General features: G+C 38.1%; 1 protein-coding gene, 2 long non-coding RNA genes and 1 pseudogene across 5 annotated transcripts; all 4 read left to right on the forward strand.

The window, feature by feature from the left end:
• Positions 1-11,649: 11,649 nt before the first annotated feature.
• On the forward strand, positions 11,650-13,014 carry LOC148936820 (uncharacterized). Its single transcript, XR_016139290.1, has 2 exons — positions 11,650-12,244; positions 12,311-13,014. It is a non-coding gene; the product is annotated as an uncharacterized LOC148936820 (long non-coding RNA).
• A 15,230-nt stretch (positions 13,015-28,244) lies between these two features.
• Positions 28,245-31,093, forward strand: LOC105425885 (uncharacterized). Of its 2 annotated transcripts, none has more exons than XM_089076631.1 (4): positions 28,245-28,477; positions 29,401-29,544; positions 30,242-30,289; positions 30,840-31,093. In XM_089076631.1, the coding sequence occupies exons 1-4, from the start codon at positions 28,255-28,257 to the stop codon at positions 31,091-31,093; spliced, it is 669 nt and encodes a 222-aa protein (XP_088932757.1). In that variant the 5' UTR covers positions 28,245-28,254. The 2 variants fall into 2 exon arrangements, with proteins under 2 accessions (XP_088932757.1, XP_088932758.1); XM_089076632.1 differs by lacking the exon at positions 28,245-28,477 and adding an exon at positions 29,106-29,177.
• A 229-nt stretch (positions 31,094-31,322) lies between these two features.
• On the forward strand, positions 31,323-35,246 carry LOC148936821 (uncharacterized; annotated as a pseudogene). Its single transcript, XR_016139191.1, has 2 exons — positions 31,323-32,636; positions 35,140-35,246. The product of XR_016139191.1 is annotated as an uncharacterized LOC148936821 (transcript).
• Positions 35,247-35,627: 381 nt separating this feature from the next.
• On the forward strand, positions 35,628-43,994 carry LOC148936822 (uncharacterized). Its single transcript, XR_016139141.1, has 3 exons — positions 35,628-36,296; positions 40,739-40,826; positions 43,227-43,994. It is a non-coding gene; the product is annotated as an uncharacterized LOC148936822 (long non-coding RNA).
• Positions 43,995-72,089: the final 28,095 nt, after the last annotated feature.

The raw sequence follows: 72,089 nt of genomic DNA on the forward strand, positions 1-72,089 counted from the left end.
GCTTTAGATTGTAACGGATCGTCCCTGCGCGCTCGGATTTTTTCTGTTGAAACGCAGTACAAATTTTTATCGCTAAGCACGGACGCGGGGACGTGCGCTCGGATTTTCGCTCGTCGGATGCCGGGTTCGTATCGGTATGCGCGTTGCCAGGCAACCGGGCCCGTGCGTGTACGTTGCTAGGCAACCGCTGACGCTCGCCGTGACACGTGGGGCGGACGTCGCGGGAAAGTCCGAGAACGCTCCGACTTTCGATATTTGATGGAGTGACAATACTGAGAACTCTCGATATTGTCGGGAGGAGGAAAATCTGAGAACACTCTGATTTCCTCAGACGGGAGATGCAAGAATATCGAGAACGCTCGGTATTCGTTGTGAGAACGAGAAAGCTGAGAACACTCCGAATTCTCGAGAAAGGATAGAACAGGAATACGGAGAACGCTCGGTATTCGCTGAGAGAATTTTCTCTCGCTGTTCTGGTCGGAATGATGGTCGGTGTTGGACAGGTCGGAGGAGCGGATGGGACTGGTGTCTTGTCTAAAAATTCGTTCGGGTATTTATACCCCTATCCGCGCCACGTGTCACCGTTTAATTTGTTAATATAACAATAGCTGTCACGTTGTCGCTACGTGACAGCTCGTCGGCGCGCGTGTGTCGGTCGGTCGCGGTCGGAAGTGCTCGGGCGGCCTCGGATGGCGCGGGCCGCATTAGCGCGCGCTAGTAACAGAGCATCCGCAAGATGCTTTGTTACATCTCCCCCCTTCGTTAACTTAAGTGCTCTCATTTCGGGCATCACACCTCTCGCTTGTAATGGCACTCACCCTGCCTGTTGAAACGCAATATAAATTTACGTGCTCCTACGCGTGCCTTGTACAAGCGTGAGATGTGAGCCGCGAAATAGGGCACTCTTACATGGATCCCGTCGGCTACAATCACTTCGATGGGCGGCGGTCCTGCGGGTCCGAACGAGGGCATCGTCGGTCAGTCGGTGTGCGGTGATGCTGCCTCGGCCGGGACGGGAGGAACGCCGCCGCTCTCGGTGGCCGCGGATGTGGATCTCGGTTGTTCGTCTTCGGTCGAGCCGGCTGGTTTGACGCGGTGGTCCTGCGCTGCGACCATGAGGGTGGAGACGGTTGGCTTCTCGCAGGTGCTGGCATGATGGTCCCGCGCTGCGACCGTGGCGGTGGATACGGTCGGATTTTGGGAACGATGGTCCCGCGCTGTGACCGTGGCGGTGGATACGGTCGGATTTTTGGAACGATGGTCCCGCGCTGCGACCGTGGCGGTGGATACGGTCGGATTTTTGTTTGTGGTGGTTTTGACAAAGAGTCGTGCTGCCGTAAATCCCCCTTCGTCATCGGACAGGTCTGATAGACCGCCGAAAAGTTCGGCTAATTTTGCCGCGCACCGGCTGGCCGGAGAGATGGTATATTTCTTACCTCCTCTGGGCGGTGGTGGTGGCGGCGTCTGGAGCAGACCTTGGAGCTTCCGTTCATTGCTCGCGGTGGATCGCTGCACCCTCGTGCCCACAGCCGGAACCACTCGTATCGGATGGCGGACGATGGTGATGCTCCGAACGGTCGGCTTGACGGCGGGTTTGACCGTCGTAGTGGCGGGTCGGTAGTGATGCCCGGATTCCTCGGCGGTGGTTGCGAGACGTTCCCAGAGTATCTCGAACTCTGGATCGTAGCGTATTGAAGTTGCGTGTTGCCGTTGATCTGCCATGCTGATGCGGACTTTCCCTCGGATCGGAAATCCCGCATATTTATACCCCTTTCAGGGTACAAAAAATTTTACCCCGCTCGGGGACGGAGTCGTTCGTGGCTTCGTGTGATTCGTTAGATTTTTCGCGTTTTCTGGTAAACTTGCTTTGTTTAAACGGTCTTAGTTGTTGTCGGTCTCGTCGGTTTCATCGGTTTTGTTTACGTCGTTGTCCGGAGCCGGCTTTAAGTCATGTATGTGTATATGTCGATGCCACTTTCCCCGGTCGTCGCGCAAGTCGAAAATTACCGGCGATATTATTTTGCGTACGGTTAACGGTCCGGTGTCGGCGCTAATTTTGCCGCGACGGCCTCGTTCTTATTCGATAGGATGTGCACGCGTCTCCACACCTTGTCTCCGACGACGGGTTTCCATGCTCGGTGTCGCATGTCATAATATTTCGCCTGCCTCTGAAATGCCTGCGCGAGGTTGGCGCGGACGACCTCATATGCTTCCCGGAGGATGCGGCAATTCGTCTCGGGTGGCGGCACGATGTCGCGTTGATCCGCGGGGAGGGGGCTGTTTATTTCTCGCCCATAATTTAAAAACGCCGGGCTATACCCGGTGGCTTCATGCCACGCCGTGTTATAGGCGAACTGCAATGCCTCAAGGTTTCGGTCCCAACGACGATGATCGCGATTCACATATTGGCGGATCATGGTTTTGACGGTTTTATTGGTTCGTTCCACCGGGTTGCATTGGGGCGTGTACGCGGGGGAGGTGCGGTGCGAAATATTAAATGTTTCTAACGTCTTTCTAAATTGGCCGGAGATAAATTGTCGCCCGTTGTCGGAGACGAAGGTGCGTGGGCATCCGTGTCGGTAAATGATGCGATTTTCGACGGCTTGCGCGACGGCGGCGGCGGTGGCACGGCGGAGTGGTTGTAATTCCACCCATTTTGTAAAACGGTCCTGCATCACTAGCAGCCACGAATGTCCATTTACCCAGTGGGGCAACGGTCCTATTAAATCGATCGTTATTTGTTCCCACGGATAAGACACGGGGGCCGTGTGTAAAAAGCCGGCGGTTCGGTTTTGCGAGGATTTGTGCGCGAGGCAATTTTTGCAATTTCGAACGTACCGGGCGGTGTCAGAAAACATGCCAGGCCAGTAGTATAATCGCGCAGCACGAGCGATCGTTTTGGCGATACCAAGGTGGCCGGCTGTCGGTTCATCATGCAACCGCAGTATTTCGGTACGTTTTTCTCGCGGTATGCATTCCTTCCATTGTTCGTCGGCCGGGACCTCGCGAAAGTCGGTTGAATGTAAGAAATGGCGGTACAGCTTCCCGTTCTCGATCCGGTATTCGGGAAAATCGGCAGGTCTTTCCTTCGCCCGGTGGAATTGTCGCTTATACCAAGGGCATGGGCTTCCTTGGCGCGTGGAATGAACGGGCGTCTGTCGGGAAAGTGCGTCGGCCACGCGGTTCAACTGCCCCTTCCGATACTTGATATCGAAGGTGTATTGCTGGAGCTCGAGCGCCCAGCGGCCTAATCGTCCCGTCGGAGATTCTAGGCGTTGCAGCCATCGGAGGGCCTGGTGATCGGTTATCACCGTAAATTCATAGCCCTCCAGATAGCCGCGCAGATGTCGGATTCCCCACACGACTGCTAAACATTCGAGCTCGGTCGCGCTATAATTTCGCTCGGCCCCGTTGAGCGTTCGGCTAGCGTATGCGACTACGCGTTCGCCCTCCTCCAGGTGTTGTGTTAGGACCGCCCCGAGTCCGTGAGTGCTTGCGTCGGTCTGTAGTGTGAACCGCCGCTTAAAATCCGGGCAGGCGAGGACTGGGGCGGTAGTGAGTGCCTTTTTTAGTTCGCGGAATGATTTCTCTTCCGCTGATCCCCATTGCCATTTGACGCTCTTTTTTGTTAATGTAGTCAGTGGGGCGGCGGTGGTGGAAAAGTTCGGTATAAACCTTCTGTACCACGAGGCTATTCCCACGAATTGTCGAATCTGTTTGACATTGGTCGGTGCGGACCATTGGGCGATGGCTTTTACTTTGTCGGGATCGGTCTGAATGCCGCGGCGGTTAATTACATAACCGAGGTATTTAAGCTCGGTAAGGCAGAAATGGTACTTCTCGGGATTTAACCGGAGGCGGGCGTCGCGCAGTCGACGGAAAACTTCTGCGAGATGTGTCAGATGTGATTCGAAAGACGGGCTGGCAATGACGATGTCGTCTAGATATACGAATACGTTTGGTTCGAGCTCGGGACCGAGTATGCTATCGAGGCGTTGAAATGTGGCCGGTGCAGAATGTAGCCCGAACGGCATGACTTTAAATTGCATCAGCCCTCGTCCGGGCACTCTGAACGCGGTTACCGGTCGGCTTTCGGGGGCGAGGGGTACCTGCCAATATCCTTGTTTGAGATCGAGGGTAGATAAATAGCGCGCGCCGCGAAGTTTGTCTAGTGTAGCGGCGATGTGTGGCAGCGGATACGCGTCTCGCTCGGTCACTTCGTTTACCTTGCGGAAATCGATGCAAAACCGTCGCTTGCCGTCTTTTTTTCAGACAATTACGACGGGGGAACTTCACGCGCTGGAGGAGGGCTCGATGATGCCTTCATCCTCCATCTGTTGTACTTCTTCGTCGATGATCTTTTGCATCGCGGGGTTTCGGGGGCGGTATCGCTGTTTGATCGGTACGGGGGTTTTTACTCGGATGACATGTGTAATGCGGTCGGTGGGCCCTTTCACGCCCTTGAATTTGGCCATTTCGACATTCAGGAAGTCTGTTAATTCGCGTTCTTCTCGGGGCGTGCGGCGTGCCAAATCGGCGGTGACGGCATAGGAGGGGTGATGTTGTCCGGTGGTTGCGGAGGGAGGGAGTAGTGTCAAGCGGAGGCGGGCCCAGGTCGATACCGATCAGGATCGTACTATCTAGAGTCGGCAGGATCTGGAAGGGGTGGCGGATATCTTGATGGTGGGTAGTTAGAGGTAGCGTAATCTTCCCGTTAATATGGGCGAGTTCCCCATCGGCCAAATGGATCTGGCTTTTGGCGGGGGTAACTTTGCAACCGATTTCTTGAGCGTAGCGCGCGGTCTCAGAATTTATCATTGAGATTTCGGACCCGATGTCTATGAGCGCGGAGAAGTTTCGCGTGCTGATTCGGACGCGGATGTGTGGTCGTGGCGTATATTCTACGTCCGCGAGTTTTCCGGCCGGGGTGTGTTGTTGGCGGTCCCGGCCGTCGGGGCGTTTCCCGGACGGGGATGGCATTCTTTCGTCAGTACCCCGTCTTTGCCGTATTGCGAGCAAAATTTCCGGGGAGGTCGTTTGCACGAGAAACGATCGTGACCTCGTTGCTTGCATCTCCAGCAAGTGTTCTGGCGATCGTGGGGGGATTGGTTGCGATGGCGTGGCCGTATTCACGCGTCGACATTCTCGTCCTTCTTTATCCTCTATTACGCGAGCTTTTTGTATCTCTTCGTATTCGGTGGCTTGGTCTGTAAGGTTGTGTAACGTGGTTCTTTCGTTAATGCGGACGAACATTTTATACTCGACCCTCATGTTCTCGTAGAGTCGGTCTATTTTTTCGGGTGTCGAGTGATTTCCCGCGCGGCGCATTAATGTGAGCATATGCGTGACGTACTGCGAGAATGTTTCGTCGGGGCGTTGCCTCCGGTCGCGAATTTCTTGTGCCAATTTTATCTGATAGCGACGCGGTAGGAAGTGACGGCGGAAATCGGTTAAGAAATCTTCCCAGCCTGACCATTCGTTCTCGTTATTGCGATACCAGGACAGTGCATTGCCTTTAAGTAACTCGGGCAGACCTTCTAGCATAGTCTCGTTGGAATATCTATATTGTCTCTGTAATTCGGTAAGTCTTTCCAGAAAGAAGAGAGGATCGCGGCCGTCGAAGTGACACCCCTATTTCCGGATTTGATTCATGGTTTTGGCGTGACTCATTTCTGCCGAGGGTAAGCCGGAAGGCGGTGGGGTGACTGGGGAGGTTTCGGTGGATGTTCCGGCTTTTACGGTAGGCATGATGTGCGGATGAGTGTTCGCGTACGTTCGTAATCGGTGGCGGAGGTCTTCGAGAGTCGCGGTTGTGTCGATACCGAATGACTGTGCTACACGAAGGGCGTCTGGTTTTGAGAGAGTTTGTACCCAGGCTGGCATCGGCTATCCCCTTTTTCTTATTTATTTTTTTTTTTTTACAAACGGTCCCTGTTCGGGCGCCATGTAACGGATCGTCCCTGCGCGCTCGGATTTTTTCTGTTGAAACGCAGTACAAATTTTTATCGCTAGGCACGGACGCGGGGACGTGCGCTCGGATTTTCGCTCGTCGGATGCCGGGTTCGTATCGGTATGCGCGTTGCCAGGCAACCGGGCCCGTGCGTGTACGTTGCTAGGCAACCGCTGACGCTCGCCGTGACACGTGGGGCGGACGTCGCGGGAAAGTCCGAGAACGCTCCGACTTTCGATATTTGATGGAGTGACATTACTGAGAACTCTCGGTATTGTCGGGAGGAGGAAAATCTGAGAACACTCTGATTTCCTCAGACGGGAGATGCAAGAATATCGAGAACGCTCGGTATTCGTTGCGAGAGCGAGAAAGCTGAGAACACTCCGAATTCTCGAGAAAGGATAGAACAGGAATACGGAGAACGCTCGGTATTCGCTGAGAGAATTTTCTCTCGCTGTTCTGGTCGGAATGGTGGTCGGTGTTGGATAGGTCGGAGGAGCGGATGGGACTGGTCTTGTCTAAAAATTCGTCGGGTATTTATACCCCTATCCGCGCCACGTGTCACCGTTTAATTTGTTAATATAACAATAGCTGTCACGTTGTCGCTACGTGACAGCTCGTCGGCGCGCGTGTGTCGGTCGGTCGCGGTCGGGAGTGCTCGGGCGGCCTCGGATGGCGCGGGCCGCATTAGCGCGCGCTAGTAACAGAGCATCCGCAAGATGCTTTGTTACAAGATATTCGGTTAATACATGGTGACTTCGTTCTATCGAATCATTTGATTGCGGATGTACGATATTGTTTAATTTTAAAATATTTTGCAAATTTCTTCATCATAGAACTCGTGAAATTTGATCCTTGATCCGTCAATATTGCTTTGGGGCTACCGAATTGACAGATAAAGCGTCGAGTAAATGCTTTTGCAATTTCCTTTGAATTTGTCTGTACGAGAGGCACGGCAATGGAATATTTTGTTAGCAAATCCTGAATAGTTAAAATATATTCATTGTCATTTTCTGTTACAGGTAGCGGTCCTAGAATATCCATTGAAACTTTGTCGAATGCGTCGACAAGTGTATCGGTTATTATCATTGGCTGTTTTGTTTTTACGCGTACTAATTTTTTCTTTTGACAGCTATTGCAAGCTTGAATATAATTTTCAACTTGTTTCTTCATGTTATGCCAATAATATTTGTGACGTATCCGCGCCACTGTCTTCGCGATTCCCTTGTGTCCTCCGACACTGGATTCATGACATTCATGTATAATATGCAATCTCTCTTCTAGTTTCGGTACATATTTGTCCCTTACATATTGTTATCTGTATATTGGTATTTAGGAATGTTAATCGCATAATGTTGCGTATTCTAAACCATGGCACATTGATATTACTTTTACTCTGCGATATATCTGCGTGTAAAATATTCGATCGTATCATTTCACTTTTTAATTCTTTAAAGGCGTTTACAATATCATTTTCTCTTATTCTATTATTTAATTCTTCTTTAATTATTAATCCGAATATTTTTCTATTGTTCCTGTCCATAGTTAATACATGTCCCATTATTCCTTTAAAATTTGAAGGTCTTTGATATAATTTTCTCTCTATTAATTCCTGACCTATTTCGTCTACCGGTTCTCCTTTTGTGTTTACAAAACATATTATATTATTATTTTTCATCCAAATGTGGTCTCGTGATTCTAAAATATTGATTGGAACTTCAGAGATTTCTTTGATTTTTGGTTTTGGTTTTTCCTTGATTATTTTATTCTTTTTCGCAGACTTTTTATTTATCTTTTTATTAAAAGACATTGGCTTAGATAATTTTTGTATTTCTCTATTTTTATTCTTACTCTTCTCTAATGAGCGTGGTTTAGCTTTACGAGAAGATGGTGAAAATATTTCTTCCAATTCGGTTTTATCGATATTATCGCTTGGCGTTTTTGGATTTCGATAATTCATGGGACTATTCTCAATTTCAAATTCCATTCGTTCGCTACTGGATGAAATTTCCATCGCTTGGATTTCATCTTTATTTAAAGGGATATTTTCCTCTAATATTTGGATAGAATCAGTATTTTTTAATTTTGATTGTGACCTTTTTATTTTTTCGTGTTGCGTTCCTATAGAAATTTTAGGGGGTGAATGGACATCAACTTTCAATTCTATATTTCTTTCAACTTTAAAACTATCGCTTGAATGTGTTGCAATATCCATAGGTCCTTCTTCTAAATATTTATTTTTATGCGTATTTTTATTAGGTTTCTTTTTATATGGATCACCCGTTGTATTGTCTCCGCTCGCGCGCTTGCGCGTTGCTGCAACGGCGCTGTAGTCCATCGGCGTTTCCATTTCCTGACGCTGTCGCGTGGCGGCGTCGTCATCGGTATGACGCTTGACCGTATCACGCCCTTCAGCCGTATTCACAGGCCTCGCCATTTCCTTAATGTTGTCGTGGTGTTTTACTATACTTTCAGAACTCGAAGTTTTAGAACGCTTCCGTTTTTTTCTTCTTCGTTGCAGTTTGTGATGTTCCAGATTCGATGAGCTACTCTCTCGCTTTCTCTTTTCTCCCTTTCTAATAATTCCTGAGCCATCGGTTTCATAATCAGTATCATAATAATATGATGCTGTACTATCACTGTCGCTGCTTTCTAAGTCAGCTATAAATTTACTTCTGGGCGGTTCTTTTAATTCATCATCCGAATCTTCATAAGGGGATAATTCTTCAGGTCTTAATTTTTTGTGTGGTGCGGGGTTTCCAGATCCCTCACTCTCCCACATTCTTTTAAATTTTGGATGTGAAATTTTTTGTTTTTTATAATCGGCTTCCATGGAACCTTCGCTTGAAAATCGTGCACGTTTTGCTTGTAGAGGAAATATATTTTTAATATTTTCCGTAGGGTTTCGTGATAAAGCGTCGGCGTTTTTATTTTTCTTTCCCGGTTTGTATTTTATTTGATAATCATATTCCGCTAATTTAAGCCTCCATCGCATTAATCTCGAGGTAAGATCAGCTATTGAATTTAACCATTCTAGTGGTCCATTACTAATGTGAATTTTCGGCCATAAATATAGGGATGAAAATGTTTTATTGCATAAATCAGTGCTAATAATTCTTTTTCTGTTGCTGAGTATCTCGTTTCTGCGTCGCTTAGAACTCGAGAAGTATATGCTATTGGAAGATCATTTCCTATTTTTCCTTGACTTAATATAGCTCCAATTGCATATCCAGATGCATCTGTTGTTATAATAAACGGTTCATTAAAATTTGGATACTGTAATATCGGTTCTGAACATAAAGCGTTCCGCAACTCATCAAATGCTTCTTGTTGTTTTCGTTGCCAATCAAAAGCAACTGATTGTTTTGTTAAATCAGATAAAGGCTTAGCAATCTTGGAAAAGTTTTCAATAAATCTTCTATAATATCCTGCAAGTCCAAGGAACTGTTTAATATTCTTTCGTGTTTTGGGCCTAGGGAAATTTTTCACAGCGCTTATCTTTCTTGGATCTGGCCGGATGCCATCTTCAGATATTATGTGTCCCAGATATGCTACTTCTTTCTTCAAAAATTCGCATTTATCAGGTTGCAAATATAAATTAGCTTTAGTAAGTCGTTTCATAAGTCTATGAAATTTTGTTTCATTTTCTTGAAGTAAGCGGGCGTAAATTACTATATCATCAAGATATACGAACAACTTTATTCCTTGTAATCCTGTCAAAACTTGATCCATTAGTCTCTGAAATGTAGCAGGAGCATTCTTTAGTCCGAACGGCATACGATTATATTCAAAATGTCCATACGGCGTTGAAAATGCGGTTTTATGTTTATCTGTTTCGTCCATAGGAATTTGATGAAAACCAGATGCTAAATCAAATACAGAAAAGTATTTTGCACTTCCGAGTTGATCTAATATGTCAACGATATTTGGAAGAGGATAAGCGTCTCCGATAGTCTTTTCATTTAAGGGACGGAAATCTATTACTAGACGCCATTTTTTATTGCCTAGGGAATCATCCTTTTTGGGAACAATCCATAATGGAGAATTGTAAGGCGAACTTGATGGTTCTATAACACCTTTATTCAGCATCTCGTCGACCTGTCTTCGTATTTCCTCCTTGTGTATTTGAGGATAACGATATTGCTTGACATTAATCGGACGATCATCGGTGGTAAATATTCGGTGTTTAAAAACATTTGTCGCGCCTAAAGATTCTCCTGGCAAATGAAATCTTTCCGCATGGGATGTCACTAGGCTAGTGGCACTAATGACTTCCTCCTCGTTCAAATGATCGAGACGTAGTAATTGCAATATTTTATTAACACGTTCATCGTCGTTATCTCGTTTATTACTAAAATTTTCCTTAATCTCTTCTCTTATCTCTTCGAATGGATATATCTTTACAATAGGGATCGCTAATTCTATATCCTCATCCGACGAGTTAACAGCATATAAATGTGCTATTCCGTGATGATTTGATACGACGGCGTTACCTAAGTACACCTGCGGTCCTGCGTTTAACTTTGGAATATATCCATTTTTTATTTCTGGATTGGCGATTCGTACAAATATTTGTTTTCGCGTCCTAGCGGGAAGAATAACGGTCTCATCATTATGAAAATAATATGGCTTGTCATTTACGATCAGACTTGCCCTCGGGTAGTCTACGGTTGCTCGTTGGCTCTTAAAGAATTCAGTGCCCAAAATTCCATCCTGTCGAAAAGGGAATTTATCCGTGACTACATGGAATAGTATGTCGACGTCGAAAATGCGTACTTTTGTTATGCCTATCGTACGAGTTCAACCTTTAGTTATTCTTAGTTCAAACATCATTTTGGTATCGATGGGCATGTTTTCATGAAGGCAGGTTTCTTTTATTATATTAATATCAGAACCTGTATCTATCATAAAGTTTGCTTGTTCGTCAATCAAATTTTTGCTTGGTAGTATAACGGAAGGTGGTTTCCCAATTTTATTACATGCGACGTTTATTACACTGGCGTTTCCTCGCGGTTCTCGTTCGGAGTTACCAGGCGCACTCGCGGGCGTTCGTTCAGCGCTGCGCCGACTCGCTATGCCCGCTCTCGGTTTCCCGGAGCTTCTTGCGGTCTGTTACGTTGAGAATTTTCAAGAATTCGATTTTCCAACATTCGGTTTCCGATTCGATTTTCTTGATTTCTCACATTATTGTTGTACTGCCTTTTTCGACATTGTTCCAAGCTATGCCGTGGTATTTTGCAATATCGACAAATTAATCCCATATTTCTTGAAGTAGGGAAATTTTGTCGGTTGTTTTGATTAATATTATAATTTTGATTACGCGGGTTTACATTGATTCCCGGATTTCGTGGGTTTAGAATTCGTGGTTGTAACGTTCTGCATTCAGCTCGCGTATGACCAAGATTTTTACAAAAAGAACAGACCTTAGGCTGCCATTGTACATGCGAAATCTGAGGGGATTAAAAGTACTACACGACTGAGAATTGTGGCCATATCCAAGACAATTATTACACCTTATAGACTGCATTAATCCCTCTGTTATTCTCATACGTTGCATATGCTCGTTATATTCGCTTTCAGCTTTTATGGCAGATTCTATTGCGTTGTTTAATGTTCCCGGTTCTCGTGGGTGGATTCGCGTATATATATCGGTTTTTAATCCAGTTAAGAAATTTCCCACAGCATTGGTTTCTGCCGAATTTACGAATTGGATAGCTTGGTTCGGATTTTCGGTTTGGTAGCAAGATTTTAGTTGTTGTAAAATCACAGATACTCTGCTACCGTAATCTACCACAGTCTCATCCGGATATTGCGTTATCTTAGAAAGCTCTCCGTGCAATTGTGACGTAGAATAAACAGGTGTGAATCGCGTTTTCAAGACAGCCAATAAGGATTCGATGTCGTTATACTCTCCGCTTAAAGCCACTCTCAATGCTGGTCCGACTAATTTATTTTTAATCATTTGAACTAATCCATATTCCGCACTAGGAGAGACCATATTTCGAGCATGCAGACAACTATTAGCGAATTGCGATACAGGCATATTTTTACCATCGAACGGGAGAATTGTCTCGGAAGCATCACGTAAACTGGTATATGGCATATTCGCATTCGTACGACGGTTTGTGTTAACGTCATCGTTAACGTTTATACCGCCTATCTGACGAGTCAAAGAGTCTACCTCACGATCAACCATTTTTATTGTTATGTAATTAAAATTTTATAACGGATTTTTACAAATACCGAACGATTTCGAGTCTTGTTACAATTATAAATGATAATTTTGACTTACATGTGAGTCGCAGTAAAGTAAAGCAAGACAAGCGTACGCAATTCCATAATCGAAGGTTCTTATCGCAGTTCAATCCCCGTTATCACTTGCTTGAAAATCTCCTCTTCAATTCTTCGTGAGATGAGGAATATTCCACAAGATTCGGCTATCCCAGATAGCGAAAGATCTCGCCAAGTTTTGGATATCCCAGCAAATGAGGGATCCCACCGCTGCCACCAAAAAGTACTTTGTCTTCGTGTGACGTCCTGGGAGGTCCTGGTAGATCGGACGGGGCCGAAGTCAACAGATCCTCGACAGCTACACTCACACGTTATTTGTGAGATTCTTTTCCATGCGGTTAAGAGGGTAAAACCTCAGGATTAGATACTGCGAAGGAAGTAGGTAACAGGAATGTCGAAATGACTTTTATTTTCAGGAAAGAGTTTTCGATTTTGGGAATAAGGAATAATACAATATCACACTTGTGGTATTTGAATTGGAATTTATTTACTTTTATAAATGATAGGTATATATATATATATATTTACCGAATGCGAGTGGAAGTACAAGTGCAAAAATGTACGTGCGCGTACAAGTGCGAATGCGAACAAAATGTAAGTGTCCGTGAATGTGAATCGCGAGTGGGTACGAATGAATGAATGCGTGAATGCCTGCGCGAAAAAGAGGTATCGTCGCTTGAGGTTTTTATATGTTGCCAAAACATGGAAGTAGGGGTGACCTAAATTCCAATGTTATGATTCTACAGGTTTGAATAAAGCCTATTGTTAGTCTACTTCCATTATGAGTCAGCTATGATTCACGCATTTAAGACCTTCTAGTTGTTCTTGACATAGTTTTCTATTGGTCGACTTAGCCTACATTTGCTATGAGTCAGCGATGACTCGTGGTACTAAAATATTATGGCGCCCTTGACATTTAACGTTGGCTTATTTTCGCTTACAAACTAATCATGAGTCACACTTGTGACTAAATATTATGGCGGCCTTGACATTTAACGTTGGCCTACTTTTGTTTTCAAAGAGTTATACTTCGTTATAATAATTCCTTTCTTATAATTAACAAACATATAGTTTGCTTGAATTTAAGCTTTTATAATAAATATTAATCATCGCAATATCGTTTTAGATATACTTTACAATTTTTATAATAATAATGATTACATCGTATAATTAGTATATCTAAAATATATCAGTATAACTCTTTTTACATTTTGTAATACATTATTTATTAAATGTTTTCAGATACAAAATGGCTCTGATTGTGATTGGTTGAATCGTTAGGGTAGTTTTCCATGCATATTAATATTCAAGATTTTTGTCATAGCCATAGGATTAGTGTTAATGAAAAAAAGGAAGTAACAATTATAAATATAAGTCTAGGATGAAGGTTCTAAAAGTTGAACTGGTTTATATATGGAGGTTTGCCTGCTGAACTGATTTGAGTTTTTGAGGTAAGTGTATGTAAGCAAGTTTATAATTGTTTAAATATCTTCTAAACGGTGCGAGTTAGGTAGATATGTGTAATGAGGTAAGTTGCAGGATTTCCTGTGTGTTGTCCAAATCTTTCATAATAATTATTCATAATTATTTGTTAATATTGTAACGGAGCGCATCCTTTCGCTCCGTTCCTCCTCCGGATTTCCCCCGACCGACCATCCGTCGGGGACCGCCGAACATCAGGCGGAGTGCGGCAGTGGCCGCAAAGAGGCAGCAATGCCTCCTTTTTTAAAGACTTATACATGCGAACTCCGAAAGCGTCGGAGAATACCGCGAAAACACGTATGTTTTCGTGGTATTTCCCCGCACCGCGCCAAGCGTCGCGTCAACAAGCGCGAACGCCCCCCGCGCCGCGCCACGCACCGTACCACCGAGCGCGAAAGCGTCCCGCACCGCACCGACGCCACGCCACGCAACCGAGCGAGCGTCCCGCACCGCGCCACGACCGCGTCCACAAGCGCGCAACCACCCCGCACCGCGCCACTACCTTCCCTACGAATTCCTTCCCTACCCAAAAAACCAATCATCCCCCCGATCCTTTTTTTCCGCTCCTGGGGAGAGGGATGCTAACCCCGAGATCGACCAATCCGACCGATCCGACCGAAAATACCGAGGTCGATCTCGGATATAAAAAGGCATCGCTCTCCACAGAAAATCACTCACTCACGCTCCGTTTACTCCTGTTCCTAGATCGTCTCCGAGAGCTCGCCTCGAGGAAACGATCTTCCGAAACCGGCAGCAAGCCTGAGATTGTTGGGGCTCTCCCCAACGCGCCAAGTTCGCTTGGCCTGGCCGAAAGCCGTCTCCGTAGCTCGCACGGCAAGCCGAGAGTTGCTGGGGTCTCCCCAGCGCGTCGAGTTCGCTCGACCCGACTCTGCCGTTCCGAGATTTCACCACCGAGTACCGGGGTTCTCCCCGATACTACCTCTCCGAGCACCAGGGTACACCCTGGTCGGCCGAGTACACTCGGCGCCGCCACCTTCTTCTCCGCACACAGCCGGAGCTCTCCCCGGTTGGCCGAGTTCACTCGGTGTTCACTCAAACAGACGAGGGGCACACCCCCCGTCAGCCGAGCACTCTCGGCAGGGAACGGGCACACCCGTTCTCCGATCTCAACGATCCGCCGACCTCGCGAAATATCCACCCTCGCGACAATACCCGCGACACGCGTGCCCGTTTAAATCGCCGATTTAAAGGCCCGCGACTAACACGTGCGACACCGCCGCCGCCGCGCGCGCCCCGCGCCGCCGAACTGCGCACCGCGATCAGTATCGCGCCGACCGCCCGAGCGATCTCTTATTTTGTATTTACGCATTACCCGCACGCCGATCGCCGCCTCGCCCGTCTACGGCCACGAACATTTAACGCGACGATTCGGTGCATTCCATCGCACCACTTTTAGCTAAATAAACATCGTTATTTATTATCAATCTCGCCTCACACTTTAATCTTGCCTTTCTGTCTCCAACGTCCTCGCTTCTCCCCCTGGTAACCGACTGACCGCTCTCCGCGCGGAAAAGCGAGACCGTTATAATATAATAATTTATTTATTTATAAATTTTATTAAACGAAATTTAAATCGTAGAATTTCTTTTCTGAGATAAAATATGTTTCTATCCGGGTTGTTTATATAATTTCATAAAGAAAACTATATCTTATAAGGAAATGAATAATGTACGTATATATGTATACATGAGTGTGTGTGTGTGTTTTCGTATACCCTTAATTTTGTTTATATCTTGAGAATTAAGAATCGTAACCACAAACTATAATTATTTTCGAAAGGATTTTTGATGGAGAATATATTTATACAAGGAAAATATATCCATATAAGGACATCAACAAAATTTATCCTTGAAATAAGGATATGTATCAGGTGAACTGTTGAATAAATGTTTTGTCATGGATTTTGTTATATTGTCATTATGACTTTTATTCCTTACTCATATCCTTTCTATTGTTATTAATTTTGTTATTAACTTTTATATTTATTATTATTAAAATGGAACAAAAGTGAAAGTGTTTGATATACAAGAGTTTCTTAGTTTCTGAAATTATATTTGACGATATAAAGAAATTGGTTGGTATTTTGTTATTTATATAATTATATGATTTTGTTTATTAATTGGTAATAAAGATATTACAATGTACCGATAATTGTGTAATTGTGTAAATGTTTTGTTATAGTTTTCATGCATTACGTGGGCGAGGTTTTATTTCCTACATTTGTTTTTTATTCATTATTTACTATTTGTTGAGATTTTGTTGTTAATGTTGAAATGCTTAGATAAGGATGCGATATTAAGCTCTATTTTCTTGTTATTTTACTGAACAGTCTGGAGAAGTGATTTCAGTATGTTCTGTTTTTTGTTAGTGAGGTTTTAGGGAAAATTTACTAGGAACATTAAGGCTGTAGTAGCGCCATAAGATTGTGGTAAGGAGCGGCCATTTTGTAGAAATCTTTAAATAATTTCAAGCGGTATATTCTTTTATTAAATGTATAGGAAGGGTTTGTTTGTGCTGTCTCCTGATACAGTCAGTCATAAATAATTAAAATTTTTGAAAAATTTACATTAGACATGACCAGAGGTACTCTCGGCGCTGGGACGTGACATCTCCATCCGTGGAGAAGTTCGGTCTCCGAACTTTATAATAACTAATGTTTTATTTATTATATATATTTTTTTTTATGCATATACTTGTGTATATTATTGCTAGTGTTTTCCTCTTTCTCCTTGTATGTGTGTTATATATTTTTTTTTTTCTTCCACCTTTGTTGTTAATATTATTATTGTTAAAATCATTAAAGGTATTTTAGGGAATGGTTATTAAGGGAGAGGTGTAGGTTATTTGCGCAAATTAATTAATGGCTGTATATGTTACGTAAGGAAGATTAATAAGCTTAATATATTTGTTTTTATTAAGTTATATATACTCATTAGATTATATGTTTATTTCAGGCATATCTTGTCATTATTATTTTTGTTATGAGTCTTTAGTCTCTCCATATGCATCAGATATTATAAACATTTTTATTTCTATAATTTTTCTCTCTTTTTTTTTTGTTACTCTTACTTCTATTGTTATGACTTATTGTTAGAGTGAATATGGTAGTTGGATATGATTAAAGGATAATATTCTCTTCCCCTTTTTCTTTTCCATCACCATTTTATTTTATTTGTTAGTAATTGCATTACATACTACATTGGCATGCGTAGTGCATGTGCGCATGCGTGTATATAAAATAATGATAAAATCGCATAATGATAAAAAAAAAAACTTTTCTTGTTATTTTACGTGTATGTATTTTTATTAATAAAGAGAAGCATAAAAATTTTTTTGTTGTGTATGTATATATGTATTATCGCTGGTAGCTGTTATGTAAGAAGATACGATTATATCTCCGCGGCAGAAGCTAAAATAAATCTCGCGGCATAGCTATCTCGCATAACAAAGTATATACTAAGTGGTCGACACGGCCTTCACGGTCTATCACATGTCGCCTGCAATTAAAACAATCTATCGCGCGTCTTGCTCGCAATAACAGCTTGTAACAGCGCCCGCAATGTAGTGTGGTATTCTGCAACGTTTGCGAAATGGCATGCAAATGTCGCCATAGCGCACGCTGGCGGTTTGGCACGCAAAAAGTATGTAGCACAATTCGCACACAATATCACATTGTCGGAAATTTGCACGTACCATGCTGATAAACAATAGAGTTTATATGCGGGCATTGAATTTAAATTTAAATAGTCACGATAATAAGGCAGCACGAGAACACTGTGCGATCGTCCAAGAGGGGGAGAGCTCTGGGGTATTGGTATTCCTCTTTCACTTACGGGATGTTCGTTTCGCTGTGGAGATTCCAGGTCGTCGTAAGTCCTCTCCGATGCCTCTTCAATCTGCGTTGTTACGTCACGCCTCTCAGTTAGCGCATTGACGTAGATTGCTTGCGGTCCCATTTCCATGTACTCGGGCTCGGAGTTGCTTGGGCTTCCGGTTGCTGCGGCTGAGACAGATCTATGCTCATCGGCCTCTGAATTGCTTGTGTGACGTCCTGGGAGGTCCTGGTAGATCGGACGGAGCCGAAATCAACAGATCCTCGACAGCTACACTCACACGTTATTTGTGAGGTTCTTTTCCATGCGGTTAAGAGGGTAAAACCTCAGGATTAGATATTGCGAAGGAAGTAGGTAACAGGAATGTCGAAATGACTTTTATTTTCGGAAAAGAGTTTTCGATTTTGGGAATAAGGAATAATATAATATCACACTTGTGGTATTTGAATTGGAATTTATTCACTGTTATAAATGATAGATATATATATTTAGCGAATGCGAGTAGAAGTACAAGTGCAAAAATGTAAGTGTCCGTGGATGTGAATCGTAAGTGCGAATACAATGCGCAAAGGTATCGTCGTTTGAGGTTTTTATATGTTGCCAAAACATGGAAGTAGGGGTGATCTAACTTCCAACGTTATGATTCTACAGGTCTGAATAAAGCCTATTACCAAACAGCCTTGGCACGGTTTGCCTATCGTTAGTCTACTTTCACTATGAGTCAGCGATGACTCGTGGTATTAAAATATTATGGCGCCCTTGACATTTAACGTTGGCCTACTTTCGCTTATAAACTGACCATGAGTCACACCTGTGACTAAATATTATGGCGGCCTTGACATTTAACGTTGGCTTATTTTTGCTTTCAAACTGATCATGAGTCATACTTATGACTATTCGGTCGACCTATTTTATTTTCAAAGAGTTATACTTCGTTATAATAATTCCTTTCTTATAATTAACAAACATATAGTTTGCTTGAATTTAAGCTTTTATAATAAATATTAATCATCGCGATATCATTTTAGATATACTTTACAATTTTTATAATAATAATGATTACATCATATAATTAGTATATCTAAAATATATCAGTATAACTCTTTTTACATTTGTAATACATTATTTATTAAATGTTTTTAGATACAAAATGGCTCTGATTGTGATTGGTTGAATTGTTAGGGTAGTTTTCCATGCATATTAATATTCAAGATTTTTGTCATAGCCATAGGATTAGTGTTAATGAAAAAAGGGAAGTAACAATTATAAATATAAGTCTAGGATGAAGGTTTCTACAAGTTGAACTGGTTTATATACGAAGATTTGCCTGCTGAACTGATTTGAGTTTTTGAAGTAAGTGTATGTAAGGAAGTTTATAATTGTTTAAATATCTTCTAAACGGTGCGAGTTAGGTAGGTATGTGTAATGAGGTAAGTTGCAGGATTTCCTGTGTGTTGTCCAAATCTTTCATAATAATTATTTGTTAATGTAATAATTTATTTATTTATAAATTTTATTAAACGAAATTTAAATCGTAGAATTTCTTTTCTGAGATAAAATATGTTTCTATCCGGGTTGTTTATATAATTTCATAAAGAAAACTATATCTTATAAGGAAATGTATAATGTATGTATATATGTATACATGTGTGTGTGCTTTCATATACCCTTAATTTTGTTTATATCTTGAGAATTAAGAATCGTAACCACAAACTATAATTATGTTTTCGAAATGATTTTTGATGGAGAATGTATTCATGCAAGGAAAAGATATCCATATAAGGACATCAACAAAATTTATCCTTGAAATAAGGATATGTATCAGGTGAACTGTTGAATAAATGTTTTGTCATGGATTTTGTTATATTGTCATTATGACTTTTATTCCTTACTCATATCCTTTCTATTGTTATTAGTTTTGTTATTAACTTTTATATTTATTATTAAAATGGAACAAAAGTGAAAGTGTTTGATATACAAGAGTTTCTTAATTTCTGAAATTATATTTGACGATATAAAGAAATTGGTTGGTATTTTGTTATTTATATAATTATATGATTTTGTTTATTAATTGGTAATAAAGATATTACAATGTACCGATAATTGTGTAATTGTGTAAATGTTTCGTTATAGTTTTCGTGCATTACGTGGGCGAGGTTTTATTTCCTACATTTGTTTTTATTCATTATTTACTATTTGTTGAGATTTTGTTGTTAATGTTGAAATGCTTAGATAAGGATGCGATATTAAGCTCTATTTTCTTGTTACTTTACTGAACAGTCTGGAGAAGTGATTTCAGTATGTTCTGTTTTTTGTTAGTGAGGTTCTAGGGAAAATTTACTAGGAACATAAGGTTGTGGTAAGGAGCGGCCATTTTGTATAAGCTTTTAAATAACTTTAAGCGGTATATTCTTTTATTATGTGTATATTAAAGGCCTGACGGTGCTGTCTCCTAACACAGTCAGTCATAAATAATTAAAAATTTTGAAAAAATTTACATTAGACATGACCAGCGGTACTCTCGGCGCTGGGACATGACAGAAAGTAGCAAAAACAAAAGGGTCGATCGTAAAACCTTTCCGGTCGAGTGATGCAACTATGCGGCGGTCGCTCGACGCGAACAAAGCGAATGATGTAACCCGAAAGAATCCTGAGCGCGACGAGTATACTTATATTCGTTTACATCTAATTTCCTTATACTCTATATTTCACTGGTGTGTAAACGTATGCCCGGTGGGAAAATGCGAAAGCAACCGGGAATAAAACTCAATGCATGATTCTCACTTATCTTTCGGTGTTTGCTCTGCGCAGATACTCTTCGAGGGAGATACGTGGTCGAAAACTGCTTCCTTGGTAAGCTGCTACGGGCACGGATGGGGCTGGCAAGGCGCTCCAGAGGCGATCATGTACGAGGAGTTCGTACTCGCCGTCGTAAGTCACTCCTTCGCCGATGATTGCATTGTGGTCGTAAATCGCGGCCACGTGGAAATCATATTCGAGTCGCCGAAGTGCGTTGTTACGACCCGCGCGATTTTTCCGTGTCTTAGGCATTCGGCAGAGGCTTTAGGCGTATATTATATTTAATTAAAAGGTTAGGGTTAGGATATTACATTCGGCTGCGAGTCAATTATGCATTGGTTCGGCGTCGCGTTGGAATGCATGGGCTACCGCGTGCTCGAAATCCGATGTTTCCTTTGTGGTGTTACGTCACAGGCGAGACGTGCTACGCGTGGAGCGAGTCTGCTCGCACTGGGCTGCGTGTTGGTTTCTACAGAATGAATTGACTGAACTATTGATACAAATTGCGACTGTATAGACCGTATAAAAAGGTCGATAGCCTCCTAGAGAAAACGATATCATGCAGTCCTATCTCTGCATCTACGTCAATGACGATAGGATTCGGCAGTGCGTAAAAAGAAGTATTTTCTTCGCGTAAATATTCTAAGAATGCCGCAAATGCTTCGGAGCAGGGATCGCAATCGGTTACCTCACGCCAGAGAGCTAATTTAGTACCGCAAAAATTGCAAAGCCTTTCTTCCCGAGTAGTTCCAACATTAATGTAATGCCTTAAGATAGCGGTGAATTGTAGTTGATCACTATTGAGATTATACCGGGATTTACACTCTAGGCATATGAGATTGGTAGAATTTGTATCGGTAGCTATGCCGACAAGACCATACCCGAATTCGACTACACACCGTGAGAGACTTATTTGGTGATTAAAGACGGCGGCTGGATGTGTTCTCTTTTGACGCGAGCTTTCCGATCGTCCTCTGCACATAACGCGATTCACAGAATAGGAAATGGAAATTCACTTACCTTTCGTTGGCCCGGTTCCTGGATTCGGGCTTTTAATTCTCGCTGTCGGCCTGGCGGGTCTCGGGATGCTTACTAGGATGCGGTGTCTGGAGACAACGTTGCTGGATTCGGGGGACTTGGAGCCCACAGGCTATTCTTGAAGTGCGCTTCGTATTCTGGCTGGTAGATTTCTTCACACCCGAGCAATTCGCTCAAATCACCGGTGAGCGCGGATTTAATTTCGTATAAAGTTCGGCGAATCGCACGCTGACGTCCGGCGCGGTTTTTACGTTTATTCGGCATCGAAAGTGACCATGAAGGGAAATGTTGCTTCCCTTACAAGTTACGAATATAAGATTGAACTTTCTATCGCGATGAGAACCTGTAACCCTCTGTGGGGAGTAGTGCGGGTGGACGCACAACTTGCTAGCCAAGAGGCGGGACAGGTTGTCAGATATCTTGTAATTTGACGACTTAAATGCGTGAGAAGCGATACCTCTCTTGGGGAGTAGTGCGGGTGGACGCACAACTTGCTAGCCAAGAGAGCAAGCACGGCTTCCCGGAACGCTTGTTATTTGATTGAATTACGCGTGGTCACTCTACCTCGCGAACTCTGTCGATTGTACGTTTCGCTAGGATGGGTGGAAGGATTTGGGTTTATTAATTGTTTGACACTAATCACTTTTCACTTATATATATATATATATATATATATATATATATATATATATTGTAAGACATTCAAATACAAGATTAATACAAAGATTGATTAGATTTAATAGAGCTTGAATTTAAATTGAATGATGTTAAAAAAATAAAATTGATTTGAAATTATATTCGAGTTATTTCTTAACACTAGAATTGGAATTGAATTCTCTTGACACTAGAACTAGAATTGAATTAGAAGAGGGAGTTCACGGACTGGAGGTCCTCTCCAATCGGATTCGCGGGATGAACTAAACACAGTCGGCCGTGCACTGAAGTGCTTCGATTCGGCGGCTCGAAACTGCGGCGACGCTATGGTAGGGTGCGCGCTCGATGGGAGGCGCTAGTGATGGGAGTGCGGCGCTCGCGTGGGAGGCCAGAGAATTGCCCTGGTGGGGCTCGCGGTAGCCTAGGGACGTATCACGTCTATTCTTTGCTTCATGTTATACAAATTTATCATTATAAAATTGAGAAGAGTAATACCTTTACAATAGGGAATAAAATTATTAATTAATCCATTTATTCTGACGCGATAGACATGACAACCCCCCCCTTATAATAGAAATGGAGGCACTCCGACCGACATTTCTCATCTTAATCCTAAGCACAAAAAGGTATAAAGATATAAATCATAAATGATCAAATATTAGCTAAGATATTACCTAAAGGTTTTAGGAGATACAATTTTTACATTATTTTATGACAACGGCGCATTGTCATGTAACAAAATCACTTTGCCATGTCTTCTGGCCCATTCTGGTCGTCTTTCGATTAATGCGTGGTTTAAATTAATCATTTGTTGGCGATAGCGTTGTGTATTAACGGTTTCGCCGGGCTTCAAGAGTTCATAATACACAATACCGCTCTGGTCCCATCAGACACAGAGCATGGTCTTCTTGCCGAAGCGATTTGGTGTTGGTGTTGATGGACCGGCTTTGCTAGGTGAAAGCCACGATTTTTTCCGCTTCGGGTTTTCAAAATAAATCCATTCTTCGTCACCCGTCACAATTCGATACAAAAATGATTTCCTTGGCGTTGAAGCAGCATTTCACAAGTGACTTTGCGATTTTCCATTTGACGTTCATTCAAATCGTGTGGGACCCATTTACCGAGTTTATTGATCTTTCCCATTGCTCGTAAACGTCTGCTGATTGTTTCTTGTGATATATGTAATGCTTCTGCTAATTTCCGTTGAGTTTGAGTTGGGTCATCATCCAATAACTCCTGCATTGCTCGTCTTCGCATTTTTGTGGTCTACCAGAGTGCTCACTGTCTTTCACATTGAAATCACCACTTTTAAATTGTCGAAACCATGTCTCACATGTTCTAATCGATGGAGCGTGTTCACCATATGTTTCTACCAGCAAACGATGACTTTCAACAGCCTTTTTCTTTTGATTAAATAAAAAAAGCAATGCATGCCGCAAATGTTCTTTTTCAGGCACAAAACTCGACATGATCACTGAACGATAAAACAAAGACGCTAGTTTTTGGCGGACTCAACTTGTGTGTGTTTGTAGTTTTAAATGTCAGACGAACAAAATGATGTATGTGTCAAATTAATACGCTGCGTACTTTTCGCTGGCGACATCTCTTAGTTAAACCGGAAAAAACTTATGCATACACCTGGTATATCTATGTATTGTTTATTCGCATGTCGGCTGAAAAAGACGTTTGACTTATCTGATATTGTGATAAATATTACCATAGCCTCAGTGGTCTAGTGGATAAGATGCCCAGAAAGCAGGCGATCCAGGTTGAGGTGATATTTTTTGTATATATATTTCCAGTGGGGGGGGGGATAATAAGATAAAAAAAGGATTTTAATCGATATCAACAATATTGATCATCGAATTATTATAGAGCCACTACGTTGAAAGTCTGCTAAACCAAAGCGGCACGTAGTTGGTAATATAATTAATTGAATTTATTTCATATTAAAAGACTTTAGCAACCAAGATCCTGCCGAGGAAATGTCATGTTTCGCGTAATGTAATTTGTTAGATAACAAAATCATGTAATTAATAACATAAATAAATTACGTAATGGATTGTTCCAAATTAGTACGTGATTTTTTTTTTGAAAAATCACTTAATTTAAAAAATGATGTACTGTTAGAAAATCATGTAATTTTATAGTCCTCAAATTTTAAAGATCTGAATGATAGAAATAGAAAAAAGAAAAATGTACAGTTTTCAGTTAGATGTTTATTTATTTCACACAATAAATGTAATAATAAAGTTAACTTACATTGAAATTAATTTATATTATGGAAATATAAAAATTATAAAAATTACTTATTGACTAGAGAATCTTAATTTTATAAAAACAATTTTTATAATAAAACATTCTGCATATATGAAAAACATTTAAAAAATCCAAGCTAATGTTTAAGCCAGAATTGCATATATTTTCTATTAAAAACTGTAAGAATTAGACGACCGTAAGCGGTCATGAAAGAGATTCGGAATATAAACAGCTAACAGAGAGGAGCCGTCGTGGTCGTGCAGACTAAGTGTCGGATTGGTAGACGAGGGATCCCGAGTTCAAATCCAGTCGGTCTCCGTTATTTTTTTCCGAATCTAATAGATATCTTTCAATTTCAGAAGTGGGATTCAGCCCATGTTACCTCAGAGAGGATTCAGCCTATGTTACCTCAGAGAAGATTCAGTCTATGTTACCTGACAAATCGATCGTTCAAAAGTGAACGGAAAAAGTCGGCGGTAGTACTCCAATGTCGTGTCGGTCGTTCAAGAGAAATGAACGGAAAAAAAGTCGCGGAGTAGTACTCCAAAGGAATCGTGTCGGTCGTTCAAGAAGTGATCGAGGTTGGGAGCAGAAGCTCCAAGTTTCGGATAAAAAAATCCGATAGAGGAAGACTCGGTACATTCGGGACGAATGTAATACCAGAATGGCCGAACTGTAAGAATTAGACGACCGTAAGCGGTCATGAAAGAGATTCGGAATATAAACAGCTAACAGAGAGGAGCCGTGCAGACTAAGTGTCGGATTGGTAGACGAGGGATCCCGAGTTCAAATCCAGTCGGTCTCCGTTAATTTTTTCCGAATCTAATAGATATCTTTCAATTAATTATAATTTTCGGAGACATTTACTAACACTATTTTTTTAATATACATAAATGCGAAATCGCTTTCTGAAGTATACATAGTATATGACTTTTTCATTTGTATACATTTATATTACATGTATGAGGAATTGTTACCTTCGGGGACTCTGTACATTTGTAGATATATAACATTCATTTTGGGACATTATCAATATGTATTTTTTGAGTTAAATTTAAAGGTTAATACTTGTCTTGAGACATTAATATTATTATCAATAGTATCAAAGTTTAGAAAATATAAAGAAAATATACTAATAAATAAGAAATAAAATGTTTTTTGAGATTGAGAATTTTTGATTAAATTTTTTTTAGATAATTTTCTGGGTAATTTTGTAATCAAAATTACTTACGATTTATTATATATGAATTTTATATTATTTTTCTAGTATATTACTTATTTCTTATAACATGTACTACTGTGATCAAATATAAACGAGATTTTTAAATTTAAACTGCGCGGGTTCATCGATTCTGACAAATATTTTTTTGATTAAGTTGGTAGTACTGTTTTTGACATCTGTGTGAAATTTCATGTCATTCTCTTCATTTGTTTAATAGTGAACGCTCGTTTTTGTGAATATTCAAAAGTATTTTTTTCGATTTTTACGATGTGTGATTCTGTTGGGCAAAAAAATTGTATTTTATTTTGTTTGCGGAATGAAATTTCTGCTACTGAAACATTCAGAATGTTGCAGAAGGCTTTTGGTGACCAAGCTCTATCAAGACCAAGAGTATTTGACTGATATAAAATGTTGAAAGATGGTCGAGAAAGCGTAGAAACCGAACCACATCAAAGACGACCAAAAACATCAACTAATGAACAACACGTGAAGCAAATCAAGGATTTGATGCTCCAAAATCGTCGATTGACAATTAAAGAACTTGCCGATACTATAAACTGTTTCATTTGGATCAGTCCAGACCATTTTGAAAGATCATTTGTGCTTGAGAAGAGTCAAACCTCGTTTGGTTCCGTTTGGAAAACACTCAATTTTTTGGAAAAACAGCGTCGCGTTGAAGTGTGTGAAACAATGATTTCTGACTACTAGGACAAGATGAAACGCATGATAACTGGAGATGAGACTTGGATCTATGCGTACGACCCGGAAACAACCGACAAATCAAGCGAATATCGTGTAAAAGGTGAGGCAAGACCAAAAAGATCGCGCCAAAGTCGCTCAAAAATCAAGGTTTTATTAACAGTTTTCTTCGATTATCGTGGTGTGGTGCATTATGAATTCCTTCCGCCGGGCCAAACTGTCAACAAGGAATATTATTTGAGTGTTATGCGTCGTTTGCGTGAAGTTATTCGCCTCAAGAGGCCAGATTTATGAGCAGACAACTCATGGTTTTTGCACCACGATAATGCGCCATCTCACACTGCACTGGTTTTTCGTGACCATTTCGCCAAAAACTCGACCCATATCATTCCACAACCACTGTATTCGCCTGATTTAGCACCGTGTGACTTCTGGCTATTCAGTAAACTCAAAAGATCGCTCCGGGGATATCGTTTTGAATCGATTGAGGAGATACAAGCTGAAACGAAGAAAGTATTGAAGGCCATTCCGGAAGAAGAGTTTTCAGAGTGTTTCGAGGATCGAGGAAAAAGCTTGGCATAAGTGTATTGCATCGGAAGGGGATTATTTTGAAGGCGATGAATTTGATTTTGAAGAATAAATAAAGATTTTTCACTCTATAACAAAAATCTCGTTTATATTTGATCACAGTAGTATATCAATTAGTCAATCAACTAGTATGACGATAGTTTTTATTATAAATTAGTAATACTTTAACGACTTTTGGCTATTTTGACAATGATCGGCAAATATTTACCGGTCTGTTGTATATTTCAACAATTATTGTCAATGTATACATTAGAAACTTTATTTTCGTTTAATGTCAAAATTACAAAATAAATTTTTTAAATTTTTGAAAGACTTAAAAATCTGTTCAAATCAGATAATGTGTTATCTATTAAATATTATCAATTAAATATAAATATTTGACATGCTTATGGGAGTGTTTATTTTTATAACATTTTTATTTATGTAACATTTAAAGCAACAGGGCTATGATTGCAAATTTAATTTTACCATATTATCAATTATTTCTTTTTATCATGACCTAGAATGTGTCTTAAACGATCCTAGAGAATGCAGAAAACTAATATAAAAGAAAAAACTAATATAAAAGAAAATATAATAAAGCTGTTGATGAACTGTTTATCTCAAACTCTCATTTCTCTTTTTAGGAAAATTTGCAACCATATATATAAAATTGTTTAATGAATTAATTGATTATGCAGTTTTATAAACTAAAGCCATTATCTATGCGCAGTATAATTGAATACTCATTCTTGGATTATGAAGACAATCTTTTATATATTATAATTAAACTTTTTCATCTATTTTTCTCTTCAAGGGAGAGAAAAGAAGGAAAAATGAACTATGCAAGAGATTCAGTAAAAAGAACAGTCTCTGTAATAACAAATGAACTCGCTAAAAAATGTCTTGTTCAACGCTAGACCAAACTCATCAAAAGAATAAACTAAGTAAATATAAATCGCAATGTTTGCTTTAGTAATGCTTTCTGATGACACGTATTATGTGTGTCTATTAAATGATATTTATGCTAGAAAAGATAAAAAGTGCATGTTTTTAAACATTTTAATTATTATTATAAAAAAATCTTGTAAAAATATCATTTTGATTTGTCAATCTATTTTAGGAAAACAGAAAATGAATCCAAAATCGATTTTATTGTCAAAGATCAGTCATATTATTCAATATTTAATTTTCACAAAATAATATTAATTTTATGATTGTTAATATTTATAATTCTTGATTTAGTTTTATAAGAAAAGACAGTTATATCAATTAGAATTATAATTTTAATTCTGCTTTATTTTATAAGTATTTTCATCATGTTAAACATTGTTACATTGAAAAGTGTTACATTCAATATTATATTTTGTAATATGTCTAACACTGTGTGAAGAAAAGAATATAGATATCTGAAATCCTTTTATGTATTTACAGAAAATATGGAACATCTTTCTGAAATACAAAGAAATTTGAATTGGAACATACCTAAAATACAATTACAAGATATAAATCTGTGCTCAAGATATAAAACAGATAATCGGAAACCTCGAATAATTAAATCGGAAATATTAAAATCCATAAAAGTGAAAATAGTCGAAAAAGATTTGCATCAAGAAAAACCAAAAATTTTATTAAACAAGAATGATAAGAATAATAATTCAGGTAAGAGAAACAAGAAACACTTCTTTTCTGGAAAAAAAGGTTAATTTTTATAAAGTTAAAAGTTATTTTTTATATAAAACAGACATATATTTACATAAATTATTTGATTTTTAATAGGAATTTTCTGACAGAAGTATTTTGTGTTGAAATTCTCTTTCAATTGACCCCATTTTATTATTTTAAAATGTTTTATTACTTTTCGACTGTATGCATTAACTTTCCTTATATTTCACAGTATTATAATAAATTTCTTAAGATTAACATTTATTTTGAAATATATTCAGAAATTTTTTAATAACTTTCATTTCATTTTTTATTGATTTTATAATAAATTATCATGTTTGTCCTTATAAAATTTAATGTAATATAAGGGAAATTAAAGAATATATTGTTAAAATTTTTTTAAATATTACATCATGAAAATTTATATATATAGAATAATAGTGAAGGGCCAATTGAAAGAGAATTTCAGCAAAATATTTCTATCAGAGAATTGTTTCCAAATAACATTTTATATATAATATTTCAAGAATATAGATAAAATTTTATCTTTTCATAGATCTTTTCTTAATGAAAATTTAAAAAATATTTTAGAATTTAGAATTAATGCTCTTTACAGGATAACAGGAATTTTTTAATATGCTACTCAATGATATGGAAAATTCAAATGAACTTGAAGACTATCTCAATGTAGATAAAAGTAAATAGATCATAATTATATAATATATATTTATATATATATATATATATATATATATATATATATATATATATATATATATTGAATTGTATTACACAAATAATAATAATTCATTTTGACTTAAAAAAAATATTAGATATGTAAATCATTTGTTTTTTAATAACTGTTTCAAAATAAAATTATATATAATGTTTCAAAAATGTAGATTTATCTCTTTTCACAGATTTTCTTAATAAAGAATTAGAAGATGCCTTATGTTTGAATGTATCTTTTACTGATGAACAAGATGTATGTTTGAATATGTTACTCGATACAAAGAATACAAACTGCAATGAGTACAAATTAGACTGTATTAACACGAATAAAAGTGAGTGCATTCAGTATTTTATGAAACATTTTAACTGATCAAATTAGTCTCTATATTCTTGTAAATACGTATATTGTTTTAAAATTATTGAAGACATGTTTTGCTCCTTGTCGAATAAATAAGAAAATTAATTATTTGACAAGGACCAAAATATGTTTTTAAGATAAATTTAAAAGATAAAAAAGATTAATTATTCAAATAAGAAATATATCTTTTATAATTTTTTCAATAAAGAATCTTTTAAATCTATATTGTTAATTAGAATATTTATGTATTAATCGTTAATTGGCAGATCTATGTCTGACACTGATGAATTAATAATTTTACGTACTTTTATTAATATTAAAAATAAATAATACTTGATAGAAATCTACATCAGTTCCAATATTATTAATATTAATTTCTTTAAGCAAAAATAATAAGTTATCACGACAGTATGAAAAATAAACTCTAAAGGAAAAGTATTATAAAATTAATATCTAATATATAGTGTTAGTCGTCATACATGTCATATGCATTAGCATTTCTATTTTTTTGTATATTTGAATCTCATAGATAATAATTTTTCAAATCGTGCGTCACTATTAACGAATACGACAAATAACATTCAGTCATCTACTAATTTGTATTTTGAGAACATTAAAACAATAATAAAAAAATCAGATACTCAATCGGATATTCAAAAATTATTTTTCAGATATGTCAGATGTGACTAAATCAAGTACCGATGCTGATGAAGATGAACGTGAGTATCTAATGATATTCTTATAGATCTTAGATGATGTATTATTTAATTTCTTTATTATAAATTTCTTTCAAATTTCATTATAGCTCAATTTATTTAGATTATCTTAATGAAATAAACAGTTTATCTTTATTATTTTTAGAACATTTTCTAGAGATATAAGCTACAAAAAAATAATAGCAATTTTATAAAATTTTTATTTTAGAGTTTATTTTTTATGCTGTCTTGACAATTTATTCTTTTACTTAGAGAAATTAATTTTAATAATGTTGGAACTGATGTAATAGTAACTGATGTAGTATAGTTCAATCAAATATTATTTACTTTTAATATGTTATACAATATACTTTTTTATATTAATAAAAACAATGATAAAATATTTACATTCTTTTTTCTTTTTTCTAAACACTACTATTTTGCCTCTATTCAATACATCAGAATTTTGTATTTATATAATGCATTAAAAAATAAAGAATCTAATAAAACATGTTTTGGAGAAAAGATGCATAGACTTCTGAATCTTAATTGTATTATCTTTTTTATATTCTAGCTTCTGAATACGCTCCTTCACGTTCTGCAAGTTCTTTACCAACTTACTCGGATGAAAATAATAATACAAAAAATAATAGAAAAAACGTTTCTATTAATAAATCCAACATGTTTAGTGGCCTAGTCATATCCAATGTTCATTCACTAGGAACGAAAACGTGTGACGACAGCGAAATGTATGTCACAGAATCATCAGGAAAACAAACGTACACAAAAAAAATTGTTTTTATTGCAAAAAACTGCAGAGCAAAATAGCACGGTACTTAGAAACCGCATTCTAATGAAGAGGAAGTTAAAAAATTTACAATATTACCGAAAGGAAATTCCGAGAGAAAAAAAATAATAGAAACGATTCAACGAAATGGCAATTTAACACTAAAAAAGCAATAAATAATAGAGAATTTATCGTTTATAGACGACCAAAAAATTACATAAATCTGCAAGCGATTTCTTACCTTGTGTTAAATGTAATGTGTTAAATGTTATGTTGTGTTTTTCAAAATCGTCTCTTCGTTATCATTTTCGTTATTGCATTGGATGTAATAGCAAACATAGTAAATCAATAATGATATTGGATCATACAATTGTTACAAGAACTCACGAAATAGCTAATAAAATTCTCAAAACAGTTGTCTTCCCTGTATTACGAGATGATGAAATAACGCGTGCAATAAGATATGATCAGTTAATAATTCTATATGGGAATAAGCTTTGCTTAAAGTATAGATTACAGCATCAACATGACATGATTCGGTCTCGTTTACGATTGTTAGGACGTTATCTAGTAACTCTCAGAACAAAAAGTGAAAATATTACTGATTTTGCCTCGTTGTATGAGCCCAAATTTTATGATGTCGCAATTCCTGCTGTCAATTCTGTAGCAGGTTTTGATGAAAATAAAACACCATCTGTAGCATTTAATCTCGGCACGTATATGAAACATATCGGAGAAATTTTTATTACTGAATGTATAAAAAACCACGATCCTATAAAAATGAAAGCAGCTGAAAACTTTTTAAAATTATTAAGACAAGATTATGGAACAAGCGTTAATAGAACAGTGTTAGAAACACAAATGCAACGAAAGCGACAAAGAAAGATTATACTTCATCGGACAGAGGATATTAGGAAATTGAATGATTATTTAATGAACATGCGACAAAAAACTTACAACAATTTGATGAAAGAATATTCATATAGAAATTGGTTAACTTTGCTGGAAACAACACTCATATCTGTGCAATTGTTTAATCGTCGACGAGCTGGGCAGACTGAAAGAATACAAATATCAGAATTTAAAAATTATCATTGTATTGACGAAAAGACGAATAGAGATATTTATAAATCACTGTCAATAAAAGCAAAAAGATTAGCAAAGAAATGTATCCGTTTTGAAATACGTGGTAAACTTGATCGTACCGTTCCTGTCTTACTTCATCCTGAATTACTGAAATGTATCAATGTTATATTAAATTTCAGTTTAGATGCTAAAGTGCATCATGAGAATCCTTATTTTTTTGGAATATCAAATTGTGATAAGAAAAAACATAAATATTTAAGGGCAATTTAATGCGAACATTTTCAGAAGCATATGGAGCAAGTATGTCACACACATTACGTGGAACACAATTAAGAAAGCACATTGCCACTAAATGCATTTCTCTGAATTTATTAGAGCATCAAGTAGATGATTTATCAAATCATTTAGGACATACAGATAAAATCCATAAGCATTATAGATTACCTATTGTTAGTCGAGATATTTTAGAAGTATCAAAACTATTGGAATATGCACAAGGTAAAGAAGAAAATAATAATGAAGATGAAAGCAGTGATGATGGTGCGTGTGCGTGTGCGTGCGTGCGTGCGTGTGCGTGTGCGTGCGTGCGTGCGTGCGCGCGCGTGTGTGTGTGTGTGTATGTGTGTGTATTTTTTTTAATAATATATACAGGATGTCCCAAACTTATCGTGATACGTTAGATCCTGAAATTTATGAGATCAAAACAAAAATCTTAATGTTAATATATTCAGACTACAGTAGTTTTAAAAATGTTTACAGTTGACTAATCGAACTTTCTGAAATTTGTGCGCTCAGGTCTGACATATTACGATAATAAAGATTCTAAACGTCATTTCTATTCTCGGAATTAATTTTTGTCATTTATTTATGGTATTTACACGTGACAGCTATGATAGTTCGATGCATATCGCATTTTAACACATTTTTACTTTACTGTTATTATTTTCATAATTAATTAATTAATTAATAGCTGCATAAGAGAATAAAAGAAGATTTCACCAATAATATATGTAGAATTATTCAGTTTAGAGAATAAAATTGATGTTTAAAAATATCTATTATTGTGCAATGTATTATTCGCATTAGGTATATAAATTTCATACAGTTTGATTAATAAACTTTAAACCTTTCTCATTTGAAAACTATTGACATTTTTAGGATTTTCGTATTTCATAGATATTAAGATTTTTGACTCGAAATGATCTCAGAAATCTATCATTAGTGGAAATAACATGATCTGTCATTTTCAAATTAAATATCAATTAAAAAGAAATTTAAACTTCTTTCATAAATAACAATTTATTAATTTTAATATTTTGCATTATTAAATGTATATCAAATTAATTATATCAATATATTTTTACAATTTATTTAATACTGTGAAATGTGACGAATTTTTTAATTTTAATAATTTTTAAGAATAATAATAAATATTGCAATTTTAAAAATTTATAAAAAATATATATAAAATATAAAATATAAGATATTAAAATATAAAATACTTGACAACATTTACCGCAGCTTAATATGTAAGATTAATAGATTAAGTATGTAAGATTTATAGAATGTTTTATATAATTGACATATAAAAACATTAAGGATTAATTAAATAAGGATTATTTAAATCTTAGAAAGTCTTAGAAATTCTTTATGAAGAGATATAGGGAATAATCATCTATTTTAACTGTTTAAGGCATCAGATTGATTCATTACTTCTCATCTTGAGTTATGACATTAGAAGCGAAAAAACACATAATGAAAATTCTTGCAAAACAAGTGTTTTTTGATTAAATAGAGTATTGTATTCAATAAAACATATTTGTAAAATATACATATCAAAAATTTTTCTTTAACACCAATAATCAATAAATAATCACACATTTAGAAAAAAATATCTGATCAAGAATAGAGCTACCACTTAATTTAAATATATGATATATTATACGGATTGATAAACATGAAAGAAGGGTATTCGGTACATCTTAAATCCGGTACATTTTTAATTCTCTTGAATACAAATGTTATTTTATTGAAAATATTTACATTTTAATTTATTATATTTATATTTTGCATATTTATTATATTTATATATTTATATTTTTATCATGTTTTTTTGTGACATGATTATTCAAACTGGCTGCAGTGAATCAGTAGAAGTTTTAATTTATAACATTAAATATCTTGATAATTAAATATGAAATTAAATTTTATTAAAATCCATTTATATTAAATAAAAAATATAGTTTTGTTACTTATTTGCATACTGAAACATTAATTTGCGAACTCACATTAATTTTTATTTGTTTGTAGAAATTTAAAAATTGTTAATGTCTCTCTTTTATTAAAAACATTCTAGATTTAAATAAAAAATCTAAAATTAATATTTTATACGGTAGTATAAATTAACGAAATATAATTCAATTTCTAGATAATTTATTTTAAAATACATTTCAGTTATCCGCACTATCTCAGTGAGAAATAAATATGTAATCGACATCGATGTAATTAGATTATATCGACGTCGATTTGATTCGTTTCTCACTGCATATACAGAGTTATTAGTACATTGAAAACTGCTATACATTAGATATCCTAAGGAGATTTTAAAAAAGACATCTTTAAAATTTTATCGAATAAATTCTGAAGATGTTCAAGATTTTTTAAAAAAGAAATTAATAATTAATTATTATTTTTTACTTATTGTAACATTCTTTTTCTGAGACATTTTTATAATTCTCCTATAATCCTCTAAATCTTGATTGACATAACTATTTGAATAAAGTTATTAATGCATATTTTTAAACAACACGACAAACTCGTTGTTACTTATTTATATAATTGTTTGACATATTTATATACTTTCACATTTCAATAATTTCATATTTAATAGCATTTAATGTGCCACACAAATGTAGTGCAATAATGTTCAAATTCGTTATTAATATTATTATTTTCCGTCACTTACATATCACAGAATTATGTCCGTTTATATATGTTTTAGATGAATCTAGAGCATTGTTCATTGAAAGTGATTCATATAATAAGACTGTGAGAGATGAATTTTCTTCTGGTAAGCAGAAAAATGAATCAGCATTTAAAAAACAATAAAATTCTATTTATTTGAACTATAATTATGAGAGCGTGTTTGTGCTATTCCTAATGGCAATTTATCTCAGAATTCTTCATATAATTTTTCAAAATTTTTATGTTATTATTATATTTTAGAAAATTTTAAAAATTTTCAGAAGATCGATATAATTTTATAATCTTTTCAAAAATTTTTTAGATTCTTTGTACAAACTGAAACACTTTTCAGAAGTGCCAAGTAAATTTACATCTATTCTAGAATTCTTCATACATGTAAATTCTGAAATATTTATAAGATTTTTCATTTCAATTTTTGATGAAATTTTATAAAATCTGAGAAAGTTTAGGGCTTTTTTTCAAAATAAGAAATCTTAGAAATCTTAAAATATTTCAGAATTTACATATATGAAATATTCTAAGGAACGATGTAGATTTATTTAATATTTTTGAAAAGTATTGTAATTTGTATAAAATTTCTAAGAAAAATTTTCGTCAGAGATGTTATATAGAATGTTAAAATTTTATATTTAAGGTCAATTATCTAAAACTTAATTTCCAAATAACTAAAGAAGAATTTTTTTGTAGAAAGAAGGATTAACATATTTTTTTTATTCTAATCAGCAACTCATTCAAATTATTTGAAAATATTTGAACGAATTAATCCTTTGACATCCAGATAAAAGAATTATGTCAAAACTTTAAATATATATGATGGTTCTTTAAATGAATATAAGTGTATGTACGTGTGTGCGTGCGTGCGCTATATTATTTGAATTATATCATTCGAATTATGTCATTTGAATTATATCTTTTATTACTTTTACAATGTTTAAATATTTTTATAATTTCTTCCCTAGTCAAAAGCAAAAAGCGGAAATTTTTTATTATTAAAAATAATGAAAGAATTTTTCATTTTTTCCCTAGAGAAAAAGTTTCTCTGTAAGGAAAAAGTTACATAATCAGTATCTAGATCTGCTATATTAATACATTGATTTATTTCAAAGGAACATGAATCATCTAAAGATTTAAAGAATTGTATTGTGAGAGATGTGCCAGAAAAAAAATGTTGCGGTAAGTAAAAAAATATTCAAAATTATTAATTTTTTTTCTAAAAAGTTTTGAAAATGTCTAAGATTTTTTTTGGTAAATTTTTAAAAATGTATACTTTAAAATGTTTTTTTAAATATATCCCATATAGCACGTATGTCTAAAAGATGTCTTAAAAGAGATGTCTTTAATTAAGGCTTTACTAAAAGTAATATATATGTTTTTAAGACATTATAAAAAAAAACGTTTTAAAGATGCCCTTTTAAAGACATTTTAAAACTGTATCAAAAAGATATCTTTTGATGTCTTAAATATGTCTTTTCTCTCATCAATACAATCTGTAAAAGTTCTGAATGACAGTTTTGAACATTATTTACATTATCGATTAACTTTAATCAAGAAGTGACTACATATTTATTGATTGAAATAAATGACATGACCAATTTTAATATAACTTATAAAAGTATTGGCAGTCAAGTGAATTTAGTACTCCGATATTGTGTATTATTATAATGTAACAACAATACATTTAAGATGAAGCTATTGAAACGTACTGACAAGAGGAAAAATACGAAACAGAAACTGGAATTATTTGATATATTAATGATTTAATATCTATTCAATTTTTCTAACAACAAAACTTGATCTCTAATTGTAATAAATAGATCAAAATTGTTATCAAAATTGTGTAAGTATATATCAATGTACCAGTTTATTAGATAATTTTCAAATTCTGCCTCGTATTTTTTTTCTTGTCAATGTTTTTCCATATAATTTTTATGTCATTATAAAATGCTTAAAAGATTTTAATAAGATATTTATATAATATCATTTATTGAAAAATGACGTTTATAAGATGTCCCAAAGACATCATAAATCGGATCATAAGATATCTTAAAAATATCTTTTTAATAGTTTAGTGAGACGTCTTACAATATTTTATATTTTTAAGACGTTATAATATTTTCTAATATATTACAATGATAGTAGTTTTAATGTTAACATATTCATTGTAGATGACAGAGAAGGATTAACATTGTTAAATCAATATTCAAAAGATAAACTTATAAAAATATAACGTAAAAAATATAAAAATAAAATTTATAAAAATAAAACGTTGTTCTAGTAAATAATAAAAATTATTATTTTAAAAAATTAAAAAATTTATTTTTTATTTTTTATAAGAATATAATTAGATATATATAATATTCTTCCTTTTTATACTTTTTTTTCTTTATTATATCTTATTTATTATATTTCATTTATTTTATTTATTATATCTATATTCTATTTTATAAATAACACATTAGTCTTTAAATTTAAAATACTACATTGATATGTTCATTATGTAAATAGACGACTTATAAAGAATAATATTTTTTTTATTCAATATTTTTTTATTCGTTTTATTTATTTTTTTCTGTTTTTTCATTATTTTCTTTCAAATATCTGCAATAATATGAATTTTTAAAAAATTTTTAGCATCTCCCTATGGTTCCACAAAGTGAATTCGTTGGAATGAGGAGGAAAAGAATACTCTGTTTTGTCAGCATTTGCTACTTATTTTGATAATGAAAAATTACCTTCTTTAAAGGAGATTAATAATGTAATACAGAACTCTCTATGTTTGAAAAGCCGTACAGCACCACAAATTAAAACATGGCTGTACAATCAAGGAAAATCTTGAATACAAAAATAAGTGAAAGTTCGCTGAAATTTTCATCTACTTTTTTCACTCACCGTAAAGAGTACAAACTAAAACAGTTTAAACTAGACTTGTTACCCACAGAATAAATTATGTATTACGCGAAAGTTGGTGGCAATAGCCAATTTATGAATATTTTATCATTTTTTTTTCAATAAATAAAAGAAAGTTCTACTATTTCAAAGTATGTTAAAAATAAATATTTGATTGAAGCATATATCAATTTCAATATTATTAATATAAATTTCTTTAAGCAAAAAGAATAGTTATTATGAAGGTTAGTATGAAAAATAAACTAAAATAAACTAAAAATAAACTAAAAACTGAAACTAAAATATAAAAGAAAACTATTTGTCATAAAAGTAATTTTTGTCTATGAAATTGCTATTACGTTTTGTAATTTATCTGAAAAACGTTTTAAAGATAAAACTGTTTATTTTATCATTTTTGTAAGATTTTTCTTTAAATAAATTGTTTTATAAAAACTTTTTCTGTAACTTAACTTAATTTTTAATAGTTTTAAACAGATATAATAATAAAATATTTTTTTAAATTTACTAGAAAATTTATTTTTATATATTGAATCCATTTAGTAGAATCCTCTTTCAAGAAAAATATTTTATTATATTTTATTATTAGATTAAAAGTATTAAAAATTAACTTACGAAAGGAGTTTTTCTTTTATAAAATAAATTTATTTAAGAAAAAGTTTTACAAAAATGATAAAATATGCAATTTTTTTTATTATGTTTAAGACATCTTTTAAGACAAGCTAAAAAATGTAATAGCAATTTTATATGACAAATAGTTTTGTTTTATGTTTTAGTTTTAGTTCAATTTTGGTTCATTTTAGTTCAATTTTAGTTTAGTTTAGTGTAATTTAGTTTTAGTTTATTTTTCATGTTGTCATAGAAACTTATTTTTTTGTGTTAAAAAATTAATCATATTGGAATTGATATATATTTCAATCAAATATTATTTATTTTTAATATACTTTACAATAGTAATACATTTTTATAACAGTGACGACAGTACTTTTTTATATTTACTAAAAGAAATAGTAAAGTATTCACATTTATTTTCTTAAATAATTGTCTTGCTTTTTGTATTCAAATTTTGTATTCATTTTTGTGTCAAAATTTTATATTCATATAATTCATTAAAAGATAAAGAATCAAATAAAACATGTTTTGGAAAAAAGGATGTACAAATTTTAACTATATTATCTGTTTATATTTTAGCTTCTAAATTCCTAAATATAATAGCATTCCTTCATGTTCTTTCACAAATCTTTCATCAGCTTACTCGAAGATAGTAATACAAAAATAAAAAAATCTCGAGAAAAGGAAATAATAGAAATGATTCGACAAAATAACAATTTTTAATTTAATACTAAAAAAGCAACCTTTACATAACTTTTATTTATCTAAACCTTTACATTTATCTTATAGTAAATTTAACTTATAAATCTTATATATTCAAGCAATTTGCATTCGATCAAGATTAAAAAATAACAGCAAAATTCTATATTCGGAATTTAGGAAATTTGCAAAATAAAAAATGAAAAGCATTCTGCAATAAGTAGCAAGAGCGATCACAATCGCAAATATTTATCGCTATAATCAATCAGATGTGTCAATAGTGTCACATCCTGGGGGAGGGAGTCCTGGTAAGTCGGACAAAGCCGAAATTAGCAGATCCTCGACCATTACACTTACACGTTATTTGTGAGGTTCCTTTCCTGTGCGGTTAAGAGGGTAAAACTTCAGGATTAGATACTGCGAGGAAAATGAGAGATAGGAATGTCAAAGTGATTTTTATTTTCAAGAAAATATTTGAATTTAGGAACTAGAAATAAACATTTCACTTGTAGTATCACAATTGGAGTTTATTTGTAATTACAGTTTTGTATGTACGGAGATTCATTTCAGAACTTATTTTAGGGTGCGGTACGTGATTACAGTTGTGAGAATTGGCGAATTGCTCAGGCGTTAAGCAGTTCTAACAAAATGGTTAAGCCCTAAATAAATGCTTAGTTATTCCCGGGCAAATGCGAAAATGTTATCGTTGCTTGGATTTTTATACGTTTCCAAAAATATAGAAGTAGGGGTAATCTAAATTCCAATGTTGTGATTCTACTATTCTTTGAATAAAACTCGTTACTAAACGTCCTTGGCACAGTTTGCTTATTGTTAGTTACTTTCACCTATGAGTCAGTTATGACTCATAGGTGTAAGATCTCTTAGTTGTCCTTGACATAATTTTTCTATCGATTAGCTTGGCCTACATTCGTTGTGAGTCAGCGATGACTCATGGTGCCAGAATATTATGGCGGTCTTGGCCTACTTTCACTTGCAGGCTGACCATGAGTCATACTTGCGAACATTCGATTCACCTACTTTTGCTTTCAAAGAGTTATATCTTATAACAATTTTTCATATAGTTAACAAATATATTACTTGTTCGTTTATGAATATTTTGAATATTGCTATGATGTTGCCTTTAAATATACTTTACATCAATAATTATAATATCGTTATATCCTAAATGATTAGTATATCTAAAAGATATTGGTATAACTCTTTTTACATTTGTAATACATTATTTATTGAATTCCGTCAGGTACAAAATAATTCCGATTGCGAGTGGTTAAATTATTAGGGTTTAGTTTCCATGCATACTAGTATTTAGGATTTTTTATCATAGCTATAGATTTAGTATTAATGATAAAATAGAAGCAATAATTATAATATTATTATAGGTCTAGGATGAAGATTTCTGGAAGTTGAACTAGTTTATACACGAAGATTTGCTTGTTGAGCTGATCTGGGTTTTTGAGATAAGTATATGTAAGCAAGTTTTTAATTATTCGAATATCTTTGAAATGATAGGTGTTAGATAAATATGTATAATGATATAATTTGTAGGGTTTCCGATGTAATATCCGAATCCTTTATAATATTTAATTGTTTATATAATAATTTATTTATTTATAATTTTTATTAAATAAAATTTAAGTCGTAGAATTTCCCTTCTAAGATATAATATATTTCTATTGAAGTTCTCTACATGATTTTACAAAAAAAATTGTACTTTATTAAGGAAATATATATATATATGTATGTATGTATATACTTATATGTACACTTATAATTTTATTTATATCTCGAGAATTAAAAATCGTAGCCGCAAACTGTATTTATGTTTTTGAAAAAGTTTTCAATAGAGAATATAACTATACAGAGAAAATATACTCTTATAAGGATTTCGACGAAATTTATACTTGAAGTTGGGGAAAGCACAGGTTTAATTTAATTGAATTAATTAGGTGTACGAGTTGAATGAAAAATATAATTTTGGTATAGATTTATAAGAAAAGATTCAAGTTACATGATATGTTGATCATAATTTTAGCATTAATGGTTTAAGAGATAATAGAAGTTAAAATTTACAGTCCCTAAATTGCTCAATTTATATGTATATATCTCTTTGTTAATTGGGCAGTCTGGTGACTATTAGAGTTATACCGGGTATCCTTCGCTTTGAATTTTTATAGCGGATTTTATTTGGATTTTTATTTTGAAGGTTTTTGATAAAACGTCAATGATAAAAAGTGTTTGGTTGCACAAAATTATATAAAAATATTATTACCATTTGTTAATTGTTCAATTTATAATTGTTTATATCTTCTTCTTTAAAAATAAACAATCATTGAATAAATATTTTTTTATGGATTTTATTCTTTTGTCATTATCTTTACAATGATATATAATTTTTGTTCTCTATCCATATCCTTTCTATTGTTATTAATTTTTGTTATTAACTTTTATACTTATTAAGATAGAACAAAATGTGATAGACAAAAGTTTCTTGGTTTCCGGAGTAGTATGACAATACAAAGAAATTGATTAGTTGATAATATGTTTTTATTTATTTATATTATTGTTAATAAAAATTTTGCAATTTACTAATAATTATTTTATTACAGTTTTGTGCAGTACTTTAAGCGAGGTTACATTTCCTACATTTATTTGTCTCCTTTTCGTTATTTTATACTTTTATTTATTATTTTATTATTTATTATTTTATTTTATTATTTTATTTTATTTTATTATTTTATTTTATTTATTATTTTATTTTAATTTGTTAAGATTTTGTTGTTAACATTGACTTAGGTAAGAATGCGATATTAAGCTTTATTTTCCTTGTTATTTTATTGAACAGTCCAGAAAAAGTGATTTAGGTATGTTCTATTTAGTTAGTCAGGTTCTAGAGAATAGCTATTAACTAAGCTAAGAACATTAAGGCTGTGGCGCTTTAAAGTTGAAATAAGAGGCGGCCATTTTATGTAAACCATTTTATGTAAACTTTTAAATGATTTTAAGTGGTATATTCTTTTATTATATGTATAGGAAAGGATTTATGGTGCTGTCTCCTAGCATAGTCAGCCATAAATAATTAATAAAATTTTGAAAAATTTTACTAAACATGACTAGAGGTACTCGTTTGGCGCTGGGACGTGACAATAGTTACTATCGATGCTTCTGATTGACTGTCGTAATAAGTGATTTTGATTGCGATTACTTTTGTAACATTATTTATAAAAAAGTCTTCAAAAATACAAACTAAATTACAATTCAAGCCTGTTGTTCACAGAACGTCATGCATTAAACATAGCAGAAATAGCGAATTAATTGATTTATTTTCAAATCTAACTTGAGATAGCATTTGGATCTATTCAAAGATAGAGATCGGATTCGGAAAAAGCGATCGGATCCTTTTGAATCCGAAATCTAATCCATAATCCAATTAGAAAGTACTTATTAGGCCTGATAATAGAGCTGCTTAATGATTTCAAACTGATATTACATTTGTTGTATAACAAAAAATTTTTTGAATGTGTTAATTAATTATATAATAATGAAGTTTTAAAATCCCAAGATTCTATCTAACCAATCAACACGCTTAAAAATTTTGTCGTAATGTCCTCGAAATAGCCAAATTATTGTGTGAAACTTTGGGGACGGTCCTCAAAATATACAGAAAAAATGTGTCCTCAAAGTATACAATTTTTATAAAAAAATGACTTTGGGGACGTCCCCAAAGTATACGATTTATATATAGAATTTTGGAGACGGTTCCCAATGACATCAAAAGTCTCCGAAATAGTCAATGCATCTCAAAAATTGTCTCCAAAATCTACAATTAACTTATATATGATGACTCATAGTTTTGAATCTTTTATATAGGGGTAATACTCTACAAAATTTGTGGCGTTACAATGACGAGAACTACCAAGATACCGAATCATTGTCAGCAATGTGGTACGAGATTAATCGATAATGACGAGATGTGCAGTTGTCAACCACTCGAAGTATTAACATCTTCTCCATTACGGAACATGACGACCTATCCACCGGTGAACGTAGCGGATTATTTTTTAAGGTGACATTACACCCCAACTCCCCATAATGTAAAGAGATGCAGCCCTCGACTCCCCCCTTTAATTCTGGATTTCTCCCAAAATATTGCTGAAGATATGTGTATGTCATCACTACCAATCGCGTACAATTTATTAATAGAAGTTCTCTATAGAAAGGGCAAACCATTCAACATCATCAACATAGATAACAAGAGTACATAGCAAATGAAAGCGATTGTTATAATGACACAAAATTGTTCTTTTGCAATCATTGAAAGTATAACAAGAAATGTTCTACTGTTTCGTGTATACAAACCGTGTATAAAAAAAAGAAAGAAGAGAACGCGTCGGTATCAATTAATTAATCAATTAATCAGTTAATCAATTAATTAATTTATTATTAAATATTTAGTTGTATCAAATATGTAAAGTCATGTAAAAAAATGAATAAAAAAAAAGTTTCTTTTTAAATCGTGATGCAATTTCTTTGTCATGTGCATGACTGACACACTGATCTTATAACGGTCTTACTTCCGCGCGCGGATAGCTTTGGAGTCGGTAGTCAGGTGAGGAAGTGAGAGCGATTGAGATTTGGAATAACAAATTAATTCTTTATTGATGAAATGCGACAGAAGTAACAATACAAACGTTCGACTTACATTATTATCGGTCGCGGTGTATATCGCGCATCGCGGGTGTGTGTGACGCGGGACAGGTGACGTGCGGTCGGTACGTCGCCGGCGCGATCAGCTGGCTTGTGATCATGCAGTGCGCGCGTGACGGACTCTACGGCTGTTTTCGCGGACAGTTGATTTTGACAGGAAGTCTCCGGGATGCCGTCACTCTGACGGCGAGAATCGGGAGTGCCCAATTCGCCTATCTAACCTGTTGACGCAGGTAGAGAGGTGTCGGGTCCGACGAGACTAAAGAGTACCCTGGTACCTGGTGCTCGAATTTGTCATCGAAAGTGCTCGATGCTACCGGGATGTACCCCAATGTTTTTGTCGGTTATCAGAGAGTTCCCTGACAGATGTGATGCGTGATACGTTCTCGCAGGTAATCGGAGACGGAGTGATCAACCGTAGTTGAGCGTACTCGGTCGTGCTGGGATGTTCCCCAGTACTACACGGTTTCCCCGGAGAATACGGATAGTCGTTCATGACTGAGCGTACTCGGCCATACTGGAGTGGCTCCCCAGTGCTTCACGTTCGACTTGCTAGCATTCGGAAAGGTCTCTTGGCTTTTCTTCACAAGATGCTGTGCTTGAGATGCCGGGAACAGGACAGGTGCTCTCCGTGGAAAGCGAGTTTTTATCCGAGATCGGCTGCGGTATCTCGGTGCAGAACGGTTTCGGATTAGTCGATCTCGGAGTTGGACTCCCCTTCTACGGATGGATAGCAAATTTGGAAGAGGATCGAGAACGGAGCTAGGTGCGGTGGTCGCCGCGGTACGGGAAGCATCGTCATCTCGTGACGCGGCGTTCGGCGCGGTACGAGGAGATCGCGATTCGACGATGCGGTGTTCGGCGCGGAACGAGGAGCGTGTTTGCTCCTAGAGGCGGCATTCGGCGCGGCACGAGCGGTGTGCTCCGCGAAGTTGAGCACGTATTCGCCGAATGCCGGCGTGGATTCTCCGAGACACCTCGGAGAATCGTATGTTGTGTACTTAAAAATGAGCGCATTGCGCCGGTTTGCGATGGTGGGTCGCACTTCGCTCGATGTTCGGTGGTCCTCGACGGATGATATGTCGAGGGAAAAACGGAAACGGAGCGAGGGGAGGTCGCTCTGTTACATTTCCCCCGTTCTTCGGAAGCCAGAATTTCGTTTTGGCTTTACTCGGCCCTGCGGCATGATCGGAGCATGCCATTGTGATTGAAGTATATATTTGGCTCCGTCTACAGGGACGGGATATTTCCGGTTTTTATGTACTGCATAGTGTGATACATAGGCTGTCTTCCCTGGAGCTACTTCTACCGGGATGTCGGATGGTCATACAGGTCCGACGGGTCGCAGTGGCTCTGGTCTCCGAGGCGGCGGTGCTAGCGTACCAATGATAGCTGCTACCCTCGGAACCTGCGGGGTGGTTGCTCGTCCTGCAGGTCGAGTCAGCACTTTCTTGTGGTCTCAGTGTGGTGACGATGGCGGTGTCATGAGCCAGATGGCCTTCCGTTTTTGCGTGGCGTCTGATCACTGTATCACGATGCTGATATATCTTTGGCACGTTCGCTGCTCGGGTGAAGATAGCGGATGCGTTGCTGCTGGTGGTCGCGCTCGCCTGTTGGTAGTGGTCAGGATGATCTTGCTAGCGAGCTGCGGAAACGCTGGATCGTAGCTCGATGGAGGCTCGATGTCGATGAGTAAGGTATTGATTTCGTCCAGGATATTCTGCTCCATGCTGTTGAAATCTCGGTAACGAGTGAGTGCTTTCGGTGTTCGACCCGGTTTATATACTTCTTTGGGCCTTTGTTTTAATCCCCTTCTATGTTCCTTTTCTGGAATCTTCCCGGTGATTGTTATTATCATTCGGCGTTTTGCGGGCGTCCTGGTCTTCTGCGCGGGCGTGGGGATTCTGCCGTGCCGGGTTTGCCCCTGCTTGTTGGTGCGGGTGCCGGGGGCGCGTCGTTCTTGTTGACGGTCGGCGTGTTTATTTGCGCGTCGCTGGTCAGAGATTTTTTTCATGGCATTGCGGGTTTTAGATCCTGGAAGTGGATGTGCCGGTGCCATTTCTCTGTTCGGCTGCGGAGGCCGTAAATGACCAAGGAGATTTCACCTTCAGGCCTTTTTCACCTCCAGGAGTCCTATATATTTCGGCGCGAGTTTCACGTTAAAAGCATTACGTTTGTTAGAGAGTGGTCGCGCTTCCAGATCCACTCTCCGATTTTTGGCCGCCAGTCCTGACGTCGTAGGTCAAAATGCCGTGCTTGGTTTTAAAATGCGCGAGCTAAATTTATTCGCTTGAGTTCGTACGTCTCGCGGAGGCGGCGTTGTAATGCGTCGGGACGGGTGGCTTCTGGTATTGCCCATTGCAGCGTAACGTACGATCGGAGTTCTCGGCCGAGATTTAGCCGGTGAAAATCCCGGTGAAAATCCTGTCGCCTCATTCATGCAGTATTAAATGGAAATTGTAATTCTGGGAGTGTTTTGTCCCACTTCTTTTGATTTTTATTGATGTATTGCGCAATCGTGATTTTGATGGTACGATTTACGCACTCTGTTAGGGTGCATATCCCGGTGTGAAGCGGTGCTTTATACTGAACGAGGCGAGGAGTCTTTGCATTTCGGATGACTTAAGTTGCATTCCATTATCGCTCAAGATCTCAGTCGGACACCCGTGCCGGAGGATGATTGCTTCCGCAACGGTACGTGCGATGGCGTCGGCGGTAGCGTGGCGGAGGGGGCGGATCTTGAGTCATTTGGTGAAGCGATCCTGCATATTCGGGATTCATCGGTCCGCGGAGTGAGTGGGGTAGCGGCCCGATTAAATCTAACGTGACCTGTTGCCACGGGTTTTCTATCACCGTCGCGTGCATCATTCCGGGTGGATGTTGCGGAGGAACTTTGTGTGCGATGCAGGTCTCGCATGACTGTACACGATGTCGAAGTACATTCCCGGCCAATAATAATGATAGGCGATCCGGTTTATAATTTTTGCGAGCCCTAGATGTCCGGCGGTAGGGGCATCGTGAAAACGATGGAGGATTGCAGTCCGTGTTTCGGTAGGCACACATTCCTTCATTGATCGGCATACGGTACTTCGTGATAATTTAGTTCGTGGAGGAGAAGTTGATATAATCGCCCATCGTGTAATCGGGCTCATTGCTGGGGTCGTTTTTTACTCGTTGCCATAGGCGTAGATACCATCGGCATCGCGGTCGGGTGGTTGCCGTGATAACGCGTCGGCTATCCGGTTGAGCATGCCCTTGCGGTATTTTATTTCGAACTTCGAAATAAAATACAGTTCGAATGTTGCAGTTCGAATGTTCATCGGTCTAATCATCCAGTGAGTGACTCGAGTTGATGCAATGACTTTAGTGCCCGGTGATCCGTGAGGACCGTAAATTTGTAGCCCTCTAAGTACCCTCTCATTTTTCGAATTCTCCATATGATCGCGAAGCATTCTAATTCTATAGCACTGTAATTTTTCTCGGCACGATTGAGGGTACGGCTTGTGTATGCGATTACCTGCTCTCCCTCTGAAAAATATTGCGTTAATACTGCGCCGTGTCCGACGGTACTTGTATCAGTCTGTAAAACGAAAGGAAATCGGGGCAGGCTAATATCGGAGCGGAAGTTAATCTGTTCTTTAATTCGTCGAACGCTTTTTGCTCGATGTGTTTCCAACGCCATTTCGTTCTTTTCTTTGTTAAGGTCGTTAGGGGGTGCGACTATCGTTGCAAAGTTATGAATAAATCGATGATATTACGAGGCGACTCCTAAGAATTGGCGGACCTGTTTGACGGTTTTCAGCGGTGACTATCTGCTGATTGCGGACGTTTTTTCGGGGTCGATCTTTATTCCGTCTTTATTAATAATGTGTCTGAGGTATTTTAGTTTGGGTGCGCAAAAACGACACTTCTTTGTATTAATACGAAGTCGGACGGCACGTAAACGGCAGAATACCTCGCGAAGGTGATGTAAGTGGTCATCGAAGGTCTTGCTGACGACAATGATATGCAAAGGCGTCAAGGTATGCAAAGGCGTGTGGCCTGAGTTCTGATCCGATTACCCGATTGAGTAGCCGTTGAAACGTGGCGGGAGCGGAGTGTAAGTCGAACGGCATTACGATAAAGTGCATGAGTCCTCGGCCGGGTACTGTAAATGTGGTGAGTGGGCGGCTGTCCGCAGCGAATGGTCAGTAACTCATTTTTTAAGTCAATGGTGGATAGGTATCGTGCTCCACGTAGTCCAATGCGACTATTTGCGGTAGCGGATAGGCGTCTCGATCGGTGACCGTGTTTAACTTCCAGAAGTCGATCGCAAAAACATGATTTTCCGTCTTTTTTGCGTACGACTACGACCGGGGAACTCCACGCGCTTGTCGAAACTTCGATTATCCCATCTCTTAACATGTGTTCGACCTCGATATCGATTATACTTTGCATGGCTCGTTGGTAACGTTGTTTGATCGGGAGAATCATTTAACCGGTGGTGTTCTATAAGTTCGATCGACCTGTGAATATTGTCGAACTCTCTCAGTTCTTCATCGAGAAATGCTCGAAGTCGATCATTCTCGGAAAGTTGACAATTTTTTGAGTTGTGTGTTTTTATCCTCGATCTAGGAGGCGGCCGCAATATAATGCCCGATTCTGCCCATACCGATTAATATCTCGTTGTCTAGACTGGGTAATATACGGATAATAATTTATGTTTTTTTTGACATGATGGAAACGGAGAGGTATATCGAGAGGTATATCGAGAGGTATATGATCCCTGGTATCTTTACGTGTGTGCCATCTGCGAGCCGTACTTGTCCGTCTTTACGGTTCTACAACGGAGACGTCATAATAATCGAGCGGTAGTTTGGTTAACGAAAGATAACTCCGACCCAATGTCTATCATGGCTTGAATCAAGTGTCCTTGGATGTATATAGTGACATGCGACCGCGGGGTATAATTTATGCGGTGGATCGAGACGCGATCGTGCGTTTCTCGATCCAATTCCCGTTTTCCGACGGGTGGCATTCGCGCGTGAACACCTCATCCTTACCTCACTGCGAACAAATTCGGAGGTGGTCGTCGACAATCAAACCGAGTGTGTCTCCTTTGTTTCACCAGCAATGATCGCGTGGATTATAAGTGATCGCCGCGACTTTACTCGGCTTCGGCGTGATTTCTCCCTGAGTTTCCGATGATATCATTCGTCATTGGTGCTGAATATTTTTGTACTCGATAGTCCATTCTTGCAGAGCGCGTTGGAAAATCACGTCTTCGCGGTAAATATACAATTTGTAATCGGGGTGAAGGTTTGCGTATAACTGCTCGGTCTGGTTTCTCTCTTCGAATCCCCCTGCTCGATGCATGAAGGTTTGGAGAGCGGTGGCGTATTTGGCGTACGATTCCCCGGATTTCTGTAGCCGAGTATATATTTCTCGGAGGAGAGCGGTACGTTCTTGTCGGGTAAAATTGCCCACAAAAGTCTTGACGGAACGTTTCCCAAGAATGTCAATACAATCGATTGTTTCAGTGCCATAGTAATGCGTCGCCGCGTAATAATTCCGGAAGACCGATTAATAATTGTTGCCCTAAGAAGCCGTAGGCGAGACTAAGCCCCTCCATGCATTCGAAAAAGCCGGATCGGATCACGCCCGTCAAGGAAACATCCTCACTTTCTCATTTGATTAATCATGTCGGCGGTATTTTCGATATTATAATCAGAAATTCTGGCGGGTGTGAGGTTACGGGGAAGATCGCGACGGGAGGTGCAGGTGGTTCGAGATTCGTCCGGATTATCGTGCAGATAGCGGCGTAAACGTTGTCGAAGGGCGTCAATGCTACCATCTGTGTTCAATTGCAGTTGATCGAGATACCTTTGTAATTCGGCTTTCGATATCCTCGACGCTCATGTTGTTAATCTCTTCGTTCTCTGTCACTTTCTTTTCTTCCGGTCCCTGTTCGGGCGCCATATAACGGTCTCACTTCCGCGCGCGGATAACTTCGGAGTCGGTAGTCAGATGAGGAAGTGAGAGCGACTGAGATTTAAAGTAACAATTAATTTTTTATTGATGAAATGCGACAGGGGTAACAATACAGACGTAGCTTCGACTTACGTTATTATCGCGGTATATATCGCAGATGTGTGTGACGCGGGACGAGTGTACTCCCCAGTGCTTCACGTTCGGCTTGCTAGGAAAAATTTTTTAATTTCTCTTCGCATGATACTGTGTTTGAGATGCCGGGAACGGAATAGATGCTCTCCGTGGAAAGCGAACCCCTTTTATCCGAGATCGGCCGCGGTATTTCGGTGCGGAACGACTTCGGATTGGCCGATCTCGGAGTTGGACTCCTCTTCCACGGATGGATAGGAAATTCGGGAGATGATCGGGAACGGAGCTAGGTGCGGTGGTTGGCGCGATACGGGGAGCGTGTTTGTTCCTAGACGCGGCATTCGACGCGGTACGGGCGGTGTGTTCCGCGAAGTTGAGCACGTGTTCGCCGAATACCGGCGTGGATTCTCCGAAATATCTCGGAAAATCGTATGTTGTATATTTAAAAATGGGCGCAATGCGTCGGTTTGCGACGGTCAGTCGCATTCCGCTCGATGTTCAGCGGTCTTTGGACGGGTGGTATGTCGAGGGAAAAACGAAAACGGAGCGAGGGGAGATCGCTCTGTTACAACCTATATTTCTACCCGACGCGCGATCAGTCACCCTAGCAAGATAAATTTCTCGCAGCATTAAGAAGCGGTACGTCGATCATTGAAATATTATCAACAATAATGGAAAGGAATAAAAAAAAATATATTTCATATATTATATTTATTTATTTTATTCATTGTTATCTGACCACCAATTAAATAATTTAAATACATTTTGTAACGCACAATTAGTATAATAGTATCCGCATCGTATAGTATTATCAGCGCCCAGATTGCTCAGAGAATCTACGTCTTCGTAATTCGCATCCAGGGTCTCGATGTACACGGGCTCATTATCCAGAAAATTTCAACATTGTCGTTTTTCGTGTTCCTTGACGTATACAACAGCATCGCCATCGTTGTCGTCGTCTTCTTTCGTTCCGTGCACAGTCTTTGTAATTAAACTCTTAGCTTTGCTGTATGGAACCGTTCCATCGTCCTACCGCAATCTATGGTAATGACTCAGCGTGCACGAGACTTGTCGGCACTTGCGAAGAAATGCCACAGTATAGGGCTTGCGAAAATGTAGTGAGAGAGAATAATCCTTTTTCTGAGAGCAGCAAACTTCTTTACGACAAACTGTTCTCCAACGAGGAAACTTTGCAGGTTTACGAACATTGGCACGACCATGACGAGTAATTTTTCGAGACTGCGATCGATTTCGACGTATTGTAGATTTTATTGTCTCTCTCATATACCAGTAATGCTCTTAGGTGATCTTGCGTACATTGATCAACAAATTGTATTAAACCACGTGATCGTGTATAATGAGATAGTATGCGGTGATATTCATCGATATGTTCTCCTTAGTTTTAAATTCCAATCTTACGTCCACGATTACGCTCTTGACCAATTCGCTTTATCAAGAACAATCGATGATTATGAATGGACCATTATGTAGAAAAGACATGACACGGTAAGACTCAGCTCGAGATATTCGTGTCCATAATAACCCTTGCAAAAACGCGCGTACGTTTCGTACAACATAGACCATCTGTTTTTATCGAAATCCAGATTCATATCGTCGTACGAATAACATTCTGAGTTCAGATAGAGTTTTATGTTGGTCAAGTTACAGTCGTCGAATCGGCTCGTGTCCTCAGCCATGACATTTTTTCGACCTGTTGCAGAGCAAAAATGTATCGCGACTTCTCGAGCTGAATAGCGGTCTTGATGGCTCACGAATGTTTGGTTGTACGCTGTAACAACGGAAACTTGTACAGATCCCACGAGCGAAAAGCCATGCTCAAATATCCAAAGTGCTTTCCAAAGTGCGTAGCATCAATAGTTTTTTTATCTCGCTCAATAACACGTGCGGCATTCGCCATTGTATCTTGAATAAGTCGATCACGGGATCCAATGTCGAATTTTCCATCAGGCAATTGTTGTTACACGATCGTATCAAAATCAACTCGCGCGTTAATTACGCGTCGTAATTAATTACGCGTCATACACGCGTCTGTAATCCTCGCAGAATCCCAACAGTACATAGAGAGGTACACAAAAGTTAAAATATCCATCCGCGTTAGTACGCGCATCCCAGCCGGCATTCCTCAGAATCACGCTTCTGTCAGATGACGTCATTACGTAATGTTTGAGTGTGCAGTTATGCTCATGTTTCTGTTATGATCAATCTCCACGTCATCAAGCTCGTATCGAATCTCATCGAACATGAACGCAACAAAATTATTTTCCAACACCACATCAGGTCCGTCAACAACTCTGTTCTTCGTTAGTTTTCCCTCGACATATAGAAAGCTTTCGTATGGCAATGTGTACAGATCCTGTTGCTATATGGGTATTCTTATCTCATCGCTGTACCCGAACGTTGGCGAACGGATTGTACGCGTGAGTCTTAACGAAGATTGGCTCGTCTTCGATGTTTAGGATATCAGTCATCTCACAAATTGCGCACCGCGAATCCTAAAACTTATAAAAATTTAACGTTCAACGCGTTGAATTTCCTCTTCTTGATGCAGCTGGATAAATATTATCGATCGGTGTTTTCTTTATAAAAGATGTGTTATCTCTGCATGTGCTTCGCTTCGTTCAACACAAGCATCTCAAATGTCACATTCGCGTTATCACTGTCATCGTCATCGTCGTACGTGCAATCTGATAGTGATCTCTTCTCCTCTGAAATCGAGCAATCGTCCGTTTTGATTAACAATACGTATCGTTAGCTCCGTAATGCTTCGTACAATGACTAGCAAGTAAATGATCTGCATCGGCCTTTCCAATATTTTATATCCTGGCGCCACGCTCGGCGAAAATTCGTGTGCACACTTTTATCGTTGCTGTACGCGCCCGCGGTCACATTGCACTCTACATGGATAATGTTTATATTCATTATGTTGATGGACACGTCTGATTCATGCCACCTTCGCGGTTGCAGTATACGCTTCGAGAAATCCAGCAGCGATCTAATGTTATTGGATTTGTTAAGAGGATATTGAAGCAACGATTGAACTCCAATAAGAAGTCCAATAGGACGCCTTATCTAGATGGAACTAAAATGTCATTAATTTATTATATAGTAAATTATCAACATTTTTAATTCCATTCGCTGTATTACCATATTAAAAATATATTTTAAGAGTGCGTTCAAAAACGTATCCGTAATATCTATGGACTACATTATATATAAATGTGTATATACAAATACATGCGTATCTATGCATATACATACATTACTAGATTTGTATGCAATTCGATATTTTTTAAATATTATACAAATAGTATCTAATAGTGTAATAAAATATATACATATATGAATTGTATATCTATATATAATGCTTTTATTGGCCTTACTTTTTGGCAAGAAATTATTAAGTTATTTATGTTTTTGGCATTTTATATAAAAGTGCATAATTAACACCTATGTTGTTAAATATCGGCCAGCACATGATTAACGCCTCTGGCACATTACTAATACCGGCCAGCACATAATTAATGCCTCTGACACGTTATTAATACCGGCCAGCACACAATTGACGCCTCTGGCACGTTATTAATATCGGCCAGCACACAATTAACGCCTCTGGCACGGTAATATCATCCAGTGCACGATTGATGCCTCGGGAATTTTATTAAGTGTACAAAAAAGTTCTGAGCTTTAGATTTCATACAACCGAAATAACAATTTAAATTTTTTATATCTTCCCGCCCTTTTGCGGTTTTAAAGCGTTGACATTTGGCCTTCTAAAATGCCATGTGGTTTGGCGTTTGATGCACATAACCTCAAAAATCAGTAGTGTTCACGATGACAATAACAAAAGAGCATATTCGATTTTCTGAAGCCACTGCAATGATTTATGCTACATATGGAGAACGCTGTAAGTCATACTACATGTATAAGATGGTATCAAAAATTTCGCCAAGGAGATTTCAGTCTTGAAGATAAACCGCGTGCTGGACGCCCTCAAAAGATCGAAACGGACGAATTGCAAGCACTATTGGATATAAACTCTGCGCAAACTGAAAAGGAGCTTGCAGAACAGCTTGGCGTTAAGCAGCAAACCATTTCCGTACGTTTACATACGATGGAAAAGGTTCAGAAGGAAGGCAGATGGGTTCCGCATGAATTGTCCGAAGACAACAAAAATCGTCGGCGACACTACACTCACTTTGCTTTCAAAGTTCCGGAAAAAAGATTTTCTGCACAAAATCATTACAGGCGATGAAAAGTGGATTCTTTATGATAACCCTAAACGTAGAAAATCATGGATTGACCCTAGTTAACCTTCGACATCGACGCCAAAGCCCAATATCCACGCCAAGAAGGTTTCGCTCTGTATCTGATGGGATTGGAAATGTGTATTGTATTACGAGTTGTTACAACCGGGTGAAACAATCACGGCAGACCGCTACCAACAACAATTGACCAATTTGAGCGATGCATTAGAAGAAAAGAGGCTATTTACTGACCAAGAACGTAAAGTGATCTTGCTTCATGATAATGATCGACCACATGTTGCGAAAGCGACTCAGGACCATATCTTTGCGTTAGGTTGGGAAACTTAGGTTTGGGAACTTCTCCAGCACGCGGCGTATAGCCCAGACATGGCGCCTTCCGATTACTATCTATTCCGGTGCAGCGACCATCATTTGGCTGATACACATTTCGTGAGATTTGAAGAGATACGAAAATGCATTGATGACTTTATCGCTTCGAAGTCGATGAGCTTCTATCGTCAAGGAATTCGCAAGCTACCCGAAAGATGGCAAAAGGTCGTTGATGCAAACGGGGAATATTTTGCTGATTAATATTTTTTTGTTTGTTTTTGAATAAAGATTGAATTTTACAAAAAAAAGCTCAGAATTTTTTTATACACCTAATATATACAGGGTGATTCAGAACCTAATATATACCTAATATATACAGGGTGATTCAGAACAACCTCGTGTCCTTGCAAGGACATACTCCTGAATTAATTCTGAGACGATTTTTTCTCTACGAAAATTTTGTCCGACGCTTACATTTTAAATTATAACAGAAAAAAGTTAGCGAATAACGAGACGCGTACGGGAGGTAGGCAGGGACGGCACAACTCACCGTTTGACGTAGGCGATTACTGCAGGGCGTTCGCTGCGTCGACGTGTTTACCATACGCGATAATACGCACCTATGCGATTTCTCACTTACTTTCTCTCTCTCTCTCTTTCTCTCTCTCTCCCTCCCTCCCTCTCTCTCTCTCTCTCTCTTTCATTCACTTTATAGAGATCTTTATATGATATCTTTATACCGTTCTAGCTCGACGGATGAATTTCATCGTGGATGAACGGTGCCCCATGTGACAGATTTACACACACACACACACACACACACACACAGAATAATAAGCCAGGAATTATTTTCTTTAATAAATTGTATCGCGTATCAATACTTTCACAGTCTTTCACTGACTTGATCTCACTTGATACTCACACATTTGATCGATAGAATGATTTATTTACGAACAAATTTATTAGTTTGTTATTCAATTATTATCGATTAATTATTCGATGATTAAAAATGATTTGAAAGAAAGAAATACACATTACATGTAATCACAGTAATCTATCAGAAGTTCTTTTATAAATTGTCAACATGTTCACGAATTTACTCACGCACTTGATCGATAAAATCATTTATGAACAAATCTATCGGGTCACTACTATTAATCACCCCTGGTTAATTATCCCGCCAATTGAAAATTATTACAAAAAACGCGTTGCATACACAGCGCACGTAACTCATCGCAGACTCTGCTCGATGACAACAATCAGACAGATTATGTTCTTAGTGCAGTAAAGTACATTAATTTGCCAAGTGATAATAACGATCTAATGTAATGTAAATCAGATCGATAAGTCAGCCTATTATCATGATGCAGCGCATTAATGACCGATAGTGAAACTTTGAACGCTTCGTAATATCAAGTAATAATAGATAAATTCGATAGATAATATCGGCAGATAATGTCCATGTTTGGCACGTCGTCGAAATGATTCTTTTGAGTGATACTTGTTGTCGTGTTTACGATGACGAGAACCATCAAAGTAGTGAATCGGTGTCAGCTATGCGAGACATGAATGATCGATGACGATGAGATGTGTTGGTGTCATTCGCTGAATGACCTAACATCTTTTCCATTGCAAAACGTGACGGCGTATCCATCGGTCAATGTGACGGAGTACGTCGTGAGAGGACAATACACTCCGATTTCTAACCAATTAAAGAGGCGCAGTTGTCGATTTTCGCCTCGGCGTGAGATTTCACCTAAAAAGATAGAGGCGTGTGTATGCCATCATCTATCGGAGGAATGGCATACAATCTGTTAACGGAAGTACTTTACGAAAAGGAGAAACCGATCGAGATTAGCAGACAGGAGTACATGGTGAGCTATCGTGAAGCAGCTATTACGACGTATTTAATGACGACGATGACGATAAAATATTTTTTTACATTCATCGCAAGTACTGGAGGAAAAGCGGTACTGTTTCGTCAGCCGCGTACGAGGAGGAAAGAAAAAGAAGAGAACGCGTTGATATCAATTAGCGCAACTGATGAAGACACGCGAGAGTTTAATTTATGAACGTCGGATCGGAAGAAGAAGGAGTTGGTGCGACAGTTGCTAGATCGCGCGATGTATGAATCGTTGTGGAGAAGCGAGAGAGATCTATGTACGCGCGATATATGAATCGTAACCCGATAATGCTGTAAAAGTGTGCGTGCGCGTGCATATAATTATGTACTATAACTGTAATATAACTATGTATTGTATATATGAATATGTATGAGCTTAAGACTAACCGCGAGAGACGGAGTTTCCTTTCCTCGTTCGTTTGCATATCGTAGAGACGAAAGGCGGATCGGCGACGCGTCGGAAGTTTTCAATTTGCGATATCAAGGGCGACGTTATCGGGAATGTCACGTCTGTCGCGTCAGAATAATTAATAATTTTATTTCCTATTGTAAGGATATTACCCTTTTCAATTTTACAATGATAAATCTTTATAACATGAAGCAAAGAACAGACGTGATACGTCCCTAGGCTACCGCGAGCCCCACCCTGGCCATCCTCTAGCCTCCCACATCGAGCGCGCACCCCACCATAGCGTCGCCGCAGTTTCGAGCCGCCGAATCGAAGCACTTCAGTGCACGGCCGACTGTAGGCAGTTCATCTCGCGAATCCGACTGGAGAGGACCTCCAGTCCGTGAACTCCCTCTTCTAATTCGATTCCAATTCTAGTATTAAGAAAATTCAATTCCAATTCTAGTATAAAGAAAGTTCAATTCCAATTCTAGTATTAAGAAGTAACTCGAATTCAATCTCAAATCAATTCCAATTCTATTGTAATGCTAGTGAATTTAACGTCACTCAATTCAAATTCAAGCTCTTATAAATCTAGTTTTAAACGTGTTTTACAATTTAATCAACCTTTGTATCAATTAATTTTGTATTTGAATACCTTACAATATATATATATATATATATATATATATATATATACAATATATATATATATATATATATATAAGTGAAAAGTGATTAGTGTGTGTCAAACAATTAATAAATCCTTCCACCCATCCTAGCGAAACGTACAATCGACAGAGTTCGCGAGGTAGAGTGACCACGCGTAATTTAATCAAATAATAAGCGACCCGGGAAGCCGTGCTTGCTCTCTTAGCTAGCAAGTTGTGCGTCCACCCGCATTACTCCCCAAGAGAGGTATCGCTTCTCACGCATTTTAATTCACCAAATTATAAGATATCTGACAACCTGTCCCGCCTCTTGGCTAGCAAGTTGTGCGTCCACTCGCACTACTCTCCACAGAGGGCTACAGGTTCTCATCGCGATAGAAAGCTCAATCTTTTATTCGTTACTTGTAAGGGAAGCAACATTTCCCTCCATGGTCACTTTCGATGCCGAATAAACGCAAAAACCGCGCCGGACGTCAGCGTGCGATTCGTCGAACTCTATATGAAATTAAATCCGCGCTCACCAGTGATTTGAGTGAATTGCTCGGGTGTGAAGAAATCAACCAGAATACGAAGCGCATTTCAAGAATAGCCTGTGGGCTCCAAGTCCCCCGAATCCAGCAACGTTGTCTCCAGACGCCCCGCATCCTAGTGTGCATCCCGAGACCCGCCAGGCCGACAGCGAGAATTAAAAGCCCGAATCCAGGAACCGGGCCAACGAAAGGTAAGTGAATTTCCATTTCCTATTTGTGAATCACGTTATGTGCAGAGGACAATCGGAAGGCTCACGTCAAAAGAAAACACATTCGGCCGCCGTCTTTAATCATCAAATAAGTATCTCTCGGTGTGTAGTCGAATTCGGATATGGTCTTGTCGGCATAGCTACCGATACAAATTCAGCCAACCTCATATGCCTAGAGTGCAAATTCCGGTATAATCTCAATTGTGATCAACTACAATTCACAGCTATCTTAAGGCATTACATTAATGTTGGGACTACTCGGAAAGAAAGGCTTTGCAATTTTTGCGGTACTGAATTAGCTCTCTGGCGTGAGGTAACCGACTGCGATCCCTGCACCGAAGCATTTGCGGCATTCTTAGAATATTTACGCGAAGAAAATACTTCTTTTTACGCACTGCCAAATCCTATCGTCATTGACATAGATGCAGAGATAGGACTGCATGATATTATTTTCTCTAGGAGACTATCGACCTTTTTACATGGTCTATACACTCGCAATTTATATCAATAATCCAGTCAATTCATTCTGTAAAAACCAACACGCAGCCCAGTGCGAGCAGACTCGCCTCACGCGTAGCTCGTCTCGCCTGCGACGTAACAAAAGCGACAAAACCATCGTAACATCCGCTGCACTTGTGAATTTTGCGGCGAATACTTAGTGTAACGTGACAATTTTCACACTCTCGCGGCGCGGAATTATTGCTCATATAATGACGTAGGATTAATTTAAATTTTTCTTCGGGAAATAAGCTGCATTCTACTTTACATGTCAAACAAAGAAGACACACTTCATTAATATTAGTGGCGTATCCTATTAAGCCATAACCGAATTCTGTCACGCATCTACATAATCCGACACGGTTCAAATAGAGAAGAGGTCTCGGGACGACGTGACCTTACTTGTTCCTTACACATAGGCAATTTATCTATTTGAGCGTGCTGATAAATAAGATCTTTCCTACCTTTAGTAATACTTGTACAGGATCTCAGCTCTGGTCCGATGATAAACAGGCTTCCTGGGATCGGTGTCCGAAATATCTATTGGCGGCAATCTCGGAATACGGAACTCAATTGGTCGTAACCTCCATGGAATAGGCGGACTGGGTGACCACACACTTCCTTTGAAATAGTTTTCGTATGTTTTGTCATAGACACTTTCGACACCGAGTAAGTCTCGCAAATGTTTTAGTAATTGTTCGTGCAGTCTTTCAAAGAGTGCTTTTAAGTTTTGAAATTGTCCGGCTCTATGCCTTCGCTTTGGCATCGCAGTAAGATTCTTTCCTAAGAGATATTATAATAATTTTATTTTCACTCGGGGCTCTATATGTTATACGTGATACGACACGTTGCAATGGAATGCCGTGACGCATTCAGGATAAGATAAGATACGTTGCTACAGATATTGCGTCTCGCGGGCGCTTTGGTGGGCGCCGGACGATCAGAAGCCCGTACACCAAGAACGCAAGATCTGTTTTAATAGCGATTATTATTTTCGCATTAACACACGACCGAGAGACCTTGTACCTTGCGGGCGCTTTGGTGGGCGCTGGACGATCAGAGACTCGTACATCAAGGCACAAAATCTCTATATTTGAAGTGCAAAGAAATTTTGAAATATCGAAAGCGAACAACAGTTCGGTTTAGTTCCGACGTCGAGGGGCCGGCCCATCAAGCGGGTAGCGGTGCCTACCAGTGGATCAATAAAACGAACTGATTAATTGGCAAAAACACTTTGATTTTAATTCGCGTTAAAGAATCTTTGACCTCGCGAACTTAGTCGATTACGTTTCGCAAGGATGGGTAGGGGAGGTTCGCTTGTTAACACAGTCACTTCCACTTTTCATTTTAACTTTAATAAAATAATAGAACTGTATGAATATAATTATACAAGGTAAATCCTCGTTTGCTCGATACAAAGGACTCTTTACAATAGAGTATACGCTATTAATATTACTTTATTTTAAGTGTGTAATTATAGTAGGTAGTGTAATAATAGTAATATATGAATGATGATTGTACCTATACTTTTCTGTGATAAATTGACGCACTATCACGATCGTCTTCGATTGCTCGATGCCTCTCGACGAGCTGACAACGACGCTTATGACAACGAGATTCTGTCGATACTCGAGGAGCTTCGCGAGATCGATGCGATCGAATAAAACGCGACGCGCGCTCGCGGCGACTGGTATTCCCGTTATGTTGATGAACAAGTTCGGAAGACCGTTGGAGTCATTCGGCGGAGGCGACAGGGCACGCTCGCGACCGTCAATTGAATCCCTGCGTCGCTATGTGCGTAACAACGCGCTCTGTCTAAGTGACGATTACTACGACGCGAGAGACAGAACTATACGGCGTTTAGCCGCATCGAGAACCGATACCGACGCCGCGAGGAAGAGCTATGTGAACAGCGCGTTTCGAGACGCGGAAACGAGGATCTCCGAGACGAATTGGAGGAATCTATGGCGCGCGTAGCCAGATTATTTCTAAAGTACGATACGCACATCGCCGAGATTACGAGCAGATTATCACGCGCGGTAGATTCATCACCCGCGAAGACTTGATGTCCGTGAACAAATTCGGGAAGTCTCTGGAGAGGCAGTGCGACGTCGACAATCATTCGACAATCGCATCCTTGCGGGCGTACGTGCGTCGCAGCGCGCTCTGCCTGAATCCGGATGACTACAACGTCAACAGATGCAAGATACGCCATTTGAATACGCCGATCGACGATGCCGACGCGACGACCAAGAGTTACGACGACGCGCTTCGCGTAAGGAGCGAGAAATCGAAAGCTCTAACGAACGAGCTATGAAAACAGCTGGAAGATATGAACAAGCGAATTCGGAATATTTTCCTACAGTATTACGACGTAAGAATCGAAGTGGACGTTCTGCGACACTTCGAGAAAAAGAGAAAGGCCTCGCTCGTCGATCACGACAAACGAATAGAGGAGACGAGAGACGCGATGGAACGAAAGCTCGAGAAGCGGGACGAATTGCGAGAGAAAGATCTGAGCGAGATGAGCGAGATCCGAAAAGTCATCGAGACGCTCGGTGATGCTCAGGAGAAACGAACGTGGAATCTAGAGGAATTACTGCGAAATCTAGAGGAATCCCTGCGAAAGCTAGAGAAATCCCTGCGGAGCGAGCTCGACGCGTCATCGCGAGAGGATCTCTACGGATGTGGAAAATCTCGCGCGTAGCATGTGTTGTCACGTCCCAGCGCCGAGAGTACCTCTGGTCATGTCTAATGTAAATTTTTCAAAAATTTTAATTATTTATGACTGACTATATCAGGAGACAGCACAAACAAATCCTTCCTATACATTTAATAAAAGAAAATACCGCTTAAAATTATTTAAAGATTTATACAAAATGGCCGCTCCTTACCACAACCTTATGGCGCTACTACAGCCTTAATGTTCCTAGTAAATTTTCCCTAGAACCTCACTAACAAAAAACAGAACATACTGAAATCACTTCTCCAGACTGTAAATTTTATTCCACTTCCACAGACTGTTCAGTAAAGTAACAAGAAAATAGAGCTTAATATCGCATCCTTATATAAGCATTTCAACATTAACAACAAAATCTCAACAAATAGTAAATAATGAATAAAAAACAAATGTATGAAATAAAACCTCGCCCACGTAATGCACGAAAACTATAACAAAACATTTACACAATTACACAATTATCAGTACATTGTAATATCTTTATTACCAATTAATAAACAAAATCATAATTATATAAATAACAAAATACCAACCAATTTCTTTATATCGTCAAATATAATTTCAGAAATTAAGAAACTCTTGTATATCAAACACTTTCACTTTTGTTCCATTTTAATCATAATAAATATAAAAGTTAATAACAAAATTAATAACAATAGAAAGGATATGAATAAGGAATAAAAGTCATAATGACAATATAACAAAATCCATGACAAAATATTTATTCAACAGTTCACCTGATACATATCCTTATTTCAAGGATAAATTTTGTTGATGTCCTTATATGGATATATTTTCCTTGTATAAATACATTTTCCATCAAAAATCCTTTCGAAAACATAATTATAGTTTGTGGTTACGATTCTTAATTCTCAAGATATAAATAAAATTAAGGGTATATGAAAACACACACACATGTATACATATATACGTACATTATGCAGTTCCTTATAAGATATAGTTTTTTTTATGAAATTATATAAACAACCCGGATAGAAACATATTTTATCTCAGAAAAGAAATTCTACGATTTAAATTTCGTTTAATAAAATTTATAAATAAATAAATTATTATATTAACAAATAATTATTATGAAAGATTTGGACAACACACAGGAAATCCTGCAACTTACCTCATTACACATACCTACCTAACTCGCACCGTTTAGAAGATATTTAAACAATTATAAACTTGCTTACATACACTTACCTCAAAAACTCAAATCAGTTCAGTAGGCAAATCTCCGTATATAAACCAGTTCAACTTCTAGAAACCTTCATCCTAGACTTATATTTATAATTGTTACTTCCCTTTTTTCATTAACATTAATTCTATGGCTATGACAAAAATCTTGAATATTAATATGCATGAAAAACTATCCTAACAATTCAACCAATCATAATCAGAGCCATTTTGTACCTGAAAACATTTAATAAATAATGTATTACAAATGTAAAAAGAGTTATACTGATATATTTTAGATATATTAATTATATGATGTAATCATTATTATTATAAAAATTGTAAAGTATATCTAAAACGATATTGCGATGATTAATATTTATTATAAAAGCTTAAATTCAAGCAAACTATATGTTTGTTAATTGTAAGAAAGGAATTATTATAACGAAGTATAACTCTTTGAAAACAAAATAGGTCGACCGAATAGTCATAAGTATGACTCATGGTCAGGTTGTAAGCAAAAATAAGCCAACGTTAAATATCAAGGCCGCCATAATATTTAGTCACAGATGTGACTCATGATCAGTTTGTAAGCGAAAATAAGCCAACGTTAAATGTCAAGGCCTCCATAATATTTTAGTATCACGAGTCATCGCTGACTCATGATCAGTTTATAAGCGAAAGTAGGCCAACGTTAAATGTCAAGGGCGCCATAATATTTTAATACCACGAGTCATCGCTGACTCATAGCAAATGTAGGCTAAGTCGACCAATAGAAAACTATGTCAAGAATAACTAGAAGATCTTAAATGCGTGAATCATAGCTGACTCATAATGAAAGTAGACTAACAATAGGCTTTATTCAGACCTGTAGAATCATATCACATTGGAATTTAGGTCACCCCTACTTCCATGTTTTGGCAACATATAAAAACCTCAAGCGACGATACCTTTGCGCATTCACGCATTCATTCATTCGTACCCACTTGCGCATTTTCCCATTTCGCACTTACGATTCACATCCACGGACACTTACATTTTATTCGCATTCGCACTTGTACGCGCACGTACATTTTTGCACTTGTACTTCCACTCGCATTCGCTAAATATATATACCTATCATTTATATATATATACCTATTTATATATATATATATATATATATATATATATACCTATCATTTATAACAGTGAATAAATTCCAATTCAAATACCACAAGTGTGATATTATATTATTCCTTATTCCCAAAATCGAAAACTCTTTCCTGAAAATAAAAGTCATTTCGACATTCCTGTTACCTACTTCCTTCGCAGTATCTAATCCTGAGGTTTTACCTTCTTAACCGCATGGAAAAGAATCTCACAAATAACGTGTGAGTGTAGCTGTCGAGAATCTGTTGATTTCGGCTCCGTCCGATCTACCAGGATCTCCCAGGATGTCACACGAAGACAAAGTACTTTTTGGTGGCAGCGGTGGGATCCCTCATTTGCTGGGATATCCAAAACTTGGCGAGATCCTTCACTATCTGGGATAGCCGAATCTTGTGAAATATTCCTCATCTCACGAAGAATTGAAGAGAAGATTTTCAAGCAAGTGATAACGGGGATTGAACTGCGATAAGAACTTTCGATTATGGAATTGCGTACGCTTGTCTTGCTTTACTTTACTGCGACTCACATGTAAGTCAAAATTATCATTTATAATTGTAACAAGACTCGAAATCGTTCGGTATTTGTAAAAATCCGTTATAAAATTTTAATTACATAACAATAAAAATGGTTGATCGTGAGGTAGACTCTTTGACTCGTCAGATAGGCGATATAAACGTTAACGATGACATTAACATAAACCGACGTACGAATGCAAATATGCCATATACCAGTTTACGTGATGCTTCCGAGACAATTCTCCCGTTCGATAGTAAAAATATGCCTGTATCGCAATTCGCTAATAGTTGTCTGCATGCTCGAAATATGGTCTCTCCAAGTGCGGAATATGGATTAGTTCAAATGATTAAAAATAAATTAATCGCTTTGCCACAACGATTCGTAACAATTGCCTCGCCTATATATATTTCCGGTTCTGTCGCGATGCGAGGGACATAGCCTATTTGCATATCATGATTTAAAATGTTTACATAGAAAGCAGCGCGGGATCGCGCTGGGATTACTATCGATTCGTGTTGCGAAAAGGGCAATCCCCTGCCATATTACGACTTTCTTTGCGAAGTCTATCGTGGCGTTATCGCGTAGGAATTCGGATTCTAGGATCCCTTCCTGTTCTATTGGAAAATCATTCGGCACAAGATGTAATTTAATTTTGTTTCCAAGAAATGTCGTATTGATTGACCCCAAAGTGGGGATGGTACCTTCTGTTACGTCACTAAGGAACAGCAGGTCATGTTTGATTACTTCTGTCTCATCCCGTACATTACATTTCTTTATTAAATTGAATGCGGCCCCGGTGTCTACCATAAATCTTACGCGGGATAACAACCCATTGATAAATACGCTTACTGTTGGCGCGTGACTGAATTCGTTAGGGTTTAAAGTAGCTATTCTGACTTTTGATTGTTCGCGCTTGTTATATTTTCCGTCGGATTTATTAAGTTTATTGGACGCGTTGGTCGCGGCTGATCCGCCCTCGTCGCGTCCTGTCTGCGGGGCGAATCGTTCGCGTTTCCCGACTGGCGCTCGTTATAGTATTGCCTTTTTCTACACTCGTCGATTTCGTGTCCGGGGTTTTTACAGTATCTGCACCATTCAATTTGTCGTTGATTTTCAACGACGCGCGAGTTCTCGTTGCTTCGCTGAAACGAGCCAGTCCTTTCGGCATACGTCGGGCGGGCGGCGCGGTTAGTGTAGGAATTATTTGTATTAGATTGTGATATCACGGGCAGAGTATCCGCATACGCCCTTCTGGAATTGTTTTCTCCGCGACGCGGTGGGTCCGGGTATCGCGCGTTATCTTGCTGTGTACGGGAAGTGTAGTGCCCGGATGTTTGTCGCGGTATCGGAGATATGCGGGCGCTGTCTAATCTGTTGTCCGGCCGATTACCATATCGTTGTTTTTCTAATTCTTCCCTCTGGCGATTGCCTTAGCGGCGGCAAAAGCATCGGACGGATAATGGTAATGCTCGGGTTTGAGCTGTAATCTGTATACTGTTGGGAGTCCCTCACAAAAACTCTGAGCGGTGAGGTCATCAATCTCCCTTGTTGTCTGATTATCGAGAAAGCCTCGAGCACGACGTTCTCCGTCTCGGATGGCCGCACGTAATTCTTTGACGCGATCTATGTAATCGAGAATATGTTCACGAACTCCCAGGTGGGTCGCGATTAATTCTCCCCTGTACTGCGCGACTGTTTTAAATGACCCAAACGCTCCTACCAAAAGGTCGGATAATTGAGTTACCGAATCGCACGGCTCGTCTGCTACTGCCGAATGCGCTCGGCCGCGAAGTTTTGCTATCAAAAGACGCGTCAACGATTTTTCGTAATTAGCAGGAAGTATATCGCGGGCTTGACGGCATGCGCTTAAGAATTTCGAGAGGGGAATATTATATCCATCGAAATATGGTACGAATTCGGTCGCCTTTCGGTACGTAATTTTAGGAGCAGGCGGAAACTCAGATATCGAATCATTCAGCTCGCTTATTAATACGGGCGGTTCTGAAAAACGTTGCCCCGACGGGCATTCTGCAGGTTCACGGCGTGTATCTACTTCTCGTCGTAATGAATTGAAATCGTCTCGTAAAATGGTAAGAGCTTCCATCATTTCGCGGAGCATCGTGTTACTGTTTTCGGCCTCGCACCTCTCTTTACGCAATGCGCGGAGTTCCGCTTGGCATTCTGCTCGTTCGCGAGCCAGAACCTCCGAATCGGCTTGTAATTTAGCGCTGGTTTCTTCCTGCGCAACGCGAACAAGCTCCAGCTCCTCTTCCGAAAGAGGTTTCCTTGGGCCTTGTCGCGTATTCACATCGATATTTTTCGCGGGCTTGACAGGTGTCCGTTGCATTAATAATTAAAGTGAGAAATAACTGCTTCTTCTACGCGCGCGAAATATTAGCGATGACGATTATCGTCCGATTTGTAATAGTGTTACGACTCATTCGGATATGAAATTTAATCGAACCGACGGGAGCGGTCTACCGGGTTCGATGAGTGGCGTGGTGAAATACCCAAAAATGTGTCTATCCCACCGCTGTCACCAATTTATTGTTACGTCACAGGCGAGACGTGCTACGCGCGGAGCGAGTCTGCTCGCACTGGGCTGCGTGTTGGTTTTTACAGAATGAATTGACTGGATTATTGATACAAATTGCGAGTGTATAGACCGTATAAAAAAGTCGATAGTCTCCTAGAGAAAACGATATCGTGCAGTCCTATCTCTGCATCTACGTCAATGACGATAGGATTTGGCAGTGCGTAAAAAGAAGTATTTTCTTCGCGTAAATATTCTAAGAATGCCGCAAATGCTTCGGAGCAGGGATCGCAGTCGGTTACCTCACGCCAGAGAGCTAATTTAGTACCGCAAAAATTGCAAAGCCTTTCTTTTCGAGTGGTCCCAATATTAATGTAATGCCTTAAGGTAGCGGTGAATTGTAGTTGATCACAATTGAGATTATACCGGGATTTACACTCTAGGCATATGAGATTGGCGGAATTTGTATCGGTAGCTATGCCGACAAGGCCATACCCGAATTCGACTACACACCGAGAGATACTTATTTGATTAAAGACGGCGGTTGGATGTGTTCTCTTTTGACGCGAGCTTTCCGATCGTCTTCTGCACATAACGCGATTCACAAAATAGGAAATGGAAATTCACTTACCTTTCGTTGGCCCGGTTCCTGGATTCGGGCTTTTAATTCTCGCTGTCGGCCTGGCGGGTCTCGGGATGCACACTAGGATGCGGGGCGTCTGGAGACAACGTTGCTGGATTCGGGGGACTTGGAGCCCACAGGCTATTCTTGAAATGCGCTTCGTATTCTGGCTGGTAAATTTCTTCACACCCGAGCAATTCGCTCAAATCATCGGTGAGCGCGGATTTAATTTCGTATAAAGTTCGACGAATCGCACGCTGACGTCCGGCGCGGTTTTTGCGTTTATTCGGCATCGAAAGTGACCATGAAGGGAAATGTTGCTTCCCTTACAAGTTACGAATATAAGATTGAACTTTCTATCGCGATGAGAACCTGTAACCCTCTGTGGGGAGTAGTGCGGGTGGACGCACAACTTGCTAGCCAAGAGGCGGGACAGGTTGTCAGATATCTTGTAATTTGACGACTTAAATGCGTGAGAAACGATACCTCTCTTGGGGAGTAGTGCGGGTGGATGCATAACTTGCTAGCCAAGAGAGCAAGCACGGCTTCCCGGAACGCTTATTATTTGATTGAATTACACGTGGTCACTCTACCTCGCGAACTCTGTCGATTGTACGTTTCGCTAGGATGGGTGGAAGGACTTGGATTTATTAATTGTTTGACACTAATCACTTTTCACTTATATATATATTGTAAGATATTCAATTACAAGATTAACTAATACAAAGATTGATTAAATTGTAAAACACGTTTAAAATTAGATTTATTAGAGCTTGAATTTAAATTGAATGATGTTAAATTCACTAGTACTAGTACTATAATAGAATTGGAATTGATTTGAAATTGTATTCGAGTTACTTCTTAACACTAGAATTGGAATTGATTTGAAATTGTATTCGAGTTACTTCTTAACACTAGAATTGGAATTGATTTGAAATTGTATTCGAGTTACTTCTTAACACTAGAATTGGAATTGATTTGAAATTGTATTCGAGTTACTTCTTAACACTAGAATTGGAATTGATTTGAAAGAGGGAGTTCACTTACTGGAGGTCCTCTCCAGTCGGATTCGCGAGATGAACTGCCTACAGTCAGCCGTGCACTGAAGTGCTTCGATTCGGCGGCTCGAAACTGCGGCGACGCTATGGTGAGGTGCGCGCTCGATGTGGGAGGCGCTGGTGGTGGGTGTGCGGCGCTCGCGTGGGAGGCTAGGGACGTACCACGTCTGTTCCTTGCTTCATGTTATAAAAATTTATCATTATAAAATTGAAAAGAGTAATACCTTTACAATAGGGAATAAAATTATTAATTAATTCATTTATTCTGACGCGACAGATGTGACAATCCCAAAAAACACTCGTCATTACCTTCCCATCTGATGAAACCGTCTTCATCTTTTTCAGAGCAGATTCACCCTTTGCAGTCCACTGTTTTGACTGTTCTTTTGTCTCTGGAGTGTAATGATGGATCCAAGTTTTATCTACAGTTATGAATCAACGCAAAAAATCTGACTCGTTTCGCTTGAACTGCTCCAACAGGGCCTTGGAAATGTTCATTCGAATTCGTTTTTGGTCCAAAGTGAGCAAGCGCGGCACCCAACGTGCGAATACCTTGCGCATATCCAATTTTTCAGTCAATATATGACAAACGCGTTCTTTCGATATGCCCATAGCTATCTCTTTGCTATCTCTCTAACCTTGATTCGACGGTCGTCCAGTACCATTTGGTGAACATTTTCGATGTTATCAGCGGTGGTCGCAGTTTTTGGCCGTCCCGAACGATGATCATCAGCCAAGCTGGTACGACTACGTTTAAATTCAGCTGCCCATCTTTTTACGGTGGCAAATGATGGGGCAGAGTCCTTGTAAACAGCGTCCAACTCGATTTTTAATTTGCGCAGACGTATTGCCTTTCAAATGTAAGAATTTAATCACGGCACAATATTCAATTTTTTCCATTTTTACAAAAACACTGACATTGATTGACACAAACGACTGTCAAACAACAACTGAGCGTCCAAAATGGCTGAAATTTTCACAAAAGTCTTTCAAAGCATATACTATTGTAGAATGGTTTTGACGAGTAATGTCATCTTTATGTTAGGGCTCAAAACTTTTCAGACTACTTTCGTCTAGACGATTTATTCCTAATTTTTCTAAATTAGCAAAATCTCTGACAAATTTACTAAAAAATAACGTTTCGAGTGGACGCAAGAGTAAGAAGAATCATTTAAAATACTAAAACAAAGATTATGTGAAGAATCCGTGTTACAATACCCTGATTTTTCGAAGCTTTTTATCTTAACTACCGACGCTTTCGGAGTAATTGTAGAAGAATTCTGTCACAAGATGAAATAAATAAAGATCACTTAGTCGCGTATGCATCGCGAACTCTGACTAATAACGAATTAAAATATGATACTGTTCCGTCACGGGCCGCGACAGTCCACGGAGAGAGATGCCGTGCGGCGCCGGACAAGGGGGATCACGTCTGCCAATTAACAACGCTACCAGCGATCGAGCGGCAAATCGCTAGCGACGAATCGGTCGAACTGGGAAGATATCGCGTACTCCTGACCGCCTTTTATTCTTCGCGAGAGAGAAAAATTTAACTAACTGAAACAGCGAGAGAGAAAAATTTAATAAACGTCGCGAAATAACGTCAAATGCAGGGTTTGACTCGTCGATGTAAAAATGTCCCTCGACGTTTTCGATAGTTTCTGCCTCTTCCTCGAGCACGTGCTGGGCGGCTATGTATATTTCAGAGCATTCGTCACAATGCTCTATCTCACGGATAATTGAAAGAGGGGCGCAACAGCACTCGCAGAAATCTAGAGGTTCGGTATATCCGAATTTAAATGAATGACAGGGTGAGACGATAAGTGAGCGTGCCCTCGAGTATCAATTCTTTCCACTGATAACAAAGAACTTCCGCGCTGTTGGGTAAACACCTAGCGACTGAGTCATCTACGCGGCGATAACCGAAAGCGGTGATGCAACGCACTGAATTGACGCGATAACGGAAGGCGGCGGCTGGATGGGTGCGTGAGTCGCGTGCTAAATTAGCTCGAGGGAAGCACATCACGATTATTAATCAAGAATTCTAGCAAATGCGAAGTGCGTCCGCACATGATGCTAAATAATATTTCAGATATTTTAGAGTATTCTCAAAGAAGTTAGTTTCGAGCACTGGAACGTGCATTCCTCGAGTGAAATCGCTACACTTAGATAAAACTGTACTAAAAAAAATGGTCGGTCATAAAACCCTTCCGGTCGGGTCGTTTTTCCTATCCTTTGTGCGATACGGTCACGTTTGCTGACGCAGCAAAATTCTTCGACGAGGAGAAGCGTCGTTCCGAAATGTACACGTGGCGTGCAATTCTCATATATTATTTAATGAGATTATTGTAACTATACGCGACAAGGCTCTTATGCGTGAATCGACGGGATGACGTGAGGATTTCCGCGCGCGGGGTTTATATTTATTAAGTCAATTCACCTACCGTAGCTTAAGATGTTCTGCGTAGATATTCTTTGAGTGAGATCCGAGGTCGAAACTGGAGATCGCACGTCGAGGCGGCGAGCGTTGATGGGGCCGGTCGTCCACCCCAGAGCTTATCGTGCACTAGAGTTCGTACTCTCTGTCGAACTCAACTTCCCTGCCGATTATCTCGTTGTAATTGTAGATGATGATTGATTGTCACGTGGAGATCGTATTCGAGATGCCGGATAAAGGTCTTGCGACCGCCGCGATTTTTTCTGCCTTTCGGCATTCGTGTGAGGCTTCAGATTGTTTAAATATTAGCGAAGGTGAAACAAGGATTATCATTCAGCGGCGAGCCAATTCTCGTTGCGTTTCGGCTTCGCATAAGAATGATTGTATTTATTGCGAGCAAGAATTTCGAGTCTCCGAGTGTCTCGAGTTAATATATTTTATGTTAATATATATATATATAACCGAGTTAATATATTTTATAATATATATATATATATATATATATATATATATATAAATATATATATATATATATATAAAACCTATATATATATATATATATATACGGTTATATAACAGTAAAATGTTGCGCAATGATATTGATTGCTGTACATTGTTATTAATTTTAATTTGCAATTGATAATTGTGACGGTACTTGTTTGGTGGTAAAATAGTAGGAATTGTTTATATGCATTTATCTAGCAGAGGACGATATTTATTACTGATTGCTTAACGCTATAATGTTAACAATTATTCCGGCGGTCTAATTAAGTTTAAAAATTTATTTATCCGGTGACTTATATTTAACGCATGGGCTATAGCGTGTATAACAATAGAGTGCTTCTATACCATACGTTGGACAGCGGGAGAGTCGACTATTACCGTTCGGTATT

The sequence above is a fragment of the Pogonomyrmex barbatus genome, unplaced genomic scaffold, assembly GCF_055798465.1.
Source record: "Pogonomyrmex barbatus isolate J1 unplaced genomic scaffold, ASM5579846v1 scaffold2, whole genome shotgun sequence".
Classification (NCBI taxonomy): Eukaryota; Metazoa; Arthropoda; class Insecta; order Hymenoptera; family Formicidae; genus Pogonomyrmex; species Pogonomyrmex barbatus.

What these genes read in the sequence shown, in the direction of transcription:
- LOC105425885 (XM_089076631.1), top strand. Translation starts at nt 28,255, where the DNA reads ATGGAACATCTTTCTGAAATACAAAGAAATTTGAATTGGAACATACCT. An exon ending in TGATAAGAATAATAATTCAG is followed by an intron (nt 28,478 to 29,400) that starts GTAAGAGAAACA and finishes CTCTTTTCACAG; the next exon opens with ATTTTCTTAATAAAGAATTA. An exon ending in CGATGCTGATGAAGATGAAC is followed by an intron (nt 30,290 to 30,839) that starts GTGAGTATCTAA and finishes TTTATATTCTAG; the next exon opens with CTTCTGAATACGCTCCTTCA.